The sequence below is a fragment of the Cricetulus griseus genome, chromosome 3, assembly GCF_003668045.3.
Source record: "Cricetulus griseus strain 17A/GY chromosome 3, alternate assembly CriGri-PICRH-1.0, whole genome shotgun sequence".
Lineage (NCBI taxonomy): Eukaryota > Metazoa > Chordata > Mammalia > Rodentia > Cricetidae > Cricetulus > Cricetulus griseus.
This window is the reverse complement of record NC_048596.1, coordinates 230,744,936-230,817,024: the sequence shown is the minus strand read 5'-3', so window position 1 is coordinate 230,817,024 and position 72,089 is coordinate 230,744,936. Positions and strand designations below refer to the sequence as shown.

General features: G+C 39.0%; 2 long non-coding RNA genes across 2 annotated transcripts; both read right to left on the bottom strand.

Moving 5' to 3' along the window:
- Positions 1 to 2,304: 2,304 nt before the first annotated feature.
- Positions 2,305 to 4,194, bottom strand: LOC118238468. Its single transcript, XR_004768894.1, has 2 exons — positions 4,074 to 4,194; positions 2,305 to 2,336 (listed from the first exon to the last, which is right to left on the bottom strand). It is a non-coding gene; the product is annotated as an uncharacterized LOC118238468 (long non-coding RNA).
- A 34,454-nt stretch (positions 4,195 to 38,648) lies between these two features.
- On the bottom strand, positions 38,649 to 66,764 carry LOC103161316. Its single transcript, XR_003483345.2, has 6 exons — positions 66,632 to 66,764; positions 64,632 to 64,712; positions 61,093 to 61,159; positions 59,989 to 60,039; positions 39,821 to 39,892; positions 38,649 to 39,321 (listed from the first exon to the last, which is right to left on the bottom strand). It is a non-coding gene; the product is annotated as an uncharacterized LOC103161316 (long non-coding RNA).
- Positions 66,765 to 72,089: the final 5,325 nt, after the last annotated feature.

Here is a 72,089-nt window from a genome sequence, read left to right as displayed (position 1 = left end):
GTCACTGAAGGATAGCATTTATACAAGGTCCCAAATTTAGTACAATTAATAAATCAGGATAGACATTACATTTTTAATGGCTGTGATTTGAAAGTGATAGGATGGACTGTAGGACATTGAACACACTCCATTACTTAATCTGGATAGTAGTAAATGCCTGTGCTTACTGGTCTTTTTTTTTTTTTATTGTCAGTAGACTTTACACTTATGATTGACAACATGAATTCTAAGCTTTGAAAGGAAAACTAAATGTTTTAAGGTTAAAAATGTAAAGGGAACCTCCAGTGTAAAGATATTATACCTGAAAACACCCCCACAGTTACATTCTTAGAGCTGCTACTAAATTTGGATGTCTCTACTTTTTTTTTAAAGAGTTTTAATTTCTTTTCTGGATTTTTCTCTAGCATTGTCTGGACACATCAACCAGATTTCTGAATCTCTGTAGCAGTTGACAAAGTTGAGGACAATCTGATTGATTCTTCATCTTCTGGGAAGTTAATCATGCAGATACCAAAATTCTTTTTAAAAGATGTGAATAATACTGGCCGAAACACGGCCTTCTTGAAATACCTGTTTGGGGATTCTGAGGATAAATGGTCTGGTTTAAAAGCATGACCCTTGTTTTACACAAACTTGTAAAGACTCAGTTTTGTTCCAGTGCATATCCCAAGGTTACTGCAATAACATTCAATGAAAGAAGTGTAAAATACGAATGGAATTGTGCCAACAACATTTAAGATGGTGGTTCCACATTCTTTATGAACAGGACACTGCAGCCTGCTCTGAAGTACTCACCTGGAAATCACCCTTCATTCTCTAGGGGTTTTACTAAACCTACTGTTTCCATAGCAACTGTGGATATGTGATATCAGAATTTCAGGGTAGGCCTTGAAGGATGAAACAAAGGGAGTATTGACCATCTTAAAAGAATAAAAGCATCCTGCATTGATAGTACTATTTATCAAAAAACAGAGAAAACAGACATGTTCTATAATTCTTGTTATGCTTGGAAATTGCAAATAATCTGTTTTCCATAAGCATGCAACATTTGGAAGTCAATATTTCTTTCCATGTATCAGGTCAGTTAGAAAACATAGGTGTTTGGGGAATTCATTAACATCTACTTTTTCAAGTTGATGGTGGAAGAATTTATTTGGCCAAATCCTTGAAATGTGACTTTTGCCCATAGAGAGTTGGGTAATGCTTCAAAGGAACAGGCATAATGGAGGAGTTTTCCAGACAGATGTAAACTGTACAAATGTAAATATTTTCATATTTGTGGATTTCTCTGTTGTTTAAAATTCAAAATTGAGCAATGATTTATATAAATGCATTTGGGGTGTTTCTAATACAAAGCATTTTAGTAGCAATCGTTGTAAGGTAGAGGGTGGCCTATTTTCTTCAGCCAGGAAAAACATTGGAAGTCTAATTTTGGAGGTTGTATTTGATTCTATTAAAATTTATGCCATGATTAAGTGATTTTCTACATTTATTTATTTGTCTTTTGATGGGGATATGCTTTTGTATGTGCTTGTGTGAGCACATATGCGTTCATAATTTGCTTTGAGGCTAGAGGAGAACATTGGGTGGCCTATTTAATACACTCAAAATTCTTCCTTTGAGGCAGAATCTCTCACTAAACCTAGAACTATGGTACAGCCAGAAAATTCCAGTGATCTCCCTGACTCTGCCTACTATTATAGGAGGTTAAAATTAACAGATTTATACATATAATTGAAAGCAAGAACTCTGTGCATAAGAGAAAAAGTTAAAATATTTTTAGGTCAAACAAATAAAGGGAACCATTTATGTATACATTGTGTCTTCATAAGTACTACCACAGACACTTCCTGAGAACCCATTTCTGTCATCACTATTATTTTGTTTTGATTTGATTTATTTTGTGGATTTTTATCTAAGGTTGCCTAGATGTGTAAACATATTTTGCACTGCAGTTTTTTTGTTACTTTGTGTGGCCTGTGAATTTGAACTCTGATCCTGATGCCTGTCAGAGCTCTTGCTTGGTAAATGATAAATGAGTCCTGAATACGTTTTAAAGTTGATGATGTCAACTAGAGGGATTGACATTTTCTTCTGTTTTTAATTTTTGATAGAATGTAATAAACAATTATGCTAGTCTAGCAAAGTGCCATTATGATACCTTCGACCACACTCACTCTGGCAGATGGTTAGCTTCCAGTACCAGGCATGATTTCCTTTTAGTTAAGTGGTCCTTAAGTCCTTTTAGACAGCTTTTGTTTGTCAACAGAATTTAAGTCCCATGTGTTGCACTTTGTTGTTATCTTGCCATGCTTGTTTTAAAGAGAATCCATGGCCTGGAAGGGATCAAAATGGCTATTAGTTTAGTGGATTCATTGGCTAAATCATTGAGTTTTTTGTTGTTGTTGTTTGTTTGTCTGTGTTTTTTTTCCACACAGGGTTTCTCTGTAGTTTTGGAGCATGTCCTGGACCCTAGCTTTGTAGACCAGGCTGGCTTCAAACTCAGAAATCTGCCTGCTTCTGCCTCCCAAGTGCTGGGATTAAAGGCATGCGCCACCACCGCCCAGCTCAATTAAATTATTGTTAATTTGGTGACTTTAGTTTAGGAAAAAAACCTCTTACAATGACCATTAAACTTGCTAGAATATTGTCTTCTGATAGTTTACGTTTCTTCACTTGTTCTTCAGAGAAAGTTAAATTCTCAAAGGGTTTTCCTTACAATTGCTGTTCATGAAAGACCTTTAAAATGACCAAATTTATTTATATCACACATACACACATGGGTTTAAATAGCGTATGTAGTTACTTATCATATAAGAACTCTTTATTTCCCATGTAATACAGTAGCCAAGCTCATAGTACCTCGCAACCCATGAAATAATAATTGTATTGAGCTAGAGGGACTTTGTTCAAGCAATGTTTTTTTATACTTTAAAGTGCTTCCTACTATCTGTTCTTAAAAAATGTTACATGCACACACACACATACACACACACACACACACACACACACACACACCTCAGACAAGTTAAGTGTGTCTTAACAGGAATAGCTGTGTTTATTGTGTATTCTCCCTGTTTTGGACATGGGGCTGGGTGAGACTGACTGCCTTTTGTAACTGTCACGGAAACTTTAAACGTGAGTGATTTTATTCCCAGTTTATTGAGGAGTATAGACAGGATTGAGTTCTTGGCTGCCATAACCTCCCTTGGGTGTCAAATCCTTGTTTTGCTGACCACAGACATAAAGCCTTTAAAGATCTCCACAACACTGTATTTAGGATTAATGGCTGCCAAAAGCCTCCAACCCTGAGAGACTCTCATATTGCACCCATACAGGTGGTGATTACATTATGGAAAAAGGCATCTTTTCATAATGTCAGAAACTACATAGACACAAGTCATTTGTGACTAGAAAGAGAACCAAACACATGTTCAAGGTGAAGCCTGATCATTACCCTTGTCTCTTGGGTGGTATGGCCTTCAAGTATCACAGCCAGTTTCCCCTGAGACCAAAAAGTGCCTTAGAAAATACCACCGTGGTCTGCATTCACTGTTGCCATGGAGCTATGCATACTTTCCATTGGTAGAAGGTCAATCCTGTACTTAAATGGAGCACACATCGAATGTATATAAAGTACAGTATACTGCTGTTTCTTTGCGGGAGGTTTATTACAGGGTTTGCTATCCAGCTTAAATTAGATGTCTGGAGAGAAATTCTGCTTTTAAGTTTAGGGAATTTTATAAAATTCTTTCAGATTGACTGTGTTTAAAATTCCCTGAATTTCCTGAAAGCATTTGAAGGGTGTGTGTGTGTGTGTGTGTGTGTGTGTGTGTGTGTGTGTGTGTAGTGACTCTTACACTATCTATTCTGAAAGGAAACCCTTTCAACCATCTCGAAAGCAACTTTCTTTTATGTGTATGAGAAGTTGTGTGCAATTATTTTATAATAAGCCCATTTCTGTAAACCACTTTAATTCTGAGACTTTCAAATGTCATTATTGTAAGTGCCAGTGCCTTTGAAATGGTCTTTGGACTCTGCATGGCTTTCTAACGGCTATCAAACTGGATTACCTCAGTGGTCAAATTCAGCTGGCAGGTTTCTCTGGCTTTTTCAGAACAGTCCTTTCCATCCCAGATACTGCTGATGTGTCCACACAGCCCACATTGGCAACAGAATTCACCCCTTCATCCTACCCAGAGAGGAAAGAAATATTCCTTTGAGTATATTTGCGTAAGTGGATTAAGAATGCCTATGAATTGTGCCTGATCACGGAGGTCAATGGATGCTTTCCTTTGTCAGGGAATCTTTAGACATGAAGTTTATTAGACTACATTTTAACCTAACAGACCACCTAGATCATTTTAGTCTCCACCCATACACACTCAGAGAGATTTCATAACAATATGCGAGCTAACTTAGTGCTCTCTGGACACCAGTGCTTTAGTATAATTCAGTGAAAGTCTATGATCTTTAAGACTGATAACCTCTGATTTGCTGTGTCATTCTTTGTAGACATATCCACGTGTGTTTATGCTTATATACATGTGCACATTCATGTGTGTGTATCAAGCATCAGGCACGTGCTTGATTCAGTTACTTTTGTAGAGATCAGAAGACAGCATAGGGTGTCAGTCTTTCCCTCTACTTATTTTTCTTTTTCTTTTTTTCTTTTTTTTGAAACCAGGCATTCTTTTTTGTTGTTACAGATGCACACCATTGTGCTGGCTTTTTCCAAGAGGATTCTGGGGATTTCAAACTCAGGTCCTCACATTTGAGAGAGCAAGTGCTCATAGCCAGCTCATCTCTTCAGCTGTTATATGGGTATATTTTAAGAGTTTTTAAAAATATCAAAACATTAATCTATTTGATTTACATGTCTGCACCAAAGATAAAACCGTATGGCAAAAGGATATTTTGACTCATGGCTTTTGCCTCATCATATATGTATACAGAGAAGAAATGTTCAAGATTCAGTGAAGACTAAATTCTGGTTCTCATCTTGCCTTGGGTAGCTCTAACCTTAGGGGCATCATTTTACCCTCCCTGACCTTTAGTTCTCTCATCTGTGAAATTAGTGGGTTAGACTATGACATCTTGAAAATTCCTTTTACTGGTAACATTTTGTGATTATAGAACAATAGTCTTGATTCGCATTTGGAACCTAGAATGTCTATCAAGGTTTATAGGCCTGTGCTTGAGACACTATTCTTATATTTCAAGAGCTTTCCTTAGTCTGCTCTGTGGCTTCCCTCCCTGCTTTCTGCTATCAGCTGACTGAAGACATGAAGGGGCGATTATTGTTTAACAATCACAAAGGTGCAAAGTAGACTCTGACATGTGCTAATTCAAGATTTCATCATTTTCATTCCCCAAATGTGAAAATTCTTCTCTTTAATGAATATAATCATTAGAGAATTTCATACATTCAGATAGTATATTTTGGTACTATTCACCCCTCCCCCACATAATTCCAACCTCTGCCTTTTTGCAACTTCACATCTTTTGTTTTGGAATAACTCACTGAGTCCAGTGGGCTGTCCATATACTCATGGGTGTGGGGCATCCACTGAAACAAGGTGGACCTAACAGAAACTGGCTATTTTTCCCCAGAAGCTCTCAACTGCCAACAGCATCTCAGCTATGGAAAGGGGTCTCAATTCATGGTTTGCTCTTGGGCAGTTGCAGCTGCTATGAGTTCGTGGTTGCTGCCTTTTGCAAGGTCCTTGGAGATGAACAAAGTTTATATCAGTTAAAAGGAATTCAATGAGAAGTTTGACTGCCACTCTCTCTTTAATGTGTGTTCTTTTGCTTCTGTATCTGTTCTCCAGATGTGAAACGGAAGATAATATTCTGCGAATTAACCTAAATGAGTTGAGTATTCTAAACTATGTGAAGCTACAGCCACTCACTGTCATTTAGTCACCAAAATGTTTGCTCTCTGTATGACTATGGAGAACTGTCACATTTCCTTTATAGGAGGGAAGAGAGCAAGCATCTATTCAATCCAGATACCAAAACAACTGACACCAAAACAACCTCACCAAATCTACTTTTGTTTGAATGAAACAGTTATTGCAGTTACTTAGGAGAAGCATGAATGAAGAGTTACTTACAGGACTATAGGTGACTTAAAAGTATCCCTTGGACTCAAAAGGCAAGGCAAGGATGGATGATGATACCCAGAAGCTGAATTTCTGTCCAACTTGCAGACAGCTCCCTTGCAAATGCTTCCTGCAGGGAAGTGCCTTGAGAATTTTATAACTTTCTGAGGTTCAGGTTCTTGAGTCTTAAAAATTTCATTAGCTTCCAAGGCCTTATAAGGTTCCCTCCTCCCTCAACAAGAGAATGTTTCAATTCAGAACAAAACATCTATGCAACAGAAGCAATATGCTTGCTTTGCTCTGGATTCTAGAGTCTAGAAAAGCAAGAGTAAAAGAACACAAGCTGAACCAAAAGGTAAGAGGTGAAAGGCTCTCTCATGTTGGTGGCTCCAGAAGCCATGTGATTCCATGCTCTGCAGAGGAGGGACTTGGAATTAGACTAGATAAAAGTGTTGGACATTCTCAGAAGCAACTTTTCTGTGAACAAGAAGATGAAACATAGTGAGAGAAGACAATGCATTTCTTAGCTGGGATCGAATTAACTCTCTACAGCATAGCTTAGTCTTCTGTCTCTGGATCTCATAGTTCACAGCCATGCCAAGGCTCTCTGGGAAGGCTCACTTCAGGGTTGATTGACAGGACACATTTTCTGGTGCTGCTGGCTGAGCTTCAGTTCCTCAGGAGCTGTTGGCTGCTGCTTCTGCCAAGTCGTGCCACATGGGCCAGTTCCATGTCTGGCAGCAGGATAGTTGGCATCATCAGAACCAGTGAGAGAGGGCAATTAATCTCCATATTTCCTTGGATGAGTTTATCAGGTATATTTTGTGCATGTGTGGATACATTTATAATTATTTCTATTGTTGTATTCTGTCCACCTTTTATTAGCATAGTATTTGCCTCTTTAGTTCCTCTTTGTCATTTTGATAAAGAATTCATTTCCCAGTCTGCTTTAATTTTCTTCTTTGGCTTGTCTTCCTCTTGGTTACCATGTTATCTTTAAATATACTAATACTATTTTTCATTTTTTAACAGAAGGCAAATTGATCATTATTTATGCAACAATACAAGAACTTTCGTACATTTTAACTATAGGGTGTGGTGATATTTTGTTTGTGTTCTAACAAATAAAGTTGGCTTGGAAATTAGAGTGTGGAAACACACCTTTAATCCCAGCACTAGGGAGAAAAAGAAGGAAGTGATATGGCTGGGCAGAGAGAGGAATATAAGGCATGCAGAGACAGGCTCTCCCCTCTCCCTTTTCAGGCTGAGGAGTTGACTAGGTAAGAGTGGCTGTGGCTTGCTCCTTTGTCTCTGATCTTTCAGAATTTACCACTATATATGACTCCAGGTTTTTATTATTAAAACGAACTAGAATTCATGCTACAATAAGGGAATCCACATTTCCTATTTTTCTTTTATTGTTGGTTGCATGGATATGGGAATCATCACAGCACATTATGGCTAGTAACGCTATGCCTTCACCAAGATGCCCAAAGCCCAATCCCTAAAACCTAGGAGCGTGTGACTTTACAAAATGGATTTCCAAATTAAGAACAACATTCCTATTGTAGGCAGGTATGATGGCTGGTGAGGAAAGCACGAGCTGTGGTGGTACATTTTGAAGAAAGATGTAAGTAGCATCTAGAATCTGGAAAAGTGCAGAAGCAAATATGCCCTTAGAAGCATAGAGGGTGATGACTGCTATGCTCTACTTAGTAATAATGAGATTTTGCCATAATAAATTCCACCAGATATATTTTCTTTTGAAATATAAAACAATAAAATTTTGGTGTTATTAATGCATTATATGTTCAGTAATTCTTTTATCTTTTAATTGCTTTTAATCTTTTAAAATTAAAATGCCATGGCATCATTTTCCCCTTCTCCTTCCTTGCCCATCCCTTCCCATTCATTCCTCCCCTGCTCTCTCTCAAATTCATGGCCTCTGTGGTGGTTTGAATATGAATGGTCCCTATAAGCTTACCAAGTTGTATATTTACTCAACAGTGATGGAACTGTTTGAAGGGATAAAGAGATGTGTCCTTGGAGTCGGTGTGGCCTTGTTAGATGATGTGTCCCTGAGGGTGGGATTTGAGGTTTCAAAAGCCCACCCCAGGGCTCAGTCTCTCTCTTTCTCTGCTTGTGCATCACGATGTAGCTCTCAGCTACTTGTTAGCCTGCCACACTGTTTGACATGATGACTAACCTCTGAAATTGCAACCAGGCTTCACTTAAATAATTTTCTTTTCTAAGAGTTGCCTTGGTCCTGGTGTCTCGTCACAGCAATAGAATAGTGACTAAGACAGCCTTGATTTCTTTAACAGTTGTTACATATATACGAACATACATTCCTAAATATATAAAAAAATCCCATGCAGTCTGTATAATGCTAGTCATATGTATGTTTTTGATTGGTATTGGACAACAGTCAGTGTGCTCTTTTGGGGGGAAGACTATATTCTCCTGCGCTCAGCATTCGTTAGCTGTCTACAGATCTTTGCCCAGGTTTCCAGCCCCAAGAGATTTCTCTTGTCCATGTTAGCATGTCTGGTAGTTTAATCTTTTAATTTTTTATTTGTGTATGTGTGTTTTATTTAAATTAGAAACAAGCTTGCTTCACATGTCAATTCCAGCTCCCTCTCCCTCCCCTCCTTCCCCTAACCCCACAAACCCCAATCCCCCACCCCACCCCCCTCCACTCCCCAGGGAGGGTGAGGCTCTCCCTGGGGCATCTCCAAAGTCTGTAATATCATCCTGGGCAGGGCCTAGGCCCTCCCCCATGTATCCAGGCTGAGAGAGTATCCCTCCATGTGGAATGGGCTCCCAAAGTCCATTCTTACACCAGGGATAAATACTGATCTACTACCCAAGGCCCCATAGATTGCCAAGGCCTCTTCATGGACACCCATGTTCAGGGGGTCTGGATCAGTCCCTGGCAGAGTGTAAATAACTATTCTTTTAAAAATTTATTTTCTATATGTGTTTATTCATTTTGTGTGAGTATGTACATGGAAGTAAGAGGACAAACTATGAGAGTTGGTTCGGTTCTCTCTTTCTGCCATGTAGGTTACACAGATTGAACTTAGACTTCAGGCTTGTTTGCAAGTATTTTTACTGGTTGTCCCATTTCAATGGCCCAACAAACAGCTATTCTCACCTGCTATAGCTTATTTCTAAGTAGCCCTATCTCAGAGGCCACGTTGAAAGTCTTACTGGATAGTTGATTGTTTCTAAGGACTCACTCTGTAACTCAACTAGGTTGCCCCTCCTGAATTGTATCGTCACCAAATAGACTACCATAATTATGAATCCAATGATCTATTTATCTCTAATGGGGGAGAGACCTCACGATCTAACCATCTCTCAGAAACAATCCCAGAAAGAGATTCCAAACCTATTAAATAATGAGCCTGAGTTGTTTTTATCAGGCAGACTAGTGGAAGTGTCACAATAGGTAAAATGCTTGCTATGTAAGTTCAAGGACGTGAGTTCAGACCTTCAACACCCAGGAAATAGCAGGATGTGGATGTTTAGGCTTATAATGCCAGTCTAACAAATTGGTGTGCTTCAAGTTCAGTGAGAGACCCTGCCTCAAAAATTACAGTGGAGAGTACCTGAGGTATGAACTCAGATACACACACACACACACACACACACACACACACACACACACACACACTTCTCCGTTAAGTTGTTTCTCTCTAGTATTTCATCACAGTACTGGAAAAATTCTTCTAAGAATGAGACTTTCTTTCTTTCTTTTTTTTCTGACAGTATCAATAAAAAACAATATACATAATATATTCTTGTTTTGATAGGGCTTAAGGAATCTGAACAGTGACATCTGAAAAGGCCAGTAAGAAAAATGAGGTAGACTGTAGTTAAGCTGCTACATTTAAAACATAACATTCAACTCAGAAACTGATGGATATAGTAGAATTACCGGTATATGCATACCTAGGAATGAGGGGAGTGGGTAAAATGACCAGGTGTTCTGGCTTAATGATGAGAAAACACAAGTTGGAGTACACTTAATGAAGGCTGGAGAGAAGAGAGATCTAGGAGCATCTGCTCTTGAAATTCTTTGGGCAAGTCCCTGGAAAAATGGCTCAAACCAGACAATGCTCAAGCACAGACAATGCTCTGCCTCAGGAATGAGGCAGAGAGGGCCATTTTGCTTTCCTTTCCTTAAGGGTTGACATAAAGTCACATTTCATGTCACAGGCAAACTGTGCAGACAGTTAAACACCCAAGAAAGCTTTCTGATGTAAGCTGGGCAGAGGAAACTTTGGGTTTTCTTTTAGTTCGTTATTAATCCCCTAGCCCCCAACCATGATGATGAAAACACAAAGAATCAGCTTGATTATTCTTTTTAATTGCTCAGGAAGAAAAATTCAAACAACAGCAAACCAAGCAAAATATTTCAGAATGTGAATGATAAAAAGGAACCCTGAGGATAATTCATAACTGGGATTTTTGAGGTTCTGAAAGCAAAACTGAGTAACATCAAAAGTTTTTCAGCACTAGCTTGTAGTTGAAGAATCACATGTTGGCCATTGGTCTTTATAACCATCTGGAACATTAGCAGATACAAGCAATTGTCAGGAGGGAAAAGGGTGCAGCGTGTCTGTGTTACTTAGCTAGGATTTGAAGGTCTACAAGGCACTCCTTATCTACAGAAACATCTGAGGACTTCTGGTATATGCAGTACATCTTGTCCTATGAATGATGGGAGATGCTTCCTACTGCATTCTTCTGGTACCATCCATGGAAAGAGTCTCTGCTCTTTAACTGAAGGCGAATTCATATTGGGAGACAGGTACAGTGAGTGAGTAGTTTAGGTTTATTTCTGCAGGTGAACACACTGATTGATAGACTCACTAAGAGCTCTTGAGAGCACCTCAGTGTGCTAGGAGCTCTTACAGCCCACTCCAGTCAGAAGTGACAGATTTCTACGAATGATAAACACATATTAACATTTTGGCTGCATCATAAAAAATTAAGTGATATCATTTCTGAGTCTTGGTTTTGACATACATAAAATGAGTATGACATAAATAACTATTTTACTGGGCTATTGTAAAAATAAAGTAGACTAGAATATAAAGTACCCTTTTACTTTACAGAAAACACTCAGTAAATGTGTGCACTAACCACCAGGGATTATAAGAGTCTAAATAACAGCAGTGATGCTAATCTTGGGTCTCAATTTGACTCATCCAGGAAGAGAGAAGCTGATGGGGAATTGCCTCCATCAGAGTGGCCTGGGGAATGTCTGTGGGGCATTTTCTCAATTGCTAATTGGTACAGAAAAGGAAATCCCATTGTGGGCAGTACCATCCCTAGTAGGTGGGACTGGGCTATATAAGAAAGATAGCTGTTTGACTATTTGGTGCTGGATATCTAATTGGTGTGCTCTCTCCAGGAGAAGACAACCTTCCCTGCTCCCAAGATTTCCTCAGTTGCCTATAGTTCTTTGTGTAGGTTGAGGCCTCATGGGCTTTTCCCCATCTGGTTATCTTATGTTTTCATGTTTGGGTGGTCAGATAGGTAAGACTGATGTTACTAGGAAACACATTCTCACAGCAAACCCAGTGATCCTCTGACTCTTACAATTATTCTGTCACCCATTCCATAATGTTATTTCAACTGTAGGTATGGAGATGCTTTATAGATGTGTCCATTGGGACTGGACTCAAAAACTCTGATTTTGATGACCTGTGATTTTCTGTAGTGGTCTCCATATGTTACAAATAGAAGTTTCCCAGATGAATGGCAGGGAGTATCTTATCTGTGGGTGTGTAAGGACAAATGTTTATAAATTGCTGTTAAATATACACACCAGTAACATTATATGGATGAGCAGATTATATTTAGCAACAGATATATGTATTTATGCACACAATAAGAATTAATGTATAAAGAAGTCATGAATTTGAAGGAGAAAAAGGAGAGGCATATGGGAGGATTTGGAGGAAAGCAAGGGAATAGAAAAATATAATCATGTTATAATCTAAAAAAAAAACTTTAAGTGAATGAAGTTAGAAGAAAAAATAGAAAGGAAATAGAAGAAAGATAACTGAATGTGAGCCTGCCTGAGAGCAAGACAATAAAGAGCATCCCTCCATCATTTGTGTTTTCAGTGCAGGCCTTCAGTTTTTTTTTTTTTTTTTCCTAGAATTCCTGTTCTGACTTCCATCAACAATGAACCTGTAAGATGAAACAAACCTCAGCCTCCCAAAACTTGTTTTTGGTCTTGGTGTTTATTACAGCAAAAAAAAAAAAAAAAAAAAAAAAAAAAAAGAAATGAAGAAGAGCAGCTTTCAGGGCTGTGTTGTTATCCGACTACAAGAATCTCTTTTTTAAGATGAAGAAATCTAATATCTAAATATAACAGTCTTCTAGCATCAGGCTGGGTATTTTCAGGCAAGGGTGAAAATGTCTGTGCTAAAGACTCAATGAAATTACTCTTCTCTCCCTGTATTTGTTTTAGGCATCAGAATTCTACAGCGCCAGCTCAGCTTTATAGGGGTTGTGGGAGTTTACATCACCTTGTTTTGTTCTAGGCACGTTCTCAGTGATTCCTAGACTATGATATGCAGGCTCCTGAGCTCACACATGGAAGCAGTAGGGATACCTTATCAATATTATCTCTTGATATGTGAATGTTGTGTTTCATGTACATGTCTGCATCACTCTTGATATATCAGCCCAGGTGCATACTGTATGTCTCCAACCCTGTTCTTCCATGTGTGATGAACATAAATGGAAGCCAGTCATGCAGCTGAATACATGATAAGGTATGAGAAATGTAACACATAAAGCTTGAGGAAGGGAGGCAAGCTAGAAGAAGGGAGCCAAATATGTGGGGTAGATCATGAATTCAAGTGCTGCCTTACTTTCTGTGGTGAAAACTGCCTAACCTAGACAAAGGGAGTTGTTGTGGGTGGAGGGTAGACAACAGTGCTTTGGGGCTGAGGGGCCAACAAGAACAATTATAAAGATAGAATTAAATCTATTTTATGGGTTGGCTTTGTTTACTGGTAGCCTACATTTTAATTGATTTTTAATGATAACTTTTAAAAAGAAACAAATATACACTTGTCATATGTTCTATATTCTAAGGATCTTGAAGAAAATGTGTTTCTGCTGCACTGAGGACTGAACCCAGAACTTTACACATGCTAGGTGCCCACTCTACTACTGTACTACTTTAGCTTTTTATCTTGAGATGGAGCCTCACTGGGCTGTCAAGGCTGGCTCAGAATTTTCGATCCTCCTGTGTCAGCCTCCTGAGTAGCTGGGACTATAGGCCTATACCATCACACACACACACACACACACACACACACACACACACACACACACACGCTAGGTGATTTTCAAAGCTTGTATAAAACATTTCCTGTCTTTGCCTCCAGGAATTTTGCTATTTTGACCACAAAGTGAGCAAATATCCCCAAATGTGATTTTCAACATTACTATCAGATAGAATTTTTATTAGGGCCTTTATTAAATTAAATGTGCACATTCTGTATAGTCCTGAAACCTGGCTGCTCCTCTCTAAGGAGGCTGTCTGCCTTCTAGATCTTCTGTAATGCCATGGGCATTCTTGTGAAAATTCTGACCCTCTCACAGCTGCTCCCTCCCAAAAGAGACTATTCTACTTATCTTCCTGAATCTTCCCAAAGTGGTATTGGAGATGTAGCTCCAGGAAGCAATTTAAGAGAGAGAAAAAGAGATTTCTACTCCTGAGGCCCAACTTGCTCCTAGTCTTGACTTCTGCTAGTTTCATGTGTCTTCCATATACCTTTGACTCTGGGCCTTATTGATTATTATAATGCTATTCTACACCTGCTTCGGAGTCCCAAATGTATCACCAAAGCAGTCAAGAATACAGAATACTATCAATCTGGGACTCCACTCTGCTGGGGCTCTGTACTCATCCCTCTCTGAACGATGCAATCCTGAAACCCTGTCTGTGTGTATACCTGCTTTAAAGAATGGAAGCAAGTCACTCCAATTACCAAATACTTGATTAAGCTCTCTTTGTTTTCAAGCACATCCTGAAACCCAGGCTATAAACTAAAGACAGTGAGCCAGCCTGGCCTAGATTGGTGTAAGATGCATGCACAAGAAGACCAACTGTGTCCACATAATGTAATTTTAGAAAGAATTCCATTTACCACCTTATAGTATAATTGGGTGTATGTATGATTAAAATCAGGTGTATTGTTGGAAGTAACTTGAGCAAAGAGTAAAAGCCTATGTAATCTAAGTCAGTCAATCAAAATTGAGAACCAGATAAAGTCTACGGCTAGCAACTAAACTCTTGCTTCTCTTAAACTCCATTAGAAGAAAATCCCATGACTACTCCAGCCAAGGAAGCTGGTAAATGATCTTCAGACCTTTATTCTACCTCCTTTCCTCAAAACCTAATCCTCCAGTCCTATCTCCAGCTCTGTAGCAGACTAACCTCCTGTGGTCTCCCATTCTTCTTTGCTCCCATCTCCAGCACATTGGATCAAGGAGATCTCCTCCTACAGGCTCCCTCGCCACCCTATCTCTTTTCCAGAGTTACCCACTCCCTCAGATGCTCCCTGGGAACTAGCTGGCCACACTTGCCAGGGAAGCAGGTTGGTGATCTTCAGATCTACACTCCCTACCTTCCTTCAAACCTGATCTCTCAGCCTCACCCTCAGCTTTTTAGAAGACCACCTTTGGAAAAAGCTGCCAGGCCATGATAGACTGCAACATCTGACCAGCCAGGAAGGCCTCCCAACAGCCACCTGCTGTGGCCTCTTTACCCTCCCTCTCTGTTTCTATTCCCAGAACACTAAGCAAATCCTGGTTGCACACCCTGATTACCCCACTCCTGTGGTCCTTTCAGCCCCCACCTCCTTCTGGCTCATCTTCATCCCTAAGTGTCAGCTCCAAATACCACATTCTAACGAGAAGTTCCAGTATCCACATATATCAGTATCCCAGAAGCACTAGCTACAGGCAACCCACAGCCAGCCCACTCTGCTAAAAAAACAGTAACAACAACAGAAACTAGGAAAGGAGTATCCAACTAACAAAGACAAGACCAGCTAACAGCACCCAGAATTACAGTCATCTTAAACTCCAGTTCCTAAATGCCAGTGGGGGGAAAAATCCTCAGGAACAACCAGGACAATATGGTTCCACTAAAGCCCAGCAACCTTAATACAGTAGGCTCTGAGAAATGCAATATAGGTGAAGCATAAGACAAGGAACTTAAATTAACCTTTATGATATATTAGAGTTTCTTTAAGAGAAAATGAAAAAAAATCATTAAAGAAATCTATGAAAACACCAATGGGAAAATGAAGCCAAGGAAATAGCTCAAGATATGCAAGCAGAGGTATAATCAATAAAGAAAACCCAAACTCTTTATGGTCCTATTGTGGCTAGTGTTTGTGCTGAAGTCTGAGACCCGTATTTCCACCAAAGAGAAGCCCAGGGTTGGGGCCACAACCTAAAGTCTTGGTGGTGCCCAGGGGCCATGTTGCCATGAGAACCATCCTGACCTGAGTGGTCAGTGCTTCCACCCAGAGTCAGGATGCTGTCCAGGCCCAAGATGTTGCCAAGTGCCATGTCTGTGTCCATGGTCCAGATGCACCTGGGGTCTATGGTCTCTGTCACCTCAGGCATCCCCAGGAACCATGTGACATTAAATCAGAGATCCATGCTGAACTGGCCCCATCCTTTGCTGGCCCAGAGAAAGATAATCTAGCCTCTCACTGGACACTTCAGCAAAAGATCTGGCCCTACTCCTCACTACCTTTGAGGATGAACTAACTGGTCCTGAAGGCATGGGCTTAGGGGAGTTGACTCCACCCCTTGCCTGAAGCAGATGCACCTCTCATGGCTGGACTGACCAGTTCAGCTACCCCTTGAGTGTGCCCACCATAACATCAACCCCATGTATAACCTACTGGAGCTCTTGAAGGGCCTGGTCCTGTGGAACAATACCTGAAGGATCTTCATGACTCCAGGCAGCCCCAGGATATCCCACAGGAATTCTGGTGAGGATCCAGAGATGATGATGATTATGTACCATAAACCAGAAGCCTTGAACTAGAGAAGTTACTCATTGCAATGAACATTTGCTGGTTAAGCTGATTGGACAAAAGGGAAAACTATATGACACACCAAGGCTCCCAATGCCACCAGGATGAATGAAGAAATGCTGGAGAGAAGAAGCAAACAAAAATTTTGCATTTGTTTTATTCTTGTTTTTGTTTGTTTGCATGCTTTGTTTTATTTGATTTTTTAAAAATTATATTTTTTTTGTGTGTGGGAGTATTGCAAGGCTGCAGTGAGGGTATGGGGGGATCAGGAGGTGAGAGGAATCATGGTGCATGAATCAATAAGAAGACTCAGGGAGAAGTAGAAAAGAAAATTTTATGAACTTGAACAGGAAACTCAAAAGAGGCCTCACTGACAGAATACAAGAGATGGAAGAAAGAAACCCAGTCACTAAAAAAAGGTAGAAGAATTAAATACCTCAGTTAAAGAAACTGTTAATCCTAAAGAAATCCAAGTACAAAACATCCAGGAACAATATAAAAAGAATATAAATAATAGAGGAAGGAGAAGAAACCCAGGTCAAAAATATTTTCAACAAAATCCTAGAAAAAAAAATTTCCAAACCTAATGAAGGAGTTATCTATCAAGGTACAAGTACAAAACACCAAATAGATTAGACCAGAAATTCCCTACAGTGCAAGATAATCAAATCAATCTTGTCTACCGAAACAGTATCAGGCATGGCTTCCTTTTTCATAGAGTGGGCCTTAAATCCAATCAATTACTCTGGGAGTACTTGGCTATGCCCAGAGGCCAAGAACCTGGAATCACTTGGCCCAAACCCTGAAAACTGGTAAAACCTGCTGCCCATGGGTCATACAATTCTTCTTGGGATATCTATGAATTCTGACGAACACAAATGTGGGATACATAACTTAACATTCATTTCACATTTTTCTAATATATTAAAAATTATTATGGCTGTGACATCTAGAAGAAAATACATTGCTATCAACTTCTGTTGTGCCCAAATTCTGAATCCCCAAATCACCAAGAGGCCCATTTAGATGCAAAAGCAATGAGTCTTTTATTGCAGTTGTTTAATGAGCTAACCCCATTAACCATGGTGGATGGCTGGGGAAAAGAACCTGAGAAGCCACGGGACAAAGATCTTATAGGGCAGTGTGTAAGGGGAGTGTCTAGGGGTACACACAGGCTCAGGTTTGGTGTGCCTCCAGGCTTGGAGGACCTGCCTGTATTGATTGGTCAACTGGTTATTATGGCCCATAGGCTCTCCCAGGGTGATTGCCATGCTCTGCACTTGTCTGTAAAGCAAACCTAGAGCCATAAAGCATAGCACCATCAGCTAACTTCTGATTGGTTCCTTGCCAAGAAGCCGGCATCTGACCTCCTAGTGACCAAGGCAAAGTCAGGCAAACACCTGTTAGGCTGTTATGGCTGCCAAAATGGGGAGCTGGTCTGTTCACTTCCAGATGAATAGAATCTCATGCATTTGAAGCCAGAGCCCATATTCTACAAGAGCACCCCAAAAGACTTGAGGAGATAGTGTGATGATGATTTTCCCAAGGTAGATCAGACCTATATTTATCATCAATTTCAAAAATGCAAATATGAATCGAATTTATGAGGAAGTGACAAAGCACCCTGAATTAAGAAGAGGAAGAGGAACAGAAGATGCTTTTGGACCACTGAGTGCTGAGAGAGTTGTGCAAGCAAATGCTGATTATGATTATACCAACCAGACCCTGGTTGTTGCCCCATCAGTCTCTTGGTGAATCTTCTGCCATCAGATAATCACGTTATCAAGTTACCTTCTGCCCTTAACCTGGCATTCTGAAAGGAACATTTACTTTTTTTGCCTAGGTTGCTGCAGTAGTTAATTGAGATCAAAGGCTCCTGAACATGTGTAATGCTTAAGCCATTAAAGTAAATCCATCTTACCATATGGACAAAAAGGAATATTGTTGATTGATATTTTTCCCAAACACACATACTTATTTTTTTAGGATCACACCAGGATTGAGGATTTCTGAAAACAGCTAGTTCTGCCTGCTAGAGTCCTTAATAGGTTTTACCATTATATTTTCTTTGTAGAACTAAAAAGCTTCCTGAAAACAGCTGTTTGTGCATCCAATGGTACTTTAATAAGAAACTAACAGGCATGAGATGCAGGAGGGTGATGTCTTTGGCTTTGTTGTTCTGTCTTCAATTAAGGGGAACATCCACTGTGAGGTCATTAACAGAAAAGGACTTCAAACACAAACACAAAGTCTAGAGGAATGGAAATGAAAGGCATTTTTTTTTTTAACAAAAGATGAAAAGAATGCAGGAGCCTGAGCATTCTAAGGAGTGGTCCTGTGCATACTGCCTGAAGTCTGTGAGCAAGGATAGGAGGGCTCCTAATTGCCAGTGCAGGATTAAGGCTGGGTGAATTGGCAGCTAGGAAGGGAGTCTGAGTTTGTATGGCAGGAAACCTGTCCCAGCTACAGAGATGGCACAGGAAGATGAGTCAGCCCTGCATATGACAGACTAGATATGGCTGAAACTCAAGGACAGAAGGCCAGTGAGCCGCTAGGACTGTCACATAATGGATAATGTTATGTGACCAGTGGTATCTTTGGGCTGGAAAGCCATCATCCTGGAGAAAGCAAAGTGCCAAGAGAGAAGGAACTGAGTCTCTGAATATCCTGGAGCTGATTTACCTCTACTTCCTTGAACCACTTCTTTATATGTGAGAGTGATGTGTGTCTCCTGTGAACCATGTTTCCAACTTAGCCACACTTTCATGAACATTGTGACCATCTACATGAAGTTATCTACCAATATAATATTCTGAGACACAGAACTTAACGGAATTTGTCTTGAACAAAAGACACATTAAGAGAAAGTTCTACTACCAATGTCATAATGCCCCAGAATTCTTCCTGATTTCAATTCATAGGACTTATTTATTTATAACTTCTTTTGGGAAAGGAATATATAGAAATATCTTGGTGTTAAAATTTTTGCTTGAGATAAAAAAGGATTAAGACTAAGATGCTGGAGACTGGAAAGATTGCTCAATGGTAAAGAGTACTTGCTGCACAAAAATGTATCCTATTCTCTTGTTATAACTCAAGCTTCCTACACAAGTTGAAACTTTAGTTCCAACGGATATAAAGAGAGGAGGGCACTGCTGGTGGGAGTGCCAACTTGTACAGCCACTTTGGAAATCAGTACGGTGACTCCTCAAGAAAATGGGAATGAGTCTACCTCAAGATCCAGCAATTCCACTCCTAGGTATATACCCAAAAGAAGCACAATCATACAACAAGGACATCTGTTCAATGATGTTCATAGCAGCACTATTTGTAATAGCCAGAAACTGGAAGCAGCCTAGAGAAAATGTGGTACATTTACACAATGGAGTACTACTCAGCAGAAAAAAAATGGAATCTTGAAATTTGCAGGAAAATGGATGGAACTCAAAGAAACCATTCTGAGCAAGGTAACCCAATCACAAAAGACAAACATGATATATACTTACTCATATGTGGATTTTAGATATAGAGTAAAGGATTACCAGCCTACAATCCACACTGCCAGAGAAACTAGTAAACAATGAAGACCCTAAAAGAGACCAACATTGTCCTCTGGAGAAGGGAAGAAGGTCACAATCCCCTGAGCAAATTGAGAGCATGGATAGGGGTGGGGGGAGCTACGAGAATGAGAAGGGAAGAAGAGGAAGAATGCAGAGGTCATGAGAGAGCAGAAAGTTTGAGTCAGGTATAGATTAGAAGAAAGGACATGTGATAGGTAGGGTTTTAGTTGGGGGGGTGGTAGGGTAGGAAGGGAGGGAGAAGGGAACTGGGATTGTCATATAATCCAATCTTGGTTCTAATTCAAATAAAAAATGATTAAAAAAAAGACAGGATGGTTACTGAGGCTTCCTAGTTTATAGCACAGCCACAAAAATATGAGCCTTGGGTTCAGGGAGAGACTGTGCTTTAAAGAAATGGGTGCAGTGTGATAGACGAGCAGATCTGATGCCTTCTTCTGGACTTTCAAAAAGATGTGTTAAAGTAAGAAGTATATTTAACGTTCAAAAAAGAAAATACTTTTGTAAATGAGACACTTGAATACATTTGTTGGGGAAAAGTCATTGACATATTAAAAGTGGTATAATATCTATTTACACTTTTCTGTTTGATCTACTTTCCAAGAAATTTCTAAATCTATAATGATAATTCTATCTTTTATAACAGAATATGAATCTTCAGATATATTTTTCTATATGATAGACAGAAAATAAGTCAACCAAACCTGTATATTCCTGCATTTTAACTTGACTGATATCTTCAGTCAATGAATGAGTTATGCTTTATTTTATCCACCTAAATGCTTGCAACAATATTGAAAGATAGATCAATAGGTACTGTATTGAAGATGTCACAACACTACCAAGCAACATTCATACTTTTGCAGACAGATACTTATCCCATGAGCATAGGATGGATTTGTCCGTACTTGCTTATAATAGTCATCTAGAAAGAGGAAGCACCACTCACCATTAGGAGTACATCAAATTAAAACAAGTGATATTGGCTTAAGGAGATTGCACAGTCAGTAAAGTCCTTGCCTTGCAAGTGTGAGGACCTGGGTTTGATCATCAGAATCCATGTAAAAAAGCTAAGTGTGGTAATCCTAGTTCTGGGAAAAGGGAGACAGGATGATCCCTGAGGCTCACTGGAGAGGCAAACTATCCCAAGTCTTTAACTTCAGGCTAATGAGAGCTCATATTTCAACCAGGGGTGAATAACATTCCTGAAGATGATTCTAGAAGTGATACTCCAGCCTCCACAAAAGGTATGTACCTGCACATTTGAATACATATAGGTGCACACATATAACTATACCCTTGAACACACACACACAGGTACACACAGGTAACTTCACTCTTAACATACACACAGGTACACACATGTAACTGCACACTTGAACATACACACAGAAATACACAAGTAGATGAATAAAGTTTTTTAGACAAGTGATCTGTATGTTTCAGTCTTTTAACTTTGATATCTTCAAGAACTCAACAAATGAATTGTGTCTGCATCTATATACTATCCTTTCTTTCTAAGGGTCATCTGAAATTTATTGTATTTAAATTGCTTATCAAAATCATCTGTGATTTGTCCCTTCTTGATCCTTAATGGGCCATTCTGTAGTTTAAATGCTAGCACTTTTCACTTACTGTGAAATGCAGTTGCATTAGACATTTCATTATTTCTCTTTGTTTACTGCAGTGTAGGTATTTCTGAACACAAATGCTCATGATGGATCTTAAACCATTTTGAATTTCTTTATAAAGGAAAATGTCATGAAAAATATTGTATCAATTATTTGTTAAACTAAATATTATATGCCATCTACTGTGTTTCCCATTTCTGCCAATCTTATAATTCTATCAGGAAAAGAAATCAAGTTTGTCTGATGGGATTTATTCCATTAGTGTCTTCAAATGTCAGGACTAGTCTACAAACTGTTTTCCCTACTTCCTAGCCAGATTTCAGTTAAAAGCTGAGAGTGTAGCTGCAAGCTGAGTGCAAAAGTAAAGGGAATATGTTTAACTGTCTCCAAGGAAATGTTGTCTGGGAGAAAACAAAGTACCTAAGGCTTGATTCAGAATATTTTCTTTGCTGAGATAGGGAATAGTTAATAGCTCCTTTTGTATTTTAATAGTTAATTTATTTTTATCATTTTTCATAAAATATATTTTGTTAATGTTCTTTCTTCTCTTCCCAGGTCATCTCTACCTCCCTATCCACATTCAATTTCATGTTATTTTTTATTCTCTATCTCTCTCTCCCTCTGTCTCTCAAAAAAAGCAAAACCAATTTTTTTGGCATATTGCCCAGGCCTCAGTCAAATCAGCTACAATTTGGCTACTAGCAGGTTACTCTGAGTCCTCTATTTCTGGGTCTCTTTCTTAGATACAATCAGAATTAGAAACCCCTAGTCTCCTATTATATGTAAATATATAAGTCACCATTGTGGTAAAGGCATTGGTCTGAAGATTGAAAACTAGACCCTAAGTCATGGGGAAAATTTACCCGAAAGACTTTTTCCCTAAATAGATGCTTTGGCAGTATCTGGTATCATTGGCTCAGGTGGGTCTCTATAGCTGCCATATTATCATACATTTGACCAGGATTTTTGTCCTGCTTAGCATTAAAATCTATGCCACATGGCAATTTAGAATACATTGCCTTTTCTTAGGACAATAGTGGAAGACAGGGGGAAGAACATGCAGCTCACACAATGAAAATAACTGCAGAGGTTCAACACAAGTATGGTGGATGATTATCTTGTTGAATTTCAAAATATCAGAACAACACTATAATGTAGTTCAAGAGAAATGACCCAGTGTGGTGGGAGTGGACAGAGAGGACTTCATAAAATTTTAGGAAATGGGTAGAGCCTGCAAGGATGCTGGGTGTCCATCTGTAGCTGTACATACAATTCAGTCATGTCTTTGTATGAATAAGACATTTTAAAATAACATAAAGAGGATTAGAAAGATGGCTCAGTAGATAAAGTGCTTGTTATGCACGGATGGATTGGAGTTGGGTCCCTAGCACTCACATTAAAAACTAGAAGGGCATGGTAGCCAGCCTGAAATCTCAGTGTTCAGAAGGCAGAGACAGATGATCACATCGCAAGCTAGTTGCTATCTGAAGGTGAGCTCAGGGATCAGTAAGAGAACTTACTTAATAATGTGAAGAGCAATGTAGATGGACACTTGCCATCAGACACATAGTCACCACCACACAGATAGAAAAAGAAAAGCTTGTATGTCTGCCTGGCCCTGCACACATGAGAATAAGCATGTATGAATACAGCACACATACAAAAGTAATACTATGTGTAATCCATACACACAAATTGGGTAACCAGTGCTGCCAAGATAGGTATCCAGTGCTGATTTCTTTATTAAATAAGATATATATCTCACAATGCCTGGGGATATTAGCTCATTAAATATACTGAAGTTCAGAGCTGGGAGAAATCTCAAGGACTGTCCAACTGAGTTATCTAACTGAGAGGAAAATTATGACTCCAAGCAACACAACTAGTAAATGACAAAGCTCTAATAATAAGAAGGGTCGTGAAAAGAGACAGTAAGATAGGGAAGTGACATTAGGTGAAAACCTTATCCTGCATAAAACATCTCTGTAAGCTTGGGGAAAGTGACATACTGTGTGCTCTTAAGGACATTACAGTATGGAGGAGTTGAATCAAAACTGCTTGCAAGAAACAAAGTAAAAAGTTTAGTCTCATAATGATGATGAAATGATTTTAAATATTTAAAGCAACTCGAGATGAGCCTGTTTTTAATAATTCAATCAAATACACCCAATAATGCTATTATTTTTTAAGATGAAGTACTCTTTTGCTTTCTCATTAAAAGTGTCTCTTAAAAACAATATATATTTTCATATCTGGTTAGGCATTTAGAGCTACTCTAGGCCCAGGACCAACTTATAAACCCGTATCAATAAAAAGAATATGGAACATTCCTCATGCTCAGTATTGTAAACAAGTTGAAACAAATTTGTGTGTGATTGAGCTATGTTTATTTTTCAGTGGTGTTTATATTAGACACATTCGATTGGCCACATGATGAGGTGTCCTGTGAATAGTGTTTTATTGCTAAAGGCCATTTCCTCAAGCATAAAACTTCTGGACACTGTAGGCACGCAGTAGCAAGTGTGTAGATTGATCAGGATTATAGCATCCTCTGGATGAAATACTGTGTCATGGAGATGATACTGCTCTGCAGAGAATCACACTTGTGCATCAGGAAAATGGAAACGAAGAAAGAGGGCACTGCCCTACTGCCCTTAAGCTGCAATTCATCATGCTTCTATTAACTTTGCAACTTCAGTCTTCAGAGGCATTTTCCCTCTTTTGTATGATATATATTTTTTAATCAGCGCAGACTGAAAAGAACTACATCAAATAGTGGGACTAGTTTTGTGAGTTATGAAAATATGGTTAGTAACCCACCCATCTCTCTAGTTTACACAATCCTACCACATGTAAGAAGCACTCTAGGGGAAGGCAGGCTATCATTCAATGGAGCCTCGGGGTAATTTCACTTCAAGCCCATCTCTACCTCCAATACCAACACACAGGGGGTGGGAGAGACTGATCTTCCCATCGCAGTCCCTCCTCCTTCTTTGCCAGTTGCCTATTTTAGTAAAGAAGCAGATATCTGTCTCCATAGTGACTTCTCAAACCTCTGGCCTGTGTTTCCATCAGGGACCACACAGAAATGATTTCTGATGATCTGTTGTGCCAAACCATGGCAAAATGTGGAGTGCCAGAGACCTTGAACTCCATAGAGGTCCTCTTAGAACCTATTACCTTGGCTTAAGTTTACAGAGTGTCTCTTCATTACAACTTCCCACAAAGAAACAAAAATCTTACGCAAAATCCTGAACTCAAACATAATACATTTGAAGTCTATGTTTTTTGTTTGTTTGTTTTTTAGGTTTTAAAGGCTGTCTGGGTTGTGTGTTGGGACAGTTGCTGTTGAGGACTCAGTCTTTATTCCAGGAAACAGGGCAGGATTCTAGCTGTCCATTGCATAATATTCTCTTTGGAATGTTCTAGAAAATGGGACTATTTGATTGGTTTTGGACTTGAAAAGAAATTCCCAACCATTGGGAAATGTTTTATTCAAAGCATCAGTTGTACTTAAGGGTAGGGGGAAGGGTGGACTAGAGATGTTCCCTTAAACTATTCACGGTTTAGGAGTAAAGAGAATTGACCAGGTTACAGAGAGGGACAAGGGTGAGGATGTTGGACTGAGCATCTAGTGACATGGACTAAAGAAGCCAGTTTGGTCTTTGTGTACCTGGGTGTGTTTGTCCCCATAGAAACTACTCGAGTGTTTTTACTGCAAGAGTTGTTTCATTTCTGATATTAAGTTCGGAGGCTTGTTTCTGCAATAAAATCTTATCACTTTAGAAGGTGATAAAGTAGCTCATACCACTGAGTACTGACAGATTCTTCTAAGGGCTCCCTGCATTCTCCCAAGTGACCCACACAACAGTCCACAGATGTCACAGATAAGAAAATGAGCAAGAGGCAGGAGTAAGCAGTGAATTGCAGACACTAATCTCCCCCTAAATAGTGTTACTCCTAAGCCCAGGCCTATAACATGAATATATTCTGAATCACCAAAGTAACTTTGGCTTGTGTTTTGTTTTCTTTTTTCTGTGCTCATGAGGCTTTTAAAGATCTATTATGAAGAAAGCTGTTAGGAAAAAGAAAAGCACAAAACCAGAACTGTTTTAGGGCAGATTTCTGATATAAAAGTTGAAGGTGTCCCATAGATTTTCTCTCTCTGTAGCAAAAACCTTTTGTTAAAAAAAATACCTGAGGGACTGAGATTGTATTTTAGTTAGGAGAATACTTGTCCAACATGCACAAGTCCATGTGTTTGATTCCCATAGCACATGAGCTAGGCATGATGGTGCAGGCCTATAATCCTAGTACTGAGAAGTAGGAAGATTAGGGTTCAAGGCTGTGAGTGGGTGGAAATAATATCCTCCACAGATTTTAGGTTTGTCATGTTATTATAAACATGCATTCACTCATTTAGCAACTACCACTGCCAGCTACTACAGCACTCTACCCAGCACTAGACATATATCAAAATAAACAAACAAAAGAAAGAAACATCACAAAGATTTCTAGCCTTGTAGCAGTGGAATTCGGGTGACAGGGCAGTATGTAAACCAGGTGAATGCTATTGATGAAGAAAAATGAAGAGTGAATGAGGCAGGACAGGAGGGAGGTGAAGCTGGTGGGTTTCACCAGGTGGATGTCCTTAAACAAAGTCTTACAGGAGGTGAAGGGAAGCTGACCATTTAGAATACAAGCAAGCAACAATCCAAGGACGAGCTCTGTTCTCTATGTGGTACCTTTGAAACACTCAGACTATCTGAATGAAATGTTCAGTATATGGTTTGATGTGCTATATTGAATATAAAAGAGAGGTCTAAGATAGAAGCATGCATTTGAGAGATATCTATTTATTGAGAGATGTATAAACCATACGAATGTAGCCTATCACCCCAAAAGGGGTTAGGGAGAAAGGAGCTGAGGGCAGCAAGTCATAAGCTCTGAACACATCTGCTTTGCAGGCATCTGCATCATCTTGCCTCCTGCTTTATCACATGTCGAAGTTTAATGCATGGGACACCCAGGCCAAATCTTTTACATATGTCAGTCTTAATAACATCCCTTCAAGACTGCAGATAAAAATAGCAAATCCCCAGGTTTCTTAGGGGATTCTTATGAATTATTGATAAGATCACCAGGAGAATATGGTGAAGTGGTATTTTCTAGCATGGTACTAGCACAGTTTAGGAGTTGATCCTATAGATATGATGCACACTTAAAATTGTTTCTGTACGCTGATGAACCTTCTGTAATGCTGCTCCATCCCATGATGTGACAATATAAAGCTACCAGTCGTGTTGAATGACTGTTAAGATCCCACTAATTGTGTAGTTTTAGGGAATATTCATAGTAAAATATCGTGTGTGTGTGTGTGTGTGTGTGTGTGAGAGAGAGAGAGAGAGAGAGAGAGAGAGAGAGAGAGAGAGAGAGAGAGAAGAGAGAAAGAGAGAGAGAGAAAGTGATCTCTTTCCTGACTCAAAGAAACTGATAAGTCTTCATCTTATTGTCTGTTTTTTAATTTTTTTCAAAAAGCCTGAATTCAACAGTACTTTCTGAAAATATGCCCAGAATACTGTCACAGAGGCTAAGGGTATTTATAGGGGCTGCCAGCTTTCAAGTCTGCACTTGATCAGTGTTCATTGTGCTCAAAATTCCATCTTAGACAGATCTGGTCTAGATTGGTCATTTCAATGGATACACTGTGTATCTGGAATTTCACATTCCTTATTTTATAGTTTCCATGATGGAGTACATCCTGTGGACATTAAGACATTCTTTACAAATTCTTAATAATCCAAACATTTATTTAGCAAAAGAGATACCTAAATATATCCATGTTTTAGCAGTATATTTTATTTAGTGAGAAGAAAAGGCATGAAAACTGATAAGCATGGACTGGAACAAAAACATGGGGGGTGATTGCAGGGAAATATGTTATCAAGTCCAGGCCATTTAGCTTAGAAAATAGATGTGTAAGATAGTTTTATACATACTTTATATATGCAAGACATTTTGGAAGTGAATCTTAAAATGACTACCTTCATAAAGATCATTTTCTAGTGAGTAAAGCATAAAATAGTCAAATAATTAAATCTCTGGTACTCTTCTGTTTTATAATATTTTGTTGACTCATAATGGAATAATGTTTCCACTTTTGTTTTGTTTTGTTCTTTGAGTCAGGGTCTCAAATCAAACTCAAGGCTTTGCTCATGCAAGATTGGTGCTCTACCAGCAGAGCTATGCCCTCAGCACAAGGTTTCATTTTTAAAAGTAGAAGAGGTGAACATCTGCACATGGCCTTTGTTTCTCCCTGAATGTACAGTTAGTACTGTGGCTGGACTTGAGAATTTGTTGGCTACTTGTCAACATCATGTGGTCAGTCAAGGGCACATCTGCAAATGGGATCATGAATCACACCTAGTAGAGTGCCAAGGAAAAACTATGAGAGAGAAGAGCTGGGAGTGGGCAGGGGAGAGGCAGGTTGATGTTTGACCATATATGGCCTGTGCATAGTAGGACAATGTTTCTTTGGAATTGTCATGTAGGAAAATTGCATGGCTCTGAGAGTGAAAATGCACTAACATCAGTCAGCATAGTCCTCAGGAAACCACAACCAAATCTCAGCCAAAAAAAAAATTGTTATTATTGTAAAGTGTTGTGGGCTTTCCCCATCCTTTGCAGAATCCTGGGCTCACTAACTTCCTCTGGTATTAACACAAGGCAGAAATGGTTAAGGGAATTTAAAGGAAGATAGGTTTTTAACAAACAGTCGAGTGATGCTTTGTAATTACTATGTTTAGGTGATTGAACCATTGTGTCCCAGTTTCCTAAGACGCATGTTGAGATTGGTAGACAAGGAATGGATCACTGATGTCTTCTGGATCTAGAATTTTGAAACTCCTCCAAAGAAGTGTTGTTATGGATCTTCGAAGGATTAAGTAGTCCTAACCTTGGGTTCCAATGAAATGACTTGTAGGCACCATTGTTTAGGTAATGGCTGTAACAGAATTCAGTAATGGTGGACCAAATTTAAGGCTTTTGGGTCCAGGTGAGTATTGGTCATTTCTACATATCGCCTAAAAATGCTGTCTTCTAAATGCATTCAATACATTAAAACTTCTGAGAGCTTCACTATTGCCAAAAATACCCTGCCAGCATCACCACTAAATATAGCTTTCCAACCAATGATGAGTCAAATGTATTTTGCATCAATGGCTCTACATATTTGAGAAACTGAGTTGTTTCTCAAATGACTTACTTGTGGTGAAGATATTTTTCCATGCTGCTGTTCCAGTAGAGCTCATTTCTAAGAAATCTGTAATTTCCCTGGAGTGAAATGAATGCTTCAAAGTCAAAGGAAAAGGATTTTTTGCTTCAGAATAACTTCTGAATCCTCTGCAAGACTGGCTTTTTGCCTTTGAGAACCATCTATGCTCTACAGAATCTCAAATATCTTCCTAATTTTACATCTCAGCACATGCTCTTTGGACTGGTGTAAGCTTAGAGCATCAATATAGGTCATGAGCCTTACATTTATCCTTACATTTATACTTCCAAAAGTCTTATTTGCATTTCTTCCTAGCTCACCAACCAGTTTTCTCAAGAAAAGCCTGTTCTCAAATATTGCAAAAGCATTCGTAGTTTTGTCATTACAGTTTGTTTCCTTCTTGCATTGAGAAACCGTTTTTAGTGATGACAAAGGCTCAAGTCAGGCACCCAGCTACTCAGTTTGGCAGAATGCCTATTAAATGTCACATGTGTGGTTTCTGTCATCTGTATCCAGCATCATGTCAGTATGTAGTGACTTTCAGCTAATAGTATTTGGGGAATCTGAAGATGGTTACTGCTGTTCTTTTGATCATAGGTTGAAATGTCATGAAAATCACTTAACAATGAATAATAAAATATTATTTGTAATCAAAGCATGAATGAATATAAAGAAGTTCTTCTAATTTCCAATGGATTATGTAATAGTTTAGTCCCCATCAGGTTAACTAAGAGCAATGGGACCTCAAACTCCTTTGAGAAACAATTAGGGACATACATTATGAATGGAAACAAACAAAACATGAATATTTATTTTTATTTCCTTTCTCACACTGTTTGCCTTCAAAGGGGTGTCTATTAAAGGGCTACAGAACAGTGGAAAATGAACATTTAGTTTGAAACAGGGTGTTTCTCTTTAATGGGATGGGTTCACTATTCCCTTACTCCTATTTTCTACTAATAGCAAAAGTGAAGAAAGAAAAACAGCATAAATAATGATAAAGATAAACCATAGAAAAATCTGTGAGACATGGGTCATATCTGTTAGTAGCTGTGGGATGCATCTACTCTTTTTGCAGCCTCTACAGCCCAGGCATTCATGTCAAGACTTCTTGTCCTTTCTGTAGGAGGGAGAAATTACCCTGTGGAATTTTGGTCATGGCGTTACTGGTAGCTTTTTAGACCTGAACAAGGACAAACTCTGCATTAGGGCCCATGTTTGTGCTCAAGGCACAAGGAATGGTTTAATAGGCATAAACTAACATCAGGTCTGCTGGAAGGCCTACAATGCCAGCTATTTTGAGATACAGACAGGATAACACATTCCAGGAAAGTCTAGTAAACTTACTAAGACCCTGTTCAAATAGCCTTTCCTTCAATGTTATAGTCTATGTGTCCATTAGACTAGTCAGTTTACCCTTATTGATACAAATAAAAACAATATGAACAAATAAAAACATATGAAACAATATGAAAAACAATATGAAAGAAATATACCCAAATCTGTGAAGAAAGTAGAAATATAGATAGAAATTCTGCCAGGTTTAAATTATGCTCCACTCATTGAATCATTTGCTATCTCTTTGAGGCTCTCTAACTTGCTTCTCTCTCCAGAGTCCAGTTAACAGCAGGAAGCTGTTACAAAAATAACTGACTGTTATATCTAGAGTGATTAGAGGCACCATCACCACAACATAGTTGTCATCATATCCAGCTCAAATCATAACTGACCTGTGTCCTTTGTTATCTGTGGTTAGAGAAGCATGCTGATTCTCTTTAACCAAACTAGTCTTGACCTTGGACATTAAGGTAAGGACCAATCATCATGAGGTATCGTGTGGTCTCCCTTTAAGGCTTGTCTCCAGCTCAGACAGAGAAAACTTCAGCAGGAGCGGACTGTTGTCCAAATGTTCATAAAGACTCAAAACAGAAAAAGCAACAAAAATAATTGTCATATACTTTCTATTTAGACCAGATGTAGCTGGATTCCTGGGCTATATGGCATTGAATCTCTTGGAGCTGGAGTTACAAGCAGTTCCAAGTGTTGTGAGCAGCCCTATATGGATTCAGGGAATTGAACTAATGTCCTCTGAAAGAGCAACACATGCTCTTAGTCAATGAGCTGTATCTCCTGTAAAGGAGAAATTTTACAAAGTTGCATTTGATCAGGACTCCATTGGCTTGGAGTTTCCGTGATGCTTTAAGAACAATGTTTTATGGGGGCTAGGTATATGGCTAAGTGGCCAAAGTGTTTGTCATGTAGGCACAAGGACCTGAGTTAAACTCTCTTAACCCATGAAAACTAGCCTGATGTGGTGATGTGGTAATGTGTACTTAAAATTCTAGAAATAGGGAGGCAGAGACAGTAAGATCCTTGAGGCTCACTGGCCAGCCAGCCTACTCTAAACAGTGAGTACCCAGAGAGAGACTGGGTCTCAAGTAAAAAAGGGTTAAAGACTCCTGAAAATTGACACCTGAGGTTGACCTCTGGCTCACACACACACACACACACACACACACACACACACACACACATACACAGGCTATGTCCATACATTCCTTGTAATGGAAGACATAGACTAACATTTCCTTAATTATCTGATATTATGTATTGGTGATAAAGTCAATTGCATTCAGTTAATTTGTTAGTGTTCAGGCTCTGTAGTAATAGATTAGTTTATAAATTTTAACTTAATATTTGCATTCGCCAATTTTTCTTGTGTCATGTAGACATGACTCTACTTCAATAAATTTATGAGGGAAGTATAATACCATAGGATGAGACCAGAAAAGATCTAATTCAGGGTTATCCATTTTCAGCTTGAAGCTATTAAGATTCACCAATCTCACTGCTCCATAGAGCCTGAAGCATTGCAATGACATGAAATGTTTTTCTGTATATGAATATCCACTTCCAAGTGGCTTCCAACCACTGCAACTAGCGCTCTTCTTTTCTCCCATGATATCTCCTAAATATTTTAAAAGAGAAATTAGACTATTCATTTTCATGTTACACATCCTCCAGGCCATTTAGTTGTTAATTGTATGACACAATTTTTCAATAAATCATGCTAAATCTCCAGTTGAGTTGATGATAGTTTATTGGTGATGGCTACTGGATAATTGCTGGCTTGTTTGTTAGCTAGATTTGTCATCATGTGACCAAAAATACCTACGAGAAAAATGTAAGGAGATGAACTATTTATTTTGGCTCACACATTCAGAGCTTTCAGCTAATAATACTATTGATTTTAGGCTGAGGTTGAGGCACAACTTCATAAGCAGAAGCCAGCGAGCAAACAAGATCCCTCTAAGGACCTGCCTCCTGTGGTTCACTTTCTCCACCTAACTTCAGTCTCATAACATTTCCAAATCCTATAGTGTTGCTAGGTGGGGACCCTGTGTTCAATACAGTATGGGGAACACTTCATACCCAAGTCATAATCCTAGGATATCCCCAATAAAAAGGTTCACATAACTGAAAACAAATTTCTACACCTAAAAAGTTTAAAACTATTCCTTTATAAGAACACTGGCCCTAATATAATGACATGAATTTGACCAGTGGGTAGAAAAGAATCTTTTCAAAGTTCTTCTCAAAGCTTAATCGCCATTCTGGTTCTTGCCTGAGGAATCATATTATAAAGTGTTCTTTGTCTCTCTTTGTTTCCTCCTCCTTCTCCTCTTCCTTCTTCTCTTCTTCTTTCTCTTCATCTTTCCCCCAGTTTCCATCCATCTCTCTGTCTCTCTCACTTGAGCTCAGTTCAGAGACAAGACAGCCTTCACTCTCAACCATAGTTCTTGGTCTGAATCCAGGGTTGATTGCCCTCAGGTGGTTGGCCTAGTCATCTCTGCTTAATTATTGAACACTGTTCAATTTAGAAACAGGAACACTGCATGTGTATTTATAGGTTTATGTGTATATATTTCTATGTGTATATATGTGTGTGCTTGAACATGTAGGTGTATATTCAGACTTGATATTTTTAAAGTATTCTTTTTTTAATTTGGACAATTCTTTCCTCAAATATTCTCAGGTCCTTTGTGGGTAGGATTATAAAATAATGAATCTACCAAACCATTTCCATCTACAGCAGCACTGTTTGCACCCACCTTTTCCCAGTTTAGCTTTGATTGTTTATGCATGCACAGTGCACACTGCTGTGAAAACCCAGCTTCTTCTTTGGTAGAAGCTTAAGGTATATAAATCTTTGATGTACACTGGTAAGCTATTCTAATCTTTGCAGGCACCATACAAAGTATCAACTCTGATGATTCGGTTTTCTTGGAAAGTGGCACAATTGATTTTGTAAAGATCTAAGTAAGCTTGGATTTATTCCCAGAATAAACTGATACACATCTTTTAAGGATACTTACAGTACAGCTAATGCTCCCAGTGCAGCTTATCTGTCCTGTCACAAATGTGAGGTCTTTTTGCATCATGAGATTTAAATTTGCATATGAGAAGTTTTCCTCTTCTTGGTTATTCTAGGAGAGTTTAAATTGTGATATCAGAGGAAAAATCCCACAACCTAATTCTGTGTATTTGTGGAATCTGTGAACTTGAACATTGAAAGAGAATCATCCAATAGATGATAACAGCATGAATCTATTCTTCACAGTTTCAGAGAATTCTGCGGTCACTCTTATTACACAGCCATGAGTATTGAGTGAGGGATAATCTTTCACTAGGTCAGTATCTAGGGATTGATTACATATTATTCCTTTTTATGTAACTATATACAATTTTATTGGATTTGGTCTATCCCAATATTCATTACCTCCCCAATTGTGTCTCAGCCAGTGCTCAGAGACTGGGGCAGGATCCCCCGATTATACAGCGAGCTGCTCCCCACCTGAGCTAGCTTACTTGGCTTCTGGCATCATTTACCCCTTCAGCAAGACTAGTTAGTTATGCACCTGTGACTGTATGTGCCTTCCTATTTTTTTTTTCTGTTCTTGGAGATATTTCTGAGAGGAAATTACTTGCAACAAAAAAGTATTACATGGGAAGGGAGAGCAGGAGAGGAGATTCTGACTGAGAAAGCAGCCCAGGCCAAAAGACCAGGAGAGCAGCATAGCCAAAGTGGATGAGTTATATAGTTATATAGGGATCTGGTTGTGGGAAAGGAAGGGAAGTAGAAGACCAGCTCCTTGGAAAGGAAAGGTTTTAAGCTAAGGGGCAGGGTGAGGAATCCTAGGAGGAGCCACAGGTACTGAGTGAGATTTGTCCTGGGTTTGAGACCTAATAGCAACATGTTAACTGCAAGTGCCAGAAAAACAATGGCCTCTGGTTGTTTAAACCTAAAGACAAAGGAATATTAGATAATTTGACAAATAATGAGTTTCAGGAAGAAAAGGTGCTTCTCAAGACAGAGAAAGATGGTAGCAAGCAGCAGGCATGGATGGCATAGCAGGAAGCTAAGAGCTTACCTCTTAACAGCAAGAATGAAATAGAGAATGGAAGTAGGTGAGATTATGAACTCTCAAATCCTACCTCTAGTCATGTACTTCCTCCAGAAAGGCTGTGCCTCCAAAACTTAACCTCTCCAAATAACACTACCATTTGGGATCAATTATTCACATGTCTGAGCCTATTAGAGGCATTTCTTATTTGAACCACCACAGAAGGTATCATATAGAAACACAGAAGTCCTTAGCGATACTTTGGCCAGTGTACAGGGAAGGGCCATTTACAAGTATTTCATATTCAAAAGAGAAGAAGGATAAATACTTTCAAGATGCATGAATTTATTGGATGGGAGAGTATTGATGTTTGTGTCTAAGGAGATTTCAAAGATGGACTCACTAGAAAATTTTCTTCTATCTAAACATAGTCCAACTAGAAATAATTTATAGGCTGTAGAACCTGACTTCCTCTTGAAAAGGCTAAGTCAAATGAAATGTCTAAGTAATAATTGTGAAGAATCAAGGCTATTTTCATTTTTAAGAAATGTTTGGACACCCTAATCTTTATCTTAGGAAGATATCTGTACTTATAAAATGTATATTTGGCTTTTTAGGTTTGAAGCCTAATTATCCACAGCATCAAAAGCGAGTGTATACTATTCTCTTCAGTATTAGAGATGGCATGCTGCTGTCCATGCCACCAGTCCCCTATATACTTGTCTCAGTCCATGCACACACTCTTGGATGTCTTTGATGAACATTTCCTACATTTTCCTCTTTGAATTCACTCAAACCTTCACACATGAACATTCATTCAAACAGTAAAGAAAAAATCCCTACTCACACATAGTACTACCAGTTGTGAGTAGCATATTATATTACAGCAGTAATCTACTGAAATTAATAAAAACATCAAAATTTTAGGGCTATGTGATCCTCATTAACCTTTAAACTTACGGAGGGCAGGCTTTGAATTCTATTCTTTCTTTCATTTCATTCTACATTATTGGGCTGGTCTAGCCAAATATCCCACCAGTTTAGCAAGGGAAATTACTCACACAGTGAATCATTAAGACTCATAGAACTTCCAGTTATTCAGACTCACATTTGGCTTTCTACACAGTTGCATTTTTATTGTATAGTCAAAAGAAATGCATAAATGAAAGCATCTCTTACATTTGTAATACCAAAACCAACCTTAGGCTTTTCAAAAAACTTCCAATGCACAGTAAAGTGGTGCAGAATTCTTAAAATGAGCCTGTCTTCCTCCAAGTAAACGTTGTTTCTATAATATTAGAAATCAAACCTAACCTTTGCAGAGGTCTGTGACAGGAATCTTAAGTGTTTAAGGTTAGAGAAGTGAGACTCCCAGAGTGACAAGGACTTGAACCTAATAACATTTAGGTCACTGAATTGTCCCCAGATGTAAATAGCCTAGAGTACACATCAATAGTGTCTGGCTGGAACATGACTGTAGGACACCGTAGTGAACACCAAGTGACTCCATTATCATTCCTGGCAAGTTCTCCACTCTCCAAGCAAAGCTTTTACCGTGAAGTCATTTCAGTTTCTTCCAGTTTCTGTGTCTTGTGGCCCACCTGCTCAGCTGCCATTGTTTTCAACATCCATAGTACCAAAATGGCACTGTTACACCCAAACATGTGGCTTCTACAAGTTTTTCAGTTCCTGATGTTGCTTCAGTGACTCAAGATATCATATTCCACGAAGAAAGTGCAGTGCCTAGCATAGAGTTCATTACTAATAACAAACTGAAGGTGAACAATACCACTAAACAAAACCCTTCTAAACAACATTGGGTGGTATATTGACTTTTAATGTGCTTCAGGGTTCAAGAAATGGGTTACAGGAGAGAAGAGACCCTTAGTAATTAAATCACCATCTCATTTCTGTTGAAGATGTTATATATTTATCTTTTCATAGTTCTAGTAATTTTTTTGAGTATGAAGCTATTTAAATTTTGATATTTATATTGGTTCTGTTTTTTTAAGTCTAAAAATAAAGTAGCATAATTTAAAAGGAACAAGGAAGAACAGCTAAGTCCTTTACTTTTGTGTCTCCTGTAGAGGTCTGGGCTTCACAGACACTGTGCTAGGTGAGCTATTTGTCATGAACTGGCTGGAGTTTTATTTAAAGATTTTTCTTTTGGTCTTTGAGCGGCTGGGTGAATGCTGAGAGATACCCTTAGGGCCCATAATTCACAGTAGCACCTCATTTCCGTGGACTATATGGATATTAATGTTTATTATGTCTGTTTTGGTGTTATAGATATTAGGAAGTTTGTGTTTAGTGTGGGACATCTTGACATCTAAGAATCACAAAGCCTGTTATATTTCCACAGGAGCTGTGTTGAAGGTGGCCTTTGCTCAGATCCACAATGCTCAGATAGACATAGTGCTAGTCATTGGAGATAGCCCATGACTGCCTTCAGAATATGCATTCTTTTCAGCTATATATAATACCCTCAGAATCCCAGCACAGACATGAGGCACAATTGCTCCTAAGCCCCAGTAAGCATAATGTAATTCTTTAAAGAATCAATCCTGAACCCTCTAAGAGGATCTCTATGCCACACCTTTCTGCCTTGACCCTTGATTTCTCATATCTTTGTGCTTGCAAACTTTAATGAGCTGATTTTCTTGCTGGCTTGTCTACTGGTCCAAAGTGCATCCTCTGTGGCCCCTTATGCCCTGGCTGATTTCACTTTCTTATTGAGAGCAGCACACCCGGCTCAGCTTGACCCCAGAATCAACCCAAAGAGAGGACAAGCTCCAATTTCAGGATATACAGACAATGTACAGGTCTGGAAACACTATTTTTTTCTTTAAATTAGAAACAAGCTTCTTTTACATGTCAATCTCAGTTTCTTCTCCCTCCCCTCCTCCCCTGCCCCCACTGACCCCCCTATGCCAACCCCTTTCTGATCCTCAGGGAGGGTGAGGCCTTCCATGGGGATCTTCAAAGTCTGTCATATCATTTAGAGCATGGCCTAGACCTTCCCCAGTGTGTCTAGGCTGAGAGAGTATCCCTCTATGTGGAGAGGGCTCCCAAAGTTCATTTGTGTACTAGGGGTAAATACTGATCTGATGGGGAATGTACTATGTATGTTTATCTTATTGATTGTTAAATAAAATACTGCTTGGCCAATGAGACAGCAAGTAGATGGGACTAGGAGTCAAAGAGGATTCTGGGAAATGTAGTAGAGAAGTGCTGATCCAGACAGGAAGTGACATAGCAAGGAGACTCATATTTAAGTGAAGGAGAAACAGGACGGATCCTCTCTTTTCCCCTCCACTCCTGCTTGAGCGGCACGATGTGATCCACCAGCTAGGAGGGATGCCAATAAGGCATCCAATAAGATAAGTCTTATCAAATATATAGATGTATGATAATTGAAACTGAGCTAACAGATGAGAATCCTAGTCATTGGCCAAGCAGCATTGTAACTAATACAAGTCTCTCTGTGTGTTCATTTGGGCCTAACTCGGGCAGGCGGCTGTTGTAAACTCACACGTGGCAGTGGGGCTCAGGTGGCTTTTGGCAGAAAGATTTATAGTAACACTGATCCACCACCAGTGGCTCCATAGATTGTCCAGACTTCCAAACTGACCTCCTCCTTCAGGGGGTCTGGAACAGTCCTATGCTGGTTTCCCAGCTATCAGTCTGGGGTCCATGCGCAACCCCTTGTTCAGGTAGGTTGTTCATGTGGGTTTCTCCAGCCTGCTCTTGACGCCTTTGCTCATTAATCCTCCCTCTCTGCAGCTGGATTCCAGAGTTCAGCTCAGCGTTTAGCTGTGGGTGTCTGCATCTGCTTTCATCAGCTACTGGATAAAGGCTCTAGGATGACATATAAGGTAGTCATCAGTCTCATTATCAGAGAAGGGCTTTTAAGGTATCCTCTCAACTATTGCTTAGATTGTTAGTTGGGATCAACCTTGTAGATCTCTGGACATTTCCCTAGTGCCAGAATTCTCTTTAAACCTATAATGGTCCCTTCTATGATGGTATCTCTTTTCTTGCTCCCCTCTATTTTTCCCCTGACTAGATCTTCCTGTTCCCTCATGTCCTCCTCTCCTCCCCCTTTCGTCCCTTCTATTTCTTCTAACTCCCTCTCCCCTCCCCCATGCTCCCAATTAGCTTAGGAGATCTTGTCCCTTCCCCCTTCTCTGGGGGACCATGTATGTCTCTCTTAGGGTCCTCCTTGTTTCCTAGCTTCTCTCGTGGTGTGGATTATAGGTTGCTACTTCTTTGCTCTAGATCTAAAATCCATATATGAATGAGTACATACCATTTTTGTTTTGGGAAGATTGGATTACCTCACTAGAAACACTATTTTTTTAAGCTGGTGAAGAATAGAGGCCTTTCAAGTAGGCTGTTTATGAGCCAGACTCAAGGACTTGCACTCATCATCATCATCATCATCATCATCATCATCATCATCATCATCTCTCTCTCTCTCTCTCTCTCTCTCTCTCTCTCTAGTTTTTTTTTTGAGATAGGGTTGCTGTGTGTATTCCTGGCTATACTGGAACTCACTTTGTAGACAAGGCTGGGCTTGAACTCACAGAGATCTGTCTATCTCTGTCTCCAGAGTGCTGGGTTAAAAGCTTGCGCCAGCAATGCCCGGGTACTCATCACCTCTCTTAATGCTGTGACAATGGAACACCATAAAGGAGGAAGGTATTACATACGGTTTAAGGCAAAATACATATCAGTCTACCATGGCAGGGAAGGGATGGCTTGGGACTGTAGTAGCAGGAGCCTGTGTCTACTTGCTTACATCTGGGTGTTTCAAGAAGCAGATAACATATAAGAGGCAAAGATGGTCTAAAAGATTCAAGGCTTCACACATTTTCTGACCCACTTCCTCCAGTAGAGTCTGTCCTCCTAAATGTTTCCCAGCCTTGCAGAATAACACCATCATCCAGGAAGCAAGGCTTCACACGCACAAGGCTGAGGAGCTAAATTTCACATTAAAATATTGGTGGTTATAGACCCATGGTTGTAGAACTTTAAGCACATCTTTCTGTGTGTTAGAGAAGCTTTGCATAAATATGACAAACCTTAATTACAGCATGCTTGCCTCTGGTTGAGAGGTCAGGACACAGTCTCAGGTGCCACCATCTCCTCTCTTCTTGAGAAACTCATCTCTGTCCCCAGAGACCCTCCCATCTTATGGCTTTAAATCCGGATGTCTCTGAAGCTGAACCTAGTACTTTAGACATAATCACATAAATATTAATATCTCTCAAAGGAACATACCCTTCTTTTCTGTGAGTTAAAAATGGAAGAGCTCTTCTTATGACAAGAGAACTTTAAAGATATGTCTTGAATTGCCTTGTAGCACACACTGTAATGAACTGTTTTGGTCTCATTTCACTCAAACGCACTGAAGTTCTTGAAGTTTCATCTATTTATGTTTTCAATCCTAAACCTTTAATGTGGCTCCTGCTATGTAACTACTCATTAAAATTTTCAAGTGAAAATAGGAATCAATAAGTGTCATTCTGTTCGATGTTAACTCCCTGGTCTATGTGAACAAAACTCATGTGCATTTGTAGCCTTCTTGTACCATGCAGAGCTGCCTTTTGTGCAGGGGAGGGGGTGGTTTTTAATTCCCACTGCAGCACTGCAAGTAAGAACCTATCATCATCCCTGTTTTACAGATGAGAAAGGGAATCCCATAAATATCCTGACTTGTGAGGATGAAATACCGTAAAACAAACTGGCCGACAAATTCTCTCCCTGCTGGTGAGCTTCCTTGGTGATGGAAGACACTGTACAAGCTGAAAGGGGAAAAAAAGCATCAATGGTCTTACCCAGTGCTGGATCCCGCATGCTGCTTTATTGACCTGTGAGGCAAGATGTGTGCCCACTTGTAATATCAGTCAGACTGTTTTTAGAGGTAACCAACTGCTCTCTTGATTGGACTTGAGGTAGGCTCCAAAGGAAGGAATTGACATCTGATACTGAAAGCATGGTTAAAAACCATAGCTAGAGAAGTCATAGGCCTTAGGGGAAGAGCCTGTTGTTACAGATAATCTAAAGTTCATGTTTATATTTACATAACCAGATTTGTGTTACTCTCAAACCTTGCTCAGAGAAGCATCTCATTGGAGTTGGTAGGGGTTAATATAGAGATGCCACTGTCCAAAGGGCATCTTTGTGCTTAGTTGTAGAGGGAACATCTCTACCACTATACCATCTATACCACTACCCCCACCAAGGCTCAGGGACCATCACAGAATAGGGGTAAGAGCTAGAGGACAGAGAAGAGTGCTGTGAAATGCTCTTCTCCAGACAAGACATGGCTGCTGCACACATGAGCTGCCAGCAGAAGTGGTCACTTGAACAAAATGTGTTCAAGATCAAGTCAGCATAATAAAGCTGCATAAGATCCTCCCTCTAACTGAAGAGCTATTAGCATTTAACGGTTGCTGAAGGAGGGAAGTCACTTTCCTTTTGGAGTTGTTCCTGGCAGGTTGCCTATGTAGTGGATGGCCTCACAGCCATGCACATATATGCAATGACAATTGGACTCATTGGGTTATAAAATTTTTAAAAAAGCCTCATAAACTTGGAAGGGGATTTGCTGGGGGTGGACTCAAGTGGAGGAGTTGGAGTGAGGGAGGAATGAGAAGGGTATGATTGCATACATGTGAGAGGCTTTTAAAGAGTAAAACATTTTTTTCTTGAATGAAGCAATGATAATAAGAACAGTAGGAATATTTTTACTTTTAAATATATAATCTTAATGATGTCATATTCTACCTGTGTTATTTAGTATAGTTTTTAAGTTAATAATAAGATCATATCAGATTATCAGATTTTAAATCCTGAGGTTGAATTCTCCCTAGGTTTAGAAATATTCCTCTCATTTTAGTCAAAAAAAGAGAATCAATACATTTGTGTCAGAGATATATGTAGGAACAACATAGAATTTTGGAACAATTTTAAGATGCTTTGAAAAATTATGCTTTTTGTGCCAATTTGGTACAATATTTTGAACTTTTCATTTCCAACACTGAATTACTTGACTTAATCCTCCATTTTGGATGGACACTTCTTATTCCTTTCTGCTATTTAATTCCCAGGCCTGTCTATAGCCATTATTTTAATTTCCAATCCTACTTCTTAAATTACTTTGCTTCACAATATTTTACCTACATTTTAAGAACTCATTAAAATTTGACCACCATCACGAAGATTTACTGGACTGCTTTGACTTTTCTCAGTCACTCATATTTTATTTGTTCCATGCCATTTAAATGAATGCCTCACATTTTAGTTTTGCCCTGTTTTGATGTAACCTCTATAAGGTTCTGGTATTCTTACAATGTTTTCAGAATTGACTCACTAAACACTAGTGTTCTTTGCCTAGTTGTCTAGTCTATTTCCATTTGTTTCCCATACTTCAGGTTTCTCCCCTATATCAGTATTCTTCATTTTTGACTTTTGGGAGTTTAAAGACTACATTGAATTATCATTCTGCATACTGACTGCTACAGTGTAAAAGTGAAATGTCTCCCAACAGGGTTATGTGTTGATCACTTTTCCCTAGATGATGGTGCTATCTGGGGAGGTTCTGGAGTTGTTAGGTGGGACCTTGCTTAAGGAACTAGTTATTTGGGGCTATATCTTCCTCTAATTCCTACCTGTATGTTCTTTTCTCTCTCAATGTGATCTCTGTTTTGATATGACTTCTTCCACATTTCATGATGATGAAAATTCAGAATCTATGTACCAAACCAGACTTCTCTTTCATCAAAATTGTTTTCTCAGGGATTTCTATTTCAACTAAGCAGATGTACCTATTTCACTTACTAACCCCTAACTGAAGCCTTGTTTTGTATGTGTTAATAATTTTCCCATTTTTTTATTTGAATTAGAAAACAAGATTGTTTTCTAATCTCAGTTCCCTCTCCCTCTCCTCCCCCTTCCTCCCACTTACTTCTCTACCCCATCCACCCTCCACTCCCCATGCAGGGTAGGGCCCTCTACATTGGCTCCCCAAAGGCTACCACATTATCCTGGGCAGGCCTAGGCCCTCCCCATGTGTCCAGGCTGAGAGTGCATCCCTTCACATGGGATGGGCTCTCAAAGTCCCTTCTTACACCCGGGAAAAATACTAATCCAGTAACAAGGGCCCCCTAGAATACAAAGGCCTCCTCATTGATATCCATGTTCAGGGGTCTGGATCAGTCCCATACTGGCCTCCGAGAGAGCAGTCTGGGGTCCATGTGCTCCCCCTTGTTCAGGCCAGCTGTTTCTGTGGGTTTCACCAGCCTGGTACCAACGCCTTTGACCTTCATTCCTCCCTCTCTTCAACTAAGTTCCAGAGTTCAGTTCAGTGTATATCTGTGGGTGTCTACCTCTGCTTCCATTAGCCACTGCATAAGGCCTCTACAATGGTATAAAAAGTAGTCATCAGTCTCATTATAGGGGAAGGGCATTTAGGTTACCCTCTCCACCATTGCTTAGATTGTCAGTTCGTGTCATCCTTGTAGATCTCTGGAAAGCTCCCTAGTGCCAGATCTCTCCTCAGACCGATAATGGCTCCCTCTACTATGGTATCTCTCATCCTGCTCTGCTCTATTATTCCTCCAACTCAATATTTCTGCTCCTCCATTTCCCTGGCTCCTTTCCTCTTCTTCACTTATTCTGGCAGCTTCCTCTCCCCTACCCTCATGCTCCCAATTAGTTCAGGAGTTCTTGCCTCTTCCCATTCCTGGGGTCCATGCATTTTTCCCTTAGACTCCTTCTTTTTTCCTAGTTTCTTTGGTGAAGAGGATTGAAGGCTGGTAATCCTTTGCTCTAAGTCTAAAATTCATATGAGTGAGTACATACCATGTTTGTCTTTTTGTGACTGGGCTACCTCACTCAGGATGGTTTCTTCTAGTTCCATCCATTTACCTGAGAGTTTAATGATTACATTGCTTTTTTTCTGCTGAGTAATACTCCATTGTATAAATGTACCACATTTTCTCTATCCATTAAGGGGCATCTAGGTTGCTTCCAGGTTCTGGCTATTACAAACAATGCTGCTATGAACATGGTTGAACATATGTCCTTGTTATATGGATCTGCATTATTTGGGTATATGCCCAAGAGAGGAATTGTTGGATCTTGAGGTAGACTGATTCCATTTTTCTGAGCAACCGCCATACTGATTTCCAAAGTGGTCTAACAAGTTTGCACTCCCACCAGCAATGAAGAAGTGTTGATTTTCGCCACATCCTCTCCAGCATAGATTGCCATTGGTGTTTTTTATTTTAACCATTCTGGCTGGTATAAGATGGTGTCTCACAGTTGTTTTGAGTTGCATTTCTCTGATGGACAAGGATTTTGAGATCTTTCTTAAGTGTCTTTCAGCCATTTCAGATTCCTCTGTTGAGAATTCTCTATTTAGTTCTGCACCCCACTTTTTAATTTCATTGTTTGGTGTTTTGGTGGCTAGCTTCTTGAGTTCATTGTATATTTTGGAAATCAGCCCTGTCAGATGATTGGATGGTGAAGATCTTTTCCCATTCTGTGGGCTGTCGTTTTGTCTTACTGACTGTGTCCTTTGCCTTACAGAAACTTCTCAGTTTCAGGAGGTCCCATTTATTAATTGCATATCTCAATGTCTGTGCTACTGGCGTAATGTTCAGTCTAGTCTCCAGTGCCAATTCATTCAAAGGTGTCTCCCACTTTCTAGAAGATTCAGTGTGGCTGGATTTATGTTGAGATCTTTGATCCATTTTCACTTAAGTTTTGTGTATGGTGACAGATATGCATGTATCTGCAATCTTCTGCATTTCTGAATCCAATTGTGCCAGCACAATTTGTTGAAGATGTTATCTTTCTTCCATTGTATAATTTAGCATCTTTGTCAAAAATAAGGTGTTTGTAGGTGTGTGGGTTAATATCAGGGTTTTCAATTCGATTCCCTTGGTCTATCTGTCTATTTTTGTGCCAATACTAAGCTGTTTTCAGAACTATGGCTCTATAGTAGAGCTTGAAGTCAGGGATGGTGATGCCTCCAGAAGATCCTTTATTGTACAGAGTTGTTTTGGCTACCCTGGGTTTTTTGTTTTTCCATATAAAGTTGAGTATTGTTCTTTCAAGGTCTGTGAAGAACTGTGTTGGGATTTTGATGGTGATTGTATTGAATCTGCAGCGTACTTTTGGCAAGATTGCCATTTTTACTATTTTGATTTTACCTATCCAAGAGCATGGGAGATCTTTCCATTTTCTGCTTATCTTCTTTAATTTCTTTCTTTAAAGACTCAAAGTTTTTACTGTACAAGTCTTTCACATTTTTGGTTATTGTTACCCCAAGATATCTTATGTTGCTTGTGGATATTGTGAAGGGTGATGTTTCTCTGATTTCTTTCTCATTGGATTTATTATCTGTATATAGTAGGGCTACTGTTTTTTTTTTTTAGTTAATTTTGTATCCTGCTAATTTGCTGAAGGTGTTTATCAGCTGTAGGAGTTCCCTGGTAGAGTTTTCGGGTCATTTATGAAAACTATCATATCATCTGCAAATAGGGAAAATTTGACTTCTACTTTTCCAATTTCTATCCCTTTCATCTCCTTTTCTTGTCTTATTGCTCTAGCTAGAACTCCAAAGACAATATTGAAGAGATATGGAGAGAATGGACAGTCTAGTCATGTTCCTTATTTTAGAGGAATAGCTCTGAGTTTCTCTACATTTAGTTTGATGTTGGCTCTTGGTTTGGCATATATTGCTTTTATCATGTTTAGATATGTTCCTGTTATTCCTGTTCTCTCCAAGATTTTTATAATGAAGGGACTTTGGATTTTGTCAAAGGCTTTTTCAGCATCTAATGAGATGATTATGTGGTTTTTCTTTTTCAGTATGTTTATATGGTGGATTACATTGATGGATTTTCATATGTTGAACCATCCTTGCATCCCTGGGATGAAGCCTACTTCATCATAGTGGATGATTTTTCTGATGTGTTCTTGGATTTGATTCATCAATATTATGTTGAGTATTTTTGCATCAATTATCATGAGGGATATTGGTCTCTAGTTCTCTTTTAGTTTTATCTATGTGTGGCTTGGGTATCAAAGTGATTGTAGCCTCGTAAAAGGAGTTTGGCAATGTCCCTTCTGCTTCTCTTATGTGGAACAATTTGAATAGTACTGGTATTAGCTCTCGTTTGAATTTCTGGTAGAATTCTGCAGTGAAGACATCTGGCCCTGGGCTTTTTTTGGTCGAGAGGCTTTTGATGACTGCTTCTATTTCATTAGGTGTTATAGGTCGTTCTAAACTGTTTATCTGTTCTTGTTTTAATTTTGGTAAGTGATATCTATCCAGAAAATTGTCCATTTCTTTTAGATTTTCAAATTTTGTGGAGTATAGGTTTTCAAAGTATGACCTGATGATTCTCTGCATTTCCTCAGTGTCCATTGTTATATCCTTCTTTTTCTTTCTGATTTTGTTAATTAGCATGCTCTCTCTCTGCCTTGTGGTTAGTTTGGATAGAAGTTTGTCTATCTTGTTGATCTTCTCAAAGAACCAACTCTTCGTTTCATTAATTCTTTGTAATGTTTTCCTAGTTTCTACTTTATTGATTTCAGCCCTCAGTTTGATTATTTCCTGGCATCTACTCCTCTGTGGTGAGTTTGCTTCTTTTTGCTCTAAAGCTTTCAGTTCTGTCAACTCTCTAGTGTGACTTTTCTCCAGTTTCTTCATATGGGCACTTAGTGCTATGAACTTTCCTCTTAGCATTGCTTTCATATTGTCCCATAAGTTTGGGTATGTTGTGTCTACATTCTCACTAAATTCTAGGAAGTCTTTTATTTCTTTTTTATTTCTTCCTCAACCCAGGAATGGTGCAATTGGGTGTTATTCTATTTCCACCAGTTTGTAAATTTTCTGCAATTTGTATTTCAGTTGAATTCTAACTTTAAAGCATGGCTATCTGATAAGATTCTTTTGTATCTGTGGAGGTTTGCTGTGTTGCCAACTATGTGGTCAATTTTTGAGAAGGTTCCATGTGGCGCTGAGAAGAAGGTCTATTCTTTTGTGTTTGGATGTGATGTTCTATAGATATCTGTTAAACCCAGCTGGGTCATAACTTCTGTTAGATCCTTTGTTTCTTTGTTAAGTTTCTGTCTGGTTGTCCTGTCCAGTGGTGAAAGCATGGTGTTGAAGTCTCCTACTATAAATGTGTGTGGTTTTATGTGTGGTTTGAGCTTTAGTAATATTTCTTTTAGAAATGTGGGTGCCTTTGTATTTGGGGCATGGATGTTCAGGATTGAGACTTCATCTTGATGGACTTTTCCTGTGATGTGTATGAAATGTCCTTCTTCATCTCTTTTGATTGATTTTAGTTTGAAGTCTAATTCGTTGGATATTAGGATTGCTACACCAGCTTGTTTCTTGGGCCCATTTGATTGGAAAATCTTTTCCCAACCCTTTACTTTGAGGTAACGCCTGTCTTTGAAGTTGAGGTGTGTTTCTTGTATACAGCAGAAGGATGGATTCTGTCTTCATATCCATTATGTTAGCCTGTATCTTTTTATGGGCAGGTTAAGACCATTTACGTTGAGGGATATTAATGTCCATTGTTGGTTCTTGTTTGTTTTGGATTTACTGTTGCTGGTGTCATTGTGTGTGTATTTCGCCCCTCCCGTTTCTTTTCGTGTTTGGTAAAATTGGATTATCCATTGCCTATGTTTTTGTGAGTGTAGTTATCTTTATTGGGTTGCAGTTTTCATTCCAGAACTTTCTGTAGTGCTGGATTTGTGGATATGTATTGTTAAGTATGGTTTTGTCGTGGAATGTCTTGCTTTCTCCAACTATAGTGATTGAAAGCTTTTCTGGGTACAGTAATCAGGGTTGGCATCCATGTTCCTTTAGTGTTTGTAGGATATCTATCCAGGACCCTCTGGCTTTCAAAGTTTCCATTGAGAAGTAGGGTGTGATACTGATAGGTCTGCCTTTATATGTTACTTGGCCCTTTTCCTTTGCTGCTCTTAATATTTTCTCTTTATTCTGTAGGTTTGGTGTTTTGATTATTATGTGTCGAGGGAACTTCTTTTTGTGGTCCAGTCTGATGTTCTGTAAGCTTCTTGTGCTTTCATAGGCATATCCTTCTGTAGGTTGGGGAAGTTTTCTTTTATGATTTTGTTGAATATGTTTTCTGTACCTTTTAGCTATATTTCTTCACCTTCCTCTATACCTATTATTCTTAGTTTCGGCCTTTTCATGGTGTCCCATATTTCCTGGATATTTTTTGTTAAGCATTTGTTGGACTTAAGGTTTTCTTTGGTGGATGACTGTATATCCTCGAGCGAGTCTTCAACAACTGAGATTCTCTCTTCCATCTCTAGAATTCTATTAGTTATACTCACATCTTTAGTTCCTGATCGTTTATCCAGCCTTTCTGTTTCCAGCATCCCCTCATTCTGTGTTTTCTTTATTGTGTCTATTTCAGCTTCTATGCCTTGAACTGTTTCCAGTGCTTCCTTCACTTGTTTGGTTGTTTTTGCTTGTCTTTCTTTAGATTCTGTAAGAGATTTGTTTACTTCTTGAATTTTTTGGTTTGTCTTTTCCTCCAGTTCATGTAATTTTTTGCTTGTTTTTCTCTTCTATTTCTTTAAGGGATTTTCTTGTTTCCTCTTTAAAGGTATCTATCATCTTGCTGAGATAATTTTTGAGGTCCATCTCTTATTTATCCTCTGTTTTGGGCTTTTCAGATCTTGCTGGTGTGGAGTCCCTAGAACTGGTGGTATCATATTGGTCTTTTTGTTTTTGAGTGTCTTCCCATCCCTTCTTCCAGTGAGTGCAGGTGGGTTCTCTCCCTCTTTCTGGTGGCAGGCTGAGGGCTCAGTCTCTGGCAGCAGCTGGATGGCAGAGGGTGGTGCATGGACAAGGGTGAGGTGTGTCCAGACTCAGGGTGTGACTTCCCGGTCTTGGCAGGTCCACTCTTGTGGGGAGTGAGGGGTTTTAGGCTGAAGCCAGCAGGGATTGATGGGAAGTTTGGGGGGCAGAGCAGCATCCAGACTCACCTGAGGCTCGAGCGCCCACTGCAGGACAGAGGGCGGAATGTGGACCTAACTGAAGCCTTTTTAAGTGCTAGGAACCGTTGAGTTTTTTTCATGTAGTGACTCTGAAAATCCTGACTTCATCCCTGAGATATGTGATTGTTCACTTGTCAGACATGGGCAATGAGCAGAGATAGGCCATCAGGCTTCCATGGGTCTTCCAACTGGTAAATGACTGAAAAATGGATGGAACCTGAGTGATAATCCCTAAACACTCAAGTAGCAGCTTCAGAAGGTGAAGGGTGTTTTACTGTTGCTTGGATGAGTTCCACTTGTCTGTCAGCACCATCTGTATTTTCTGAGATGAACAGAATGAGTGTGTGATGACCTGGTCCTAATGTTGAAGGATGCCAGCTCCCTGTGTTGTTCTAGCATGTTTCCTGGCTGTTCCATATCCCTGTTCAGGATTGTCTTCCCATATAATACCATGATTCAGTTTTAGATGCCTGACAATTCCATGAAGTGATCAAGAATCCCCAGGTAATGTTACCTACAAATGGGACACTTACTGCAATTATCAATGTTACACAGTAGCAGAATGAGAATAATAATTTTTCCATATGCATGTATCAAACTATTCAATGTCATTTACATTAGTGGATATTCATGAAGTGAATCCCAATTGAACAACACATACTGTGAAAAAGGAGTTGTAATTTCTACATTGATTTTTCTCTTAGACAATAAGAAAGAAGAAAAATGTCCTGCCATAATGTTTGTGAGTCTAGCATTCTGGAGTCAGAGGCAGGGGATTGCAAATTAAGTTCAGTAGAGGCTACAGAGCAAATTATAGACTACCCTCAGGACTGTATAGTTATATTGTGTCTAAAAGCAATAGTAGTAGAGGATGAGGAAGAAAAGGACAAGAAGGAAGTCAAGGGAGAGAAGGAGAAAGAAGGAGAGGATGTGGAGACTCAGAATGGTATGTGGGCAGCAAATGATGCAATGTTTTCTTTCACCAGTCATATTACACTCGAATTGTAAAATATTCAGGTCATTACCAGTTAATGCAAGCACATAAGTAAGTTTTTATTGCCTGTGTTATGTAAAATAGCTTTCTACTCCTGTGATCTCAGCACATGTTTCAGAATAAAGAGCTATGGACTGCAGGCTTTGCAAACTTTGAACTCAATCACCTCTGTTCTCAGCCACTGAATTCTATTCTGCTCAAATCTCTGTTTCTATAAAGGGCTTGCTGAATTTTCCATGTGAAGCTGCAAAGAATTTCTCATCATGAAAGGTTACTGTGGCCACAGGGAATCAGTGTGTACCCCAAATTCCATAGTAGCCCCTAGATTTTCATCTGCTTATTTCCTGGCTCAGTCTGAGCAGGGCTCTGGTACTATGACTTAATGGCTCCACAATCTTCCCAAATTTGGCAGAACTTCCTGGAACACCCTTGGAGAATGGCATCCCCTGCTTCGTGTTAATTCGAATTCACTGGAAGCATTTGTGTCAGGGCTGGAACCCATGAGTCATACTTGCTGATCAAAAGGGAGACTGTGGGAAGGAATGGACTTGCTGAGCCTCCAGGCTTTCAGTTAAATGCAAAGAGTGGCTTCTGGGTGACCAATGTCTTAACCCACATGGAATTTTCATGACAGTTATTTTATATTTCCAAATTTCACACTAGGCACATGTAAGGTGCAATCCATTTTGCCAAATTCCACTTCTTACGTCAGCTATGGGCTTCCTTCCATCTCCATGAGGAGTCTCAGCATGGTTGAGACAGAAGTAAGAATAGTCTATACTCCAGCAGTGATGCAGGAAGACAGTAAGCTCCTTTGTAACTCTGAACAGCTTGGATGGTACCACTGCCTTCATGAATCTAATAAAAAGCTATATGCTCACAGCTGTCTTTCCTGGATACAATACTTTAAAGCTCTGCAAGTGTGTATCTGGGCCCATCTACCAGTTTGATACAAGGTCCATGCTCAGCTTTTTTAACAGCTGTATTGAGAGATTTGGTCAATGAGCCATTAAGCAAGGCATAATCAGCCTTCTTTGTTGTTAAACAGACCCTGGATAGAAATGAAAAAGTTGACTTCAGTGCCCGGTCTCTTCTGTTACATGAAAAAAATGTATATGCTGAACTTCCTTCATACACAGTTCATCATATATTAGTTATCTTTTCTCAGCACTGTGACAAGACATCCCGTCCCCAAATAACTTACAAAAGAATGAATTTAGTTGGCTAATAGATAAGAAGATACATTTCATCATGGAGATGTAAGAATGGTGGCTATAAAGGTTTTAGACAGGGTAGTATGAACTTGTGCTATGGTAGGTTACATTTTCATGGCTGATGGCCTCTCAGAGCTTCCAGATGAGAAGCAGAGGTAAGCTGCAATCTTTAAGACGCACACTCTAGTGACTCACTCCTACAATGAGGTCTCAACTTCTGAAGGTTCTACAACCTCTGAAAAGCATCACAAGGTGGGAACAAGTGTTCAAACATGAGCCTGTAGGAGACCATTCTCCTCCAAACTATAACACTCTTCCCCCTGGCCTCCAAAGGCTCACGGCTATCTCATAGTGAAAATTGCTGCACTTAAACTTGAGATGTACCTGCAGTTTTAATAGTTTAGACATTGCTATAAAGTCCAAAAATCTCTTCTGACTAAAAGTAAATTCTCAATTGTGTATCCATGCAACATAGAATAAAATAAGAAGTTACATATTTCCAATATGCATTAGGGCAAAGTAAACTTTCTCAGTCCAAATGGAAAATTAAGAGAAAGCAAGAAAGTTTTGGACCAGAGCCAAAAATCCAGCACATCAAACAATAATCCCTCTAGCTTCTAGTGCAGCATGAGTCCTGGCATCATTTGACATCCAGTGGTCTTGGGTAACCCTGTTCCTCTGGAGCTCTTACCTATAAAATACGTATATCCTCTCATGAGCTGTCTTGACTAGATGCCTGTAGTTTTTCTCAACAAAAATACTAATTTCCAGAATCGACACTATTCCAAGGTTTCTGTACACATTGGTTTCTATGGGCAGATCTTCAGGAGCTGCAATCTCACTATACTTAGGCAGCTTGGCCATACTGGCCATCTGGAACCTTACCACCAGTCTCACAGTCCAGCATCTCTTCCCATCTGCACATCTGCAAAACTTGCACCATGTGAATGATAACACATCCTGCTTCCAACTCAAGAGGTATTGGGGATGCCCCTGGAGCATGGTATCAGTGGGTTCTCAGTGCTTTACAGCTAAACTTGAGAAAACTTTTCCATATGTGGCTATTTTGGAACAGAACATCCTTTTGAGGTAGTCTCTGTTAGGTACTTGTTTTTTATGAACTGTTTCCCAATGGAAATTTAAAAATATGGGATTGAACTTTTTCATTTTATTGAAAATGGTTTTTGTCTCAAATAATATATTTTGATTATAGTTTCCTCTCCCTCTGTTCCTTCAAGTTCCTCCTCCCTTCCCCTACAATCCAGATCCACTACCTTTATTTTCATTAAAAATCAAACAGGCTTCTATAGAGGTAACAACAAAATAAGATGAAATTAAATAAAAACAAAACTATAAGAGAGAAATTAACTCATTAGAATTGTACAACACAGATAGAAGGAAAAGAGCCCAAGAGAAGGCACAAGAAATGGAGGCACACTCACGGGATGGGAACTGCACTTTTATATCCTGCAGTCTCCTACAGGCAACATGCCTTCAAGACTTTCTTGTCATCATCTCAGTGACAAGTGCCTGGCTTCTCCTCAGTGGTACTTATCTCTCTTTTTTTTAAATTTATTTTTGTGTGTGGTTGATTCTCCTTAAAACTATCTTGTCCATTTTAAGATAATTTCACATGTGTATACAATGTCATTTCATCACTACTAACTCCCATTCCGGCTCCAACTTCTCCCAGATACTGCTGACACCCACATCCCAATTCGCTTTTCCTTGTAACTCAGAGTCCAGTTGCAGCTAACAGTATGTGCGTAGGCATAGGCCCATCCTCTGGCACATGGGCCATCAAGAAGAGATCATATTCTTGAAGAAAACTGACTCACCCCGCCCCCAAATCATCAACTGCCAAAAGGTCTCAGTTAAGGTTGAAGATTTTGGAGGCACTCGAATGATAACTGATTGGATTTTATGCGAGTCTTATGTTGGCAGGCAGGCTGCTGTGAGTTCATGAGTACACCAGCCCTGTGATGTCCGGAAGGCATGGTTCTGCAGTGGTCTTCCTTGACGTCTCTCTCCTACAATCTTCCCATACTTGTTTAGCAATTATAGCCTCTTAGCCTAACCTGCCCTTATCAACCAAGGTGATAACTTAAGTTCACACTCTTCTCTTGACCAAACTGTACAAAGTATAAATATCTCTCTGCTCCTTCTTTTGGTCACTCATACTTTAAATCTGACCAAGGTTACTAAGCAATAGTCATGCTACATTTTGAATTAGGATGCCTTAAATTTCTTTCACCAAACAAATTAGGCCATTGCTTTTGGATTCAAACTCACACAAGTTTTCAGAACATAGGCAGATTACAGCAATGTTATTAGTCAAAATGTGGCATGAATAATTTCTATCTTAATTCCCAATAGAGCTCTCTTCTTAAACCCTTTGAGTCTGGTCTTTAGTCTCTGTATGTCTATCATCATTCTGTTCTTCCAAACTCCCATCTGATCTACTATTAAGCTCTACTTAAGTCTAGGGTTTCTTGTACATGTGGTTCCAAATTCTACTGCATTCCTTCAGCAAATTTGTTCCAAAGACTGATTAACTACATGGTAAGATTTATTACAGCAACAACCCCACTTATCAGGATAAATTTTCTGTGTAAGCCATCTCTCTCAGTCCTATGATAGAATGCCTAACAAAGGCAAGGGAAAAAAGGCTTAATTTGTCTCACAGTTTAGAAGGTAATTCCCTCATAATATGAAAGAATGATGATTTGTGTGGCTAAGTCCATGTTGGCATGATCGTATAACATGCTTTTTGACACCTCAGTAGCAGACTGAAAGCACAAGGCTAATAACAGGTGAAAAGCTGGGCTAACCTCCATGGTCCTTCAGTGACCAACTATGGAAGGTCCTACAAGTTTTCCAAACAACACCACTAGCTGGGAAACAAGTATGCAATTACATTAACTACTCAGTAGATTTTCTTTACAAGCAAATCTTAACACACTATAATGAAAATTGAAAATGAGAGTCACCCTTCTTTGTGACATAAGTCACATCACATACTTGTACTAATTGCAAGGAGTAAGAAGATGAAACTTATTCACCTAGAAACATTTCTCCAGTGGTCCAGGTCACAGCATGAACTATTTTGAAGCATGAACTATTACTTTCCTGGAATTCAATGTCAAAACACCACAATTGGCTTAAGTATGAGAAATGTATGATTTCATAGTTTTGAAAATGGGAAGTCCCAAGTCATCTAGGTGGGAGGTGGCTGTAGACAACCTCCTTTTGAAATTCTCCACATCCTCCTATGATTTTCCCTCTGTGTCCTGACCTCCACTCCTTATCAGTATAAGGGATGAACATTCACTCTAATGATTTTATATTACCTTAGTCCTCTTTAAAATGTTTACTCTAAGTGTAGTCAACTTCTGAGGGCTAAAGATTTCATGATAAGAAAATTGAAGAGACACAGTTTACCAGATAACAATGTGTTGTGTGGGTGTAGTTCCTTACTTCATCAGGAAGTTTCATCCAGTTGAAAAGTTTAGGAAATAACCTTCAAGCCCTTAGCAGCTTGGATTATGACTCAAATGAACAAACCACATAGGGTTCTTTGTTTTTCTGGGCCTTCACAGACACATCACAAAAGGAGCCCTCACCCTAAGGACTCTTTCCTGGTAAAGGTCAGGCATTCAGCCTCCCTTCCTATCTCAGCTCAGACTGTAGGCCTCCAGTCTCTCCTCTCTGGCCCGCAGCATTCTGTAGTAGAGAAAGCTAGTTAGAGAAGAGGAAAATAAGAATAAGGAGAAGCAAGACTCCTTCTATCACAGAAACCTCTTTTAAGGACTCTGTGTAGTGATATTTTTGGCAAATGATGAACAGTTATTAGAGAAATGTTGGAAAATATGGACAAAATGGAAGGAAAAATATATCACATGTGTTAGTTGTGCTTACCAACAACAACTATTCATTATTTTGAGGGTGGGTATGTATTCAAGCTTTGTTTTGTGGGAATTTTCAAAGAAAAATCACCATTCAAAGCCTTGTATACATTTATATACATTTCACAATAAGGGGGTTGCCTACTGAGCTCACTTTTGCATGTAATTAAAATATATTTAAAAATCAGTTGATGGCTGTGTGATATTTTATCAAATAGAGTAAAATAATTCAGTCATTCTCTTGGTAGTGAACATTTGTCAATAGTTATTATATATAACTATATAATAAATCTTGTTGCGCACACATCTCTAGAGGTGAGTTATATAATCTATTAGGAGATATTTCTAGAAATTCAGTAACTAGATCAAGGACCATAAAAAATTTTAGGTAAATCATTGTTCATTGAAAATCCCCTTTGAGGATTTTGTACCAGCTTAGAGAAGTGCCCAGAGTTAATGGCAATGCCCACCTACCTGAAATTTCAGACCAAAATGACAGATCTACTAAAAGGAAGATGAAGGAAAGGGCTTGAAAGAACGAAGAAATACGAGAAGAAAATAAAATCTTTGAATTTGTTAAGCAAAAATGTTGAGCCTGGGACTAGAGAGATGGCTCAGCAGTTGAAAGTACTGTCCACTCTTCCAGAGGACCGGGTTCAATTCCCAGTACCCACATGGCAGCTCACAACTGTCTGTAACTCCAGTTCCAGGGAATCTGACACCCTCACATAGACATACATGTAGAGAAAATGCAGATGCACATAAAAACAATAAAAATGAGTAAATAAATGTCGCACCTGAATGTTTTAAATTTTGAATGTATTTTCTTTATTGATCAACTGAGGAATTTTTCACTGGCTGTTCAACCTCTATGAGTAATTCTTCTGCTGTTTGTCCATTGGAAATAATTTTGGAAAGAACCATATAACTACGTCATGGTATATGGCTTTTTAGTTTCTTTTTCTTTCTTTTTTATTGGTGGGGGGGTTTCCTTAGTTTCTTATGTATTTCCAAGTGACTTCATAATAGCATTTCTTTGTTTTCTTCATGCTTTTTACTTTACCCAAAGATGTGACATTGCAAGCTGTTGCATGAGCTTTATCTTGGCTGTGAGTGTGGAAGTTGGAAGAGACTCTAGATGCCTGGCCCCAAGAGATAGTGGGACGTAGGAGGACAACCACTTACAAAGTTTACTAATCAATAAAGAAAGGTTCTGGGGTATTATTGCTGATCTGGAGTAGTTATCAAGTATCTACAACTTGTTTTAGAATTTCTTCCATTGATTATCCATGCAGAAAGTCCAATTTTCTTCCAGATAGTAAATATTCTTCTCTTAGAAAACAAACAATAACAACACATCCTATTGGTACCTTAATTTGTAATGTTTCTGCATTTTCAATTTAATTCTTCCTTGATTAATGTTGCACATAAGATGCATAAACTGTTTAATCAATTTTCCTTCAATTTAGTCCATGAATTTTATTAAGTGCCATTTATTGAAGGGGTTGTGATATCCTTGATATTTATTTAGATATTTTCTTAGTATTTGCTTCTGGAAAAACAAGTATTTTCCCAATAATTAAATCCTTTACTCTTGTGTTGGTATCAAAGAATTTTAGTCCCTATGGACCCAATAGACAGTTGTTATTCATTGTCCACACACACTTTTCCCCTTTATCTTATTCGTTGGAAATTGAAATTTTGCTTGATTTCCTAATTTATGAGAATCCTGACCAGATTCCAGAGAGGATCTGGCAAAAAATGAAGATACTCCTGGGAAGAAAACTTGATTGAGGACTATAGGACACGGCTTGGCTAACAACAGTGGGAGAGAAGGTTCTTCAGCAGCTGTTCAGTGAGGACTGCCCATGGTTTGCTCTCTTGATTCTGACTGTGCTTGGCCTTTAGGCCCTGTTTTTGTGCTGGGCTATTCTTCACACTCCCTAGAAACTGTCTCAGAATAGCAATAGTCTGTATGTCTGATCAGGTCTCTTAACATCCTATAATTACCTCTGGATTACATTAGACTTCTAGTCTCTCACAATCTGATACATTTTTTTCCCATTGGTAGAAAGTTTTGTAGTACTTTTGATTCTTTATAGCAGCCTCAAACAATTTACAAGAGAATATTTAATGAGTGCAGAATACAACCAAACTGTAGGCAGACTTTTCCCAGCCAACTAGTTCCCAAATAACCACACAGAAAATTATTAATCATAAATGCTCAGCCAATAGCTCAGGCTTGTTACTAGCTAACTATTACATTTTAAATTAACCCATATTAACCCATATTTCTTATCTATGCTCTGTCAGGTGGCTTGGTACCTTTTCTTAGCAGGGCAAGTTCATTTTCTGCTTCCTTTACTTCTCCCTGTGACTCCCAGACTCTTCTTTCTTCTTTGCTATCTCCTTTTGTCTGCCAGTCTCACCAAACCTTTACCATCTAGGTATTAGCCAGTCAGCTTTTTTTTTTTTTAACCAATCGCAGTGACATATATTAACAAAGTGTAAAGGAATATTTCACATTTCACCATTTTTACATAATTAAATGGGAAGGTTTTAACTTTAACATGGTAAAATTGTATACAACAAGAACATTTAGCATATAAGAATTGTAGTTACACTACCCAGTCCAATTGCATTTGGCAAATTTAGAGAAAATACTATCTATATTATGCTTGTGAGTCTAAAGTTTTATACCTAATTTACCTTTTTTATCACAACCAAGGAAATTTTAAGCCCAATTATTTTGTGTTTAATTCCATCTTTCTGTCATTTTTCTTAATTTTGGAGGTTGCCTGCTCTGCACTTCCTACTTACTCAGGTAATAGTATAGGCTTCTCAAGTGCTTGATGGGCTTGAAGACTAGGTAGTTACAGTTACAGCTCTCCTTGATCTTTATAGAAAGTAAAACTTTTAGATGCAAAACTTTTGATTTTTCAGCAGAGGACAGTTGCTGGGGTATTTTCTTTATTTTTCAGACTACAAATTGGCTGGACATTGTGAATGCACTTCTTACTTCTTGTTGTATATAGTTTCATTTTATTAAAGTTAATACCTTTTCTTTCTTTTTGGATAATACCTGATAATTATTCTTATTGTATATAGTTTTGCCATGTTAGAGATAGAACCTTTCCTTTTTATTTAAGCAGAAAGGGGGAAATGTTACAGGAATTGTATCTATGTTGTGGCCTGATGTCCAATTAGAGTCAAGAGGTGAGGTTCATATTCAGCTGGTTGGAAAGGATCATAGACTTTTCCCCAGACTCCAAAAAGAGAGACCTCTAGGGAAGAGGAGGCAGAATCAGGAGGTTGGGTGGGCCTTTTTGAGCCATGAAGCAAATAGTGGCAGTATGTGTCATGGTCATTGTATTTGTCTCAGGTTCTTATCTTTATATTTGTCCCTGAGGTTTATTCTGTAATAAATGGCAAAAAAATCACAATACTGAACATTCGAATTTTACACTAAAAAAAGTTAAGTTAAACAGCTATATGTTGCTAATGGCTACCACACAGTGGGAGTTTGATTCCTAGCCCAGCCATTATGCTTGGTTCTTGCAAAAAGCCATCCACATGGAAGTCAAGCAACCCAATTAAAGAATAGCATCATCTGTTTTTGGGATATGATCAGTGCAGTCATTCCATACTTCCAGAAAGAGCACAGGGCTTTGACATAAAGAAAGATGATTCCCTACATGTGCACTGATGAGTCAGTGGAGGATAGCATTGACAGAAACTAACTGTGCCCAGATCAACACACATGTACACACAAGCTCTACTATTAGCACTACCCATAGGTGCTCTTACCCCTGTACCTCTTCACTTTCCTTTCATCCCACCCCCTTCTCACATCTCTCTTACTACTGTCAATCATTTAAAAGAACGTTTCTCATTGATCAGGTTGCTCAATGCAAATCATGCTGTTTATATAGATTGATATCTCAGATAGGTGATTATTCGCTTCTTGACATACAATCTAACAGGGTAGCCTCTGACACCAGACTCTGCTCACCCTAACCTCAGAGTACCATCTGTCTTCATATGACATTTACTGCTGCCAAATCTTGTTTCCCTCCCCTGTTCTCTATCTTGAAGTCTAGACTATTAAGCCAATAAACAATAAGTTGGATAAGTGTTGGACAAGGTGAGACTTGGAGTGTCATGCAACTCAGATCATTACAGTTCAAGGGATTTTGCAGGACAGACATAATATGGCTACTCTGTTGTAGTATCAGAATATATAAAATAAATGAAACACTGGAGTGGGGCCTAAGTTCCAGTGGCACTCAGAGTCTAGTGATTAAAACAATGGGCAGTCCACACTGAGCAGCAGCTATGGACACCTCAAGTTGACCAGCTCAAATCCAACATGTCCAAGGATAGAAGCCTCCCTTTGCTGTGACCCACTGAGTTTTGTTGACTCTAAGTGCTGTGTTCTGAAAGTAGAGGCCACACAGCTCCATGGTATTCCTCCACGGTATTCCAGCATGGACCCCTCTACCTATTTTAAATTCTACAGAATTTTCCCATTGCATCTAGTAAAAAAGCTCTGCAAGTTATCAAAGTTATTTAGTGTTTGGACTCCACTCAAATAGCTGGCCCTTTGACCATTCTGCCTTCCCTATTGATCTTGTACCTCAGGGCTACTGGGAGTCCACACTGTACTCAGTCCTCTGTTTCCACCTCTGCACTCTATACCCATACTTTTTTACCCCTTTCCCATGGTACTGAGGCTGTTTCTGGTCAGTCTTGAAGCATAGGCAGGGCGAAGGAGTAACTCAGTGCCACACAGATTGCAGTGTGGTTTTCTAGTTCGGAGTTCCCTGAAGATGCTATATAGTATATTCAAAGAATGTGCATGTTTCCTTTAAATACATTATGCTTTGGTGTGATTCTGAGATAAGCATCCTGAATCACTGACTAGTAGTTATTTTAAATTCACAGGCTTTTTAGCTATCCCTAAGACACTTGATATGTCTATAACCTGGGGCATATTATGACAAGAATGGCTTGTACATGACATTTACAGGAAGATGTTTTCAAATTCAATGAAAGTCCTTGACATGATGCTACCTAAGGACTGATAATCACTGCTCTTCTCAGGTGGTCATGAGGAGAATTGCTGTTTCTAAAACACTTTCTGGTCATCCCCTGTTACAGGGCTCATGCCACCCTCTTTGTGCAGTCCTGTCCTGTCGTGGTGGGGATGTCTTGGGCAGTGTGCATGACAGAAGCCAGATGGCCCTCCAGAAAGGAAACTGCCAAGGTAGTTGTCAAATGACTTTTCTAAGGAAAGCCCAGTGATAAAGGAAAATATTTAACTCTTGAAACCAGGTTGGATATTTTAAAGATATGACTTTCCCAACAGAAAAAAAAAAAACAAAAACAAAACAAAAAAAAAAAAACAGGCCTTAATTGTATACTTGAACCTCTCAGATTCTATATCAGGGAGACTACCATACATAAATGCAATTTCTGTGGATGGTTGGTTAGTATGCATGTACACTATAAATACACCTATAGAAAGAGGCATAGATCATAATCAGTAGACTCATAAATATGGCAGGGCACTGCACTTCTGCACTGGAAAATATACATGCTGTATGTTAAAGTAATAGTTTCTTTCAGTTAGTCTGGATGGTTCATCGAATAAGAGTACTTGATGCCAAGCCTGATGACCTGAGTTCAATCACATGGACTTATATGGTGGAAAAAGAGAACACACAAACCTGTGAATTGTCCTTTGGCCTCCACATGCACACTGTGGCAAATGCATACTTCTTCCAATGCAAAATAAAAAAATAAATAAATAAGAATAACATATCTTGCAAAAAAAAGAGAAACAATATTCATTTAACAATTACTTTATGTAATTAAAATATACAGATAAAACATTTTTATAACGGCTGTGTTTTACATTTTTAAACTTTCAAAAGAAATTTTTACAATTTTCTACATTTTGCTTATTAATAAAATTCATTATTATTTCTGTTGGCCTTTTGAGACAGGGTCTCACATGGCCTAGGTAGGCCTTGAACTCATTGTGTAGCTAAGGCTGAATCCTGGTCATTCTGCCTCCATCTCCACAGGTTGAGATAAGAGGCATGCATCACCATACTTCATGCATGACTACTTTTTTGGTTACTACTTTTTAGATTCATTCATTTATTATTTATGTATAAAGTTACAAATGGTTGTAAGCCCCATGTGGGTGCTGGGATCAGAACCTAGGTCCTCAGAGAGAGTACCAAGTTCTCTTAACTGCTGAGATACATCTCCAGTTCAGATGTATGAATTCTCAATTCTTAAGGTTTCTTTCTACTTTGTTTATGAAAGAACTCCTGAGTTGAAATTTCATTAAGTTTGGATTAATAGAAGTCTTCAAAATAAAACATATTATGGCAATAGGAATTTTTCTTTTTAATGACATATTTAGGTCCATTGGAAACAGACTTCTTGTTTTGCAAAAGGGCTTGAGCAGACAACCACACAAACTCTTGCCAAGCCAGGAACCACAGATGCACATGCTGAGGGCTTGAAGGAAAAGTGGCTCTGTTTGGTAGCTTTGCCAGGCGTGTTAAAGGAACAGTGAGCCCAGATGACAGGTTCTGGTTCACAAGGCAAATCCAGCCTTGGGGCAGCTGTGTCTGAGTTTCAGAGTGTGCTGGAGGAAGGCTCAGCTCCTGTGGGAACATCACTTTCTCCCTGGGTTTGCCTTCCTGTAGCTGGGAGGCTTTCAGTTTGCCAATCTCCCCCACCCCCGCCACAACATTTTCATTTATCCTGAAACTAAATCAGTTTGGGGCTAAACATATTTTAAAATGTCAGCCTACCTATTTTGTCCACAGAATGAGAAATGCAAGATTCTCAGAAAATGCCATGTTTGGTTTGGATTTTGTCCTGGAATGTGAAACAGAACAAATGTTAGATCCTCCCGGGGTGCCTTGAAGATGAAATGAGGAAGAGAGGGAAAGCCATTGGTGAGAATTATCTGCTGTGTTTCTCCACATTTTATGATAGTTATTAATTATCATCACCAACATTATTGTAATTATCAGACTGTGTGCTAACATATATAAAATTTACAGCATGTGGAAGAAGGAAAAAAATAAATCTTTCTTAAAATACCCAGGGTGAGGACCATGTTGAAATAATTCCTATTAGAAAAAGAAAAATAAAATAGAAAAAAATCCCAATAATTTCTCAATACTGTGAAACTCCTTGTTCCATGTAGCTATCAAGCAAAAAGTCTGTCTGCCTTCTCAGTACCAGCTTTGATGATCGGTAGGCCAGGGAAAGTGTTTGCTAGATTTTTATAAGTAGCATCATGATTTAGATACTTCTTTGCTCTGATTTGGTTTGAGACCATCTATGGAGAAATAACCTCACCATGTACCATATGTGCGCTTGATGTTGCTTGAGTTTAATGAAGATGATATACTACACAAGTCCCTGATATCTTTTTGATCCATGTAAATAAACTGATCAATTAAACCTGAATATGCCATTTTATATTTATGATGGTGGACATCATGGATTGAAAGTTAAATGTTCCCTGCTGGCTTCTGTGCTGGAGCTCTTTGTCTCTGGCTGGTAGCCTTATTTTGGGGGGTTGTAGAAACTTTGGGGTGAGAGGGATGCCAAGTGGAGGTGGGTCACTGGTGTGGGCCTCTGAAAGTTAAACCCAACCCTTCTTCCAGACTCAGCTGTCTGTTTTTTGTCTGATAAGATATAAAGAAGCAAGCTCCAAGCTCCTCCCACCATAGATGGAGCCTCTGCAGTCTCAATGCCTTCCATCATGAAACTATGACCCAAAATAAATCCTTCCTCCAGCAAGTTCTGTCAAGTTCATTGTCATATTGATGAGAAAAGTCACACATATGTGGGATTTCTCTTTTCTAGTATCATAAGCACAGTGTGTTTTACATCCAGTTTCCCTAATATTTCCCAATAAACATAGAAAAAATGTTTTTCTGGGGGTGATTGTGGAGTTGAATTGGTTTCCATACCTTGTAACCACAAGCAGCTGCTTTTATCAGATTTAACCCTCTTAAGCGTAACAAAATAAATAAATAAATAAATAAATAAATAAATAAATAAATGGTAGTCTCCTTATTGTTAATATATGATTCCCCTTATTCAGCTATTCAGCTAGAAGAGAATGTCTTCCATGGGAAAAGAAGGACAACATGAAGCTGGGCGTTGGTGGTGCACGCCTTAAATCCCAGCACTCGGGAGGCAGAGGCAGGCGGATCTCTGTGAGTTTGAGGCCAGCCTGGTCTCCAGAGCGAGTGCCAGGATAGGCTCCAAAGCTACACAGGGAAACCCTGTCTTGAAGAAAACCAAAGGAAAAAAAAAAAGTAGCAATTTGGGATGCCATTGGTATGGCTGAAAATCCTCCATACAAACAGGTGCTTGTAATGTTTGTGACAATCACACTGTCCTTTGTACAGATAGGCCAGAGGCAGGTTTCTGCTGCTACACAGCTAGGAATTGGCTCCTGACCACCACTGGAGAGAAGAAGTCATCAGCAGAAAGTCATTACTGGAGGTCAGGAGGTCTGAGTAGCATGTGGACTTAATGAGACATTGAGAAGAATACTCATAATTAATAGATGAAGCCAGCAGGGTTAGTCAGAAGGTGGGTTTGTGAGGTACATATTGACTTAGGAATAATTTATTTTTTTCTCATTTTTGTCTTAATTGACAAGTGAAATATTATATGTGATGTACAATGTGAAGTTTTGATACAATGTATTTGCTGTGGAAGGGCTAAATTGTAGCTGCACATAATTATTATTTATGAACACTTTTACAGCAATTTTCAATAATAAAGCATATGACTATTACCTTTCTAGAATCGTATTTTTCTTCATCTACAAACTTGAATGACAAATTTTCATTACCTCACCCTACTTCATGAACATTAAATAAAACCATGTGCCTTATGAACTGGATAAAGCCATCAGTCTCTAGCTTCCATTAATTATAAGTAGAGAGGAGAATCCACTATAACTTTTGTGGCAATTTGAGAGCTTTGCAAAGGCACATGATTAGAGTAGTCAACTTGGAGCATAGAAGAAGATACTGGAGGTGAGGGAGAAATGGCACATCCAAGAGTGAGCTGTGTAAAGATAACTCGGTTTTGTTGGTTCTGTATCCCTGTTTCCACTCCTTTTGGACTTTGGACATGTGTGGTGCTTTCCTACTTTGCATTCATGTCTGTAAAGAGGTATAAACCCTTGTCTTTCAGTTATTATAATTTTAACAGGGAAATTCCAACCACCAGGATATCACAGGAACCTAAAAATGTTTCATTGTTCCCAAGGAAAAAAAAATCAACGATGTGGCAATTCCAGAAAGGTGCTTTTCAGGTGGCATACATAATCTCTTTCAACTTCCCAATTCTGAAAACAACAACTTAGGTCATAGAAGAGATCTTTTCTTATTTTTCTTTTTACACAGTACCAAGTAGAATTTTACCATTGTAATCTGAAGGACATAGAGAACCCACATTCAGTTTCAGACTCCATCCTACACACAGTTTCCAAGAACCGTTTCTCTTAGAAATGTCTTTTCTGTCTGTCATGGCCCAGAGTCTACTGGAATTTGTCCCTTTCCCTACATAGATGGTAACTGTAGTGTCAAACTTTGATATGTGGAGAACTTCCACTTCATTATATATTGATTTTATTGAATGGAGAAACATATACAATGCACCATACAGCAAATATATCAGAGTCTGAACAGGGACGCAGCCTCTGATCCATGCAAACACAGCACAGAAGGCTCCTAACCAGGCTGAGCAGATTAGCTCCAGAGGTAAACAGATCTGCAAGAACATCAGCAGCCAGGCTGGCTGCCATCTTCCAGTGAGTTTATGGATAAACTTAACCCTTTGCAGCTCAGAGGAAAGTCTATCAAGTATATAGTGTGCTATAGATCCCTATTCATTTAATGTTTCTTAAATACAGAAGGGCAGTAGTTGAATTTTCTTGTGCTTTGGCCAAAGTATCTAATGCACAACTTAAAAGGAAGAATGGTTCATGGCTTTAGAGGGTTCAGTACATCATGGGAAATGTAGTGAAACATCTCAATTCATACTATGGCAATCCAGGAAGCAAAGTAATATCGATAGCAACCATGGATACTATGCCCTCCAGGGTGCACTTGAATGACCTACTGCCCCTTGGCAAGTACAACCTACTAAAGTTTCTAAAATCTCCCAAAACAGTGCCACCAGCTAGGGATTCTAGTGGTAAACTTCCTTGTTGCTGTGGCCAAATATCTCATAAAAAGCAAGGCACATCTTAGTTATACTTTTTCTGTGATAAAATATCTCAACAAAGCAACTTAAAGAAGTAATGGCTTACTCTGTCCACAGTTCAAGGATACAGGCTATCATGATGTGGAAGTCATGGCATCAGGAGCTTGAGGGAGTAGTCACATTGCACCTGCAGTGAAGAAACAGAGAACAATGGGTAAATTCACACCTGCTAGTGCTTGGCTCACATTCTCCAACTTATCCAGTCCTGGATCCCCTAGAAGGGAATGGATCCAAACATAATTAAGATGGGTCTTGCCACATGGATTAACATAATCACAATAACCCTTCACAAGTATGTTCAGAGTCCCATCTCTCAAGTGATTGTAGATTCTGTTAAGTTAACAACAACACAGGTATGTAGGGTTTCTTTTGGCATACTGTTTGGTGGTACAATTATTCATGGTGGGTTAGGCATGGCAGTAGGAAAGACTCCTGGCTCTAAGTGAGTATGAAGTTGCTTGTTCACATCTCAATAGATCTACCAGGCATCAGAGCAGGAAGAATTCTAGTGCTCAGTTGGCTTCTTCCTTTCGATCTTTTAATATAGTCCATATCATGAGATGATGCTACCTACTCTGCATTTTGTGTGGGTCTTCTCCAGTCAGTTAAACCTCTTAGAAATGCTCTCTCATGTCAGTTGAAAGATCTGACCCTCTTATACTCAGGAAATTTCTTAATCGAATCAAATGACAGTCAAAATAAAATCTTATATTGTCCAAGAGTTCAAACATGAGTCAACAGTAGACATTTCTTACTTAAAATGGTAACAAGAGAGAACCTTGCAGCATAGATAGATGCTATACTTCCACGTTCATCTGGAAGGGTCTCAGGCCCTGAACAGACAAGGATAACACGAAATCTGATGAGTATAGCTGTAGGCTGAAGTTTCTGTTCTGATGCAGTCCCGCAGCTGTTTAGTCCCAAATAAACACACACAGGTTATAAATTATAACCTGTTTGCCCAATGGCTAAGGCTTCTAATTGGTTAGTTCTCTCTTAATTATTAACCCATTTCTATTAGTCTATGTATTTCTACTTGGTCTTAGCTTACAGGTGATGCCTGAGCCTCTTGGTTTCTTGGCAGTTGCATGGCTTCTTTTTCTCAAGACTCACTCTTTCTGTTCCTCTTCCCAGAATTCTCCTCATCTAGTAGCCCCACCTATACTTCCTGCCTGGCTACATTTTGCCTGTCTGTTGGCTAAAACAGCTATATTCATCAACCAATAAGAGAAACATATATTAGCAGCATACAGAAGAACAACCCTATCATAAATCTTTGTGGACACCTGGGATCTGAGATGCAGCTGCAGATCAGAAGAGAAAGTGCCAAAAATTGACATGGTCACAAGTTATTTTGCTCTCAACATGAACCTGCATGTGGCTATGGTTTGGGTAGTGTATCAGGGAATATTCCTTGTATGACATCCAGTTTGAAGCTATGTGAAACTTACCAGAATTCCCAAGGCAGTGACTGTGCTGAGTGATAGAACAGAACCACAGAGGCATGCACCCCTGGTGCCAAGGACTAGTTGTCTAAGGAATTGGGTTCTTGCCCAGCCAAACCATTCTCAGGTAGATTACTAATTCCCTCTCTCTGGCCTGTGACTTCAGAAAGGTTGCCTGCTCAATGGCACTATAATGAATTGTATATCAGCTATCAACCTACTGCCATTGCTTATATGAACCCTTGGGTCTGGTTGAATAGAGCCAACTCAACTGATCCCTTGGAACACATAAGGTGTTTGAATGGCTCAAGCTAACACAAATTCATCTTACTGCATATTTTCCCACAGGAATGGAACGCTCATTTTCATCATGTAAGATTGGCTTTAAAATAAATTGTGACTCACAAATAAAATTGTCCAAATTGGGGTCCTTTTGAAAAAACTCTCTTTTGTTAGCCAACCATAGTACCAGTATATCTAATAATGGTGTAGCATATTATTAATGGAAGAAATTTTAGACAGATCCTGTTATTAGCCATTGTGACGTATTTTGAATTAGTTCATAGGTTGATTCTCTACCTGATAAACACTCAGAACATACCTTGAGCAGAGAAGAGTGAAGCCATCTCTGAGATAGGCAGTCTTCACTGGGGCCATCTCTGGTTAACAGATTGTCTCCTATCTGATGTGTGTTTGATGAGCTCCCATCCTCTGAGGGATAATGGAGTTCTGGGGGTGAAGTGACTTGTAACTTTCCATAAGTGATGCAGTCAGAACAAAAACACATGACATCTCTAATCTATGAGTCAGTGTCTTTCAGCTTTTCAAACACAAATAATGCTCTTTGGAACACAGAACTGTGAGATGTTAAAAATGCAAATATATACATGCCCCAGTTTTTCTCCTCCTGGACCACACCCATGAGACTTATCTAGGGTGAGACTTGCTCTGTTTTCCAACCTCCATACTCCTCTCTTCTACATTTTGGACACCAGGAAATGCCAAAGAAGAAATGCCACAAGGCAGACTTCTTACTAGAGAGAGAGTTTTTTCTTCAAGAATCTTATACTTGGGGTGATTTTGTATTACACATTGAAATATTTATTCTTTTATATAAAACTTCTAAGGTCTAAGTGTAAAACCTTCATCAAGAGCCTCTATATGACAACAGTTTGTAGCTTACATTTTATGCTTCAATATATGTTGGGAGTTGTTCATAGTTTTTGCAAGAAATGTAGTACTGGTATCTTATTCTGGCAACTAAGAAAGTTTAACCATGAAAACTTGTTTGTAGAAAGGCATCTATTTCACTCTGTTGAAAGAAGCATCTTTTTGCTTGAGTCAGTGTCAGCAGCTAGCCCATAAAAGGCAACAATATATAAAAAGTGTCATAGATTTGGCTCCAGGAAGTTAATTAATTTAGTCCATTTGGGAATAGATGACAAGGCTTTTTTTCTTCCTAAACCTTCATTGATCCTCTTAAAATAGTGCTGACACAAGAGGAAGTGACTCAAGTTGATAACAGATAGAGCTGTGGCACAGGTCAAGCCTTCAGAAACAATACAGGCCATCACCAGCATTAAGCCAGTTCAATTTAATGATGCCCATGTGTACTAACAGTAAACAAATCTATGTAAACCCTTTCATTGGGAAAATTAAAGGTATAAGTACAAATTTTCCAAAGCATGTTTTAAAATTTTTCTTTGGTACAAGCATCTCTGGGTTCCTTTGCTGAGCTCAGCAAAGACTCACTTGAGAAGTGGCAGTTGAAATCTTTGCAAAATAAAGTAATAAATTGGGAAAACACAGGCATTCAGCCTAACACGAGGGTTGTTCAGCAACAGCCAGTGAGCAGGAGTCATCATTCTATGGGCTTGGTCTTGTTGCCCTGTTTGGAAAAAACTGGCAATGAACTTGCTCTCTTTGCTTAACTATCACTGCAAGCAATGTCTTAATGTTGAGGTCTTGGATCTGGGTACCCTTCACTGGGGAACTCTGCGAGCCAGATCCAGTGGGCAGACAGAGCACTGTGCCTTATGTACCGGCTAATAAATGGCCTCATTGTATCTCTCCCAACTTCTACACCACTCACATAATTTTCTTCTGGAATAGTTTAATCAAAATCTAAGACTTCATAGTAATTCTCAGGAATGACTGACAACCTTTAAAAATATAATTGCATGCTATTATAATGCTTGAGTAAGTTGACAAAAATCTGTGTATAATGTATTGTCAGCTGTATAATAACCTTGCCACATATCTACCCATCACTGAGTTTCAACAATTACAAACCCAAGCCAGTTTGTTTCATCAGAAATCCCACATATTCTCCTGTTTGCTTCTCACAGTTGTTTTTGAAGAAGATTTGAGATTCAATATTTCATTTACAGATATTAGAGAGTCTGTGTCTATAACCCAAATCTTTATCTGTAAAAATAGAACTATAATCCCATTATCATATCTAAGGAACTTTGAATGATAATCTATTGATAGAAGTATTAAAATTAATTGATTGTAAGTATGTATAAGTGCATCTGTTTTGTATGTATATGCAAAAGTGAGAATGACCCCAGATTTTTCTCTTTAAAAGTCAGTAAATTTAAAATACTATATTTTGTTGATACATATATGTCTTAAGCATCTTTTTAATTTAAACATTTTGAAAAGTACATATATGAGTATTGTATTCTCCTCATTTCCACTTCTCCCTCTCCCACTTCTAGCTTTTCCTATGTACCCTTCACAACCTCTCAGATTCATGGCCTTTTCTTTAATTATTATTGTTTATGTGTACATTTTCATGTGTATATAGTACAACCTGTTGAGTTCATTTAGTGTTGCTCATATGTATATCCACTTGAGGTTGCAGAGCCAAACAGCAACCATTAATTAATTGCCTGTAGCTCTTCATATAGGGATGAGGCCTAGTGACATTTCCCCTATCCATGTTGACATGTCAGTTGAGTGTGTTATTATTCAGATCTTGTTTAGTCAGGCATAACTTGGACATTTCCTGGCCACAGTTTCCCTGTCATATATAAAGATTCTACCTTGAAGTAGACATAACAGTCCTCCTACTCTCATACTTTCTTCCTCTCTCCTGTGATGGTCCCGGAACCTTAGGTGTATAAGAGTTATGATAGATGCATCACTAGGGTTGGTCACCCCATTGTCAGCTTGTCTCAGCATTTTGACAAGTTTTGGGCTTTTGTAATGGTCTCTGATGAAGAGATGTATCTATGGATATAAGGAAGAATAAATGTCTTTAACCTACATGTTCTCTCTCACTTTTGATTTTCTTTTTTTTTTGTCTTGCAATTTATCAGATTCATGATTTTATGGTTTTTCCATATCCTTGCTTTTGCTAATTGCACACCATTACCATCTTTCATCCTTTCTTGATCCTTTGTGTTTTTATATTCTGGTAAACAAAGTCACACCCATGCTATGGAAAATATGTGCCACTGGTTCATGTGGTTATTAAACAATGGATATATAAATTCTGTAATTAAAGAAATTAAAATATAATTTTATTGAATTTGAATTAATGTAAGCTTATAAAATGATGGTCTATTAAATTATTGGAAGAGTTCTTGGTATGGTTAGCGTGATTGTGGCATGTGAATCTACCTTCTAAACTGAATATTCTAGAAAGTCAAAATACAGAGTAAAGTTTTTTTCCAATAAAAAAACCAAAGTGAGGTATACTCTAATGTATGCATAAACCTTCAATGATAAAATATGAACAACATGTAAATATCACAGCAATGTTTTCTCCACTGACAACTGTGTAAACTTTTATCTGGCTACACTAATTTGAATAAAATACAGTTCAGTTGATTTTATTTATTTACATTCACACGTTTTCAATTTTGTGTGCATTTGTTCCTGTACTTGTGGATGTGCATACTTATGTGTGTAAAATGCAACAATCAGTGTTGGGTGTCTTTCTTTGTCACCTCTCGCTTTATTTTATTTTATTTTATTTTTTGAGACAGGGTTTTACCAAACATGGAGTTGCTGACTGAGCTAGACTGACTGGCCAGCAAGTTCCAGGGATCTCCCTGTATCTACATACCCAGTATTTAGATGGCAGGTATGTGTTTCCATGCCCAGTGTTTTCTGTGGGTGCTGAGATCTGAACTCGGGGTCACATGCTTCTGTGGCAAGCATGCTACTGGTTAAACCATCTACCAGCCCCTAGCTTTACATTTTTAATGTTGGTATAAAAAGAGTGAAGATTCCCCCATCCCCTTTTCACACTCTCTTCCATGGAGCAATGCTGATGCAGAGGCTCAGAGACAGTCTGGTTGGGGGTGGGGGTGGGGTTAGTAGAGTTTATGGGACAGCCATGAATTACACACCAGTTCCAGCTGGAGCCATGGGGTGCCCAGGTGCTCATCTGTAGCAGTGCAGATTGACCATGAACCTCTTTCATCTTGCATTTGTTCAGTCAGCTGTACACCCAGTGGATCTCACAGCTGTCCTCCTATTTTAGTCTTAGTGTTATTGGAGACTACAGTTTTAGCATGATTTAGCTTGAGTTCCTTCTTTACCTTTCAAGAGTTAGTGTACAAAGAACTTTTCTTTAACATTTGCCCTGTTAAAACACAGTTTCTTTTAGGTTAGTAAGGTATAATAAATGATTAGACTCTATGTTTGATATTTTCAAGAATAATAATTTATGTACTGGAAAACAGCTCAGTGATTAAAATGCTTACCTTGAAAGCCCCGAGTTAAATGGCCAGAACCCACATTTTTAAAATATCAGGCATGTAGGCATGCTTATGATCCCCATGCTGGGGAGGCATAGACAGATGGGTTTCTGGCCAGTCCACCTACCTACTTTGTAAGCTACAGACAAAAGAGAAATTCTTTTTTTAATGGTGTAGGGAACATGAGAAATGACACCTGAAATTATCCTCTGTCTTCCATACACACAGGTACATACATGCATGTGTGTCTACACCCAAACATACACAAATATGTACAGACAAAACATAGCAAAGATTTTTGTATTCTTTGTTTTTATTTCTATTTTAGACTTCTTGTGATGTTTGCGTTTGTGCAATCATGTTGCAATCAATTGTGTTCGTTACTTTTTTTTTGATCCTCAGATTTTCTTTTGTGGCTGACAGGAATCCTGAAAAGTCAGCTTCTAATTCCTTGGTCATAATACTGGCTGTCTAGGAATCTGCTCACTTTATGGATCTGGAGGTTGGTCCTCTATCACTTCCTGTTCAGAGTCAGAATCAATGTGTCCTAAGGCGAGTTGATGATGGATAACAGGAGGGAGCAACTAGGATCATGGTTTTGGCGCCATGGATGCTTATAGTTTCTGGGTGCTTTTTTCTTTTTTTTTTTTTTTCAGTGGACAGATCTGTGATGGTTATTATTGATTGTCAGTGGGCTCTAGAATCATCCAGGAGACAAGCATCTGGGCACACCTGTGCAGGACTTTCTAGATTCTGTTAACCCCTCTTAGGGATTTCTTGATCACATTAACTGAAGTAGGAAGAGACATACCGAGTGTGGGTTGGGTGACACTTGCTGTCAGTAGCTCAGATGTAGGTCCAAAGGAAACACTTCTTATCATCTGCTTACCTTCCTGTTAACTAACTAGTTCATCTATCCTACTGCTGTCTCAACCTCGGCCACTGCTAAAGGATGTGTTTTTCTTTTTCAGTGTGTGTGCATGTATGAGAAAGTGTATGCATTCATATGTGTATAGGTATTTTGGGGGATGAGTGTGCACAGACAGAGGTCAATATCAAGTGTTTCTCTCAGTTGTTTTCTGTCTTATTTTTCAAGTGAGAGTATGTCAGTGGACTTGGGCTCTCTGATTCAGCTAGATTAGCTGGCCTGTAAACTGAAGGAATCCTCCTGCCTCCACCTTTATGGAGCTAGGTTTGCTGACACTAGGTATTTGGATTCACACCCTCAGTCTTACACAGCAAGAGCTTTACCTACAATGCCAGCTCCACAGCCTGTGTTTATATCTTGAGTGGCATTTCCTTTATATTAAACCCAAAATGGCATATTAAGTAGGGTTAATTTGA